Source organism: Rousettus aegyptiacus, unplaced genomic scaffold (assembly GCF_014176215.1).
Source record: "Rousettus aegyptiacus isolate mRouAeg1 unplaced genomic scaffold, mRouAeg1.p scaffold_m13_p_13, whole genome shotgun sequence".
Classification (NCBI taxonomy): Eukaryota; Metazoa; Chordata; class Mammalia; order Chiroptera; family Pteropodidae; genus Rousettus; species Rousettus aegyptiacus.
Genome location: NW_023416288.1, coordinates 16,927,917 through 16,979,217, shown reverse-complemented (window position 1 = coordinate 16,979,217; position 51,301 = coordinate 16,927,917). Strand labels below are relative to the sequence as shown.

The following is a 51,301-nucleotide window of genomic DNA, read 5'->3' as shown; positions in this document are numbered from 1 at the left end:
TGCCTTCCTATCCCCTGGAAAGTAAATCTCCATCTAGACAACGAGTGTAGGTTGGCAGAAATTTCTGGGGTGGGCTTCCTTCCTGGAAAGAGGGCACAACGTCTGAAGATGCAGCAACCATCTTGCAAACATGAGGGTGAAAAATGATGGTCGAGTAAGAAAACAGGAGAAGCCTGGTTCCCAGATGGCATCATGGAGCTGACATATCAGCTCTGGATATCCTAATAGACTTTGTATTCCTGAGACAGATAAACCTGTTGTTTACTTCTGAGTAGGGTTCCTATTATAGCCCAAATTAGTCCTAACAAATTCACCAATTTATTTCTTGTGGAGGAAAGTGTTTTCTGACATTCCCACTACCTTGGGGGACAGAGTTGGATGATGGTAAGCTGGTGACTTACACATAATCCATCCACTCAGCATGCCTGTCTCACAAAGTCTTTGGATTTCTTTCTTTATATTATACCAAGATATCTCAGGCATCTCAACTTTATTTAGTGTGAATCACTGGGTCTGGGTTCCAATTACCCAAATGTGGAATCAATTAGAACATTCCCAGTGCTGATGCAGCACACTGAATAAAAAATTAAGGACATTAATTTAAAAAAATTAACTGCATAATTCAACTTGACCAATAATTATGTTCTTCCCAACGTAAAACATAATATAAATGAACCACTTTAAAAGTGAGTTAGAGCCACCATCCCAGAGGAACTGCCTTTGATGGGCACTTCATTTCTGGGAATAATCTGTGATATTTTGGTTAGCTATGTTGCCACCTTATGCTGTGGGCTGCCACATTCAGGCTTCTTAATACAAATTAAATTTTCCTTGCTCTCAGACTTGACTAGTCCCAAATTCCCCCTTATTTTCTTGATAGCCTTTTGCCTCTGACCATTTTTGGTACTGATTTCTGTATCCATCAGGGTTTTTAGCTATAAGCAGCAGAAACCAACCCTGGCCTTTTCAAGCAGAAAATGAATTTATGAAAAGCTTATTGGGGTTAGAAAACAAAGAGATGATCAAAGACTGGTGGGGTCATGTCACCAGTCTTTGGGAGACTTGAGAACTGACGTAGAGAGGCTCCCACTCAAAATAAAACAAAACAAAACAAAACAAAAAACAGGCCTCTGAGAGCCAATCAACACCAACCTCACCCTAAAGATCCTGCTGTAGATGACATCATCCCACCCATAGCTCTCAAAGCCTGCCTATTCTGGAACTTCTGGGTTTCTGAAAACCTGGCTTAAGATCAGTAGTCTGCTCTGTGAAGGGAGCCCAGGCCTCACCAGTGCAGCTTGTAGTTACTATAGTAAGCAAAAAAATCTCAGCTTTATATTTCTATTTTAGATATTGAGTGGTCTCATCATCCTTGGATATTTCCCTAACCTGTATGAATAATTCTTAACCTGAAACCTAGTCAGCTATGAAGAGTCTGACAGGGAGAGAGCTTCCTAAAGCAAAGGACACCAGCAGGCACCTCTTGCAATAGATGGTCACTTCTTCAGACAGCTTCCCAGCTGTGGAAAATGAGCATCCTCAAGAGATCCCAGAATCCATCCTCCTTCATGAAGTGACCTTCATGAAGAGACTTCCTTCATGAAGTCTCAGTGCTGCTATGACCCAATTCCCACAAGCTCCAGATTGGTTGTATCTGATATTTCCCTGCAAGTGAAGAAAACTTTCATTACTTTGGTGACTAATGGTGTATGAGCTGCCCCTCTGTGGGGTGGTAAGCAGCAAAGTTTTGTGGGCACGCTGGCCATCACTGATATCATCACGTCCTGCACCGGTACTAGATATCAGCCTTGGTATGGATCTGTGAGCTGGAAGAACACAAGACATAAACCAGGAGAGAGGTGTACCTATGGGACTCCTGTAAACGACATGTCTGTATTTCTCCTCATGCCAGCTTATTTGACGCTGTCTCTTTATGAATTCAAAACAAGATCCAGAGGCTGCCAGTTGCTGATCCAGAATCGGGCAACGCCTCGTACATCTCACCCACAAGCGCATCCTCAAGTTCCTCATATTGTTTATCACCGAGTCCCCAAAGCCAGAGCCCATGTCTAGCCTCTGAAAGGATTACAAACTGGCACCTCTGGCAACACTGCGGGTATCCGCACTACCGCCCCCATCTACGTGGCTCTAGCGTTTTTGTACAGCACTGAGTCTCGGCACTGCCTGCGGTGGATGAAAAAGGGCGTGCGGTGAAAAACTACCCCAAGTCTGATATTGTCCATCTGGCAGCAGAAAAGACTTTCAGCAACCTAGATGTGTCAGTGACCGAAGCCCAGCAACATCAATCGCATTACTTTGAGGGTGTCCTCAAGCACTTCCTGCACGAGACTCTGGAGACCATCAACAGGCTGGTGGAAGCAGAGGCTCACCGACTTGCAGTGGTGGATGAGAATGATGTGGTCCAGGGAACCATATCACTGTCAGACACCCCGCAGGCCCTGGTGCCTACAGACAGAGAGATGCCCTGAGCATGGGGGAGGGGTGAGGCAGCACAGGGGAGATACGCTCATTCACCGCCTGCCCACAGCTCTGGGAACCACGGACGGACAGAACCTCAGCCCAGCCCATCCTAGCCCCTTCTCTTAGACACATCCCCTACTCTCGGTGAACTAGGGACTCTGCCTCTCAGGCAAATTCTGATCTAAGTGATACCAGACCTCACCCAGCCTTTGCCTCTATGTCCACCCCTGACTCTACCCTAAGATAAAAGCAACACAACTCCTCATAAAAATAGTTTTATTTATTCTGTTTCACACTGTATGCAGGAGGCCGAGACCATTTAGTGACATTTCCTCCCACAAAGAGGAGTGTGGAGGATCGTGGGGAGGATGGCCTTTGGGTTCCTGAGCTGTATGCATATGGAAGGTTAGGTAGAGAAGGAGGCCAGAGCAATTAGCTGAGGTTGCTTTTTATGGCAAACCTAATTAAAATGCCAGGAACCTCCTAAAAAAAAAAAAAAAAAAAAAAAAAAAAGTCCGATGGGGAGACCACTTAGTGTGAGCATAAACTACTAATATGCACTTTTGTTAAAACCGTATCCAGTTTTCTCTGTGCTATATTGAAAATTCCACAAAGGGCCAGGTTTTTGTACGCATTGTTCACTACTGTAATATAAAACAGGGCCTTGTACTGGTCACTTGATAAATAAAACAAATATTTGGGAATAAATTGTTATTTCTCAATGGAAGTTGGAATAAGCCTCTACTGAATAAATAAAGAAGAGGGAAAGAAAAAAAGTCTAATATTTTAGCCCTTAACTTTTTTTTAGATCAGAGAAGATATGATTAGGAATCAGTTTTGATTGTAAAAGCAATAGAAATTGGCCATGTACAATAGTTTCAGGAGATATTAGAAGCATGGATTATTAAAATAAATGGGTATTTTACATTCCTACAGTGAAATATTCAATGCTCATAAGTATAAAGAAAAAGTAAAACTATAAAATGTGCAACACTGGACAATGGCATTATGCCATAGAGTTTATTCATTTCCTAGGCAACCTGACATTTTTTACAAAACTGGTTTAGGACTCAACCTCCCAAGAAGTTTCCAAGAGTCAGATAAATCAACACCTAAAAGCAAAAGAAGATTCCAGGATAGTAAATACCACCAGCCACATACTGACACAGAAATTTTGCCCAGGGTTTTAGATAGAAAATTGAAATGAGGAATTTTGGCTGAGACATTTGTTCTAGTCTATTACTCAAAATACTTTGTAGGAATCCGTGTTAGTTAAAGGAAATGCTATAGCTTCTTCACAAAAGTAAAAATGCTGTGCTCTAAACCACCTATTTTCAAAATACTTTTACCACAACCGAATGTAATACATTTTCCATCACGATCCGATATGCATATGCACACTAAGAAATCGGTTTCACAAAACAATACCCACACGTGATGTTCTCTGATACTTTCTATTCTCTCTTATTCTCTTCTATTTCATACTATTATGCTAGTTTTGACCCATACATGGGTTGAGATTTGCAAATTGGAAAACATTGGCCTGAAGAGGAAGAAAGTACTAGAATACAAAATTGCTTTAGTTTATGCTCATATATAGATACACACACACACACACACACAACCCCACTTTAAACCTATTGCTTTCTCAGCAAAGTACAGTCTAAGTAGAAACATGCCCTAGAATTCTGAAAGTATTATAAAATCTACAATTCATAATTTTTTTTTGTCTTTGATGCAATTTTATTCTGTAGCATCTGGAAAGCTTTCATAATCTTCAGTAAATTTGGATAAGTAGATTCACCATTAAATCAATTAAATCAAACCATAAAATTATTTGCATCAATTACCTAATTAGCTCAACTTTCCCAATTTTGAAGAGATTACAGAACTTTAAAATCATCGTACATGTAAATTAAACACAATCCTTAACCTTTTGAGTTGTCTTTTTCCATCCAAGTAAACTGTGACGAACCATATAACACTGTCAGGCGACAACATCTAAACATGGATCAGTTAGTTCAACTGATGAGTAAAGCAGTAAATAAGTTTCACTATGATTTGAGGATGGTGAAAATCTTAATCACATTTCTAAAGTTTTAGGGCAACCTGCACTATGGGCTCTGATCAGAATCTCCTCCTGGCAACCCAGAAACATTTGCGGCAGCAACTGGCAGTGCCAGAGAGCCTTTGTTTTAAAGGGGATGAGCCCAGTGGTTGCAACCCTTCCTCTCTGGGCCCCTCTAAGCATCTGATGGAGAGAGAGGCCCGTGGCTGTGAGAACGCGCTCCTGTAACTAATAATATGATCAATGCATGCGAATCCTGAGAGAGAGAGAGAGAGAGAGAGGGAGAGAGAGAGAGAGAGAGAGAGAGGAGAAAATGGAATTGATGTTGCAACCCACCACTACTACTAGGAAACAACCCTTCAAAACAGACCCATGGAGAGTAGCAGAGTTTCCTATTATACTTTTTTTTTTTTTCACTTGTGAGTAAGAAGCACAGAGCCAGCCTAACCAGAATGAGTGGTCACCAACTGAATTAAATGGCATCACCAGATATTCCGCTCTCTATTTAAAATTCATTCTCTATGTTACACTTAACTGGACTTTCTAAAATGTAAACAGGATTATTGAGCATTTACCATGTGCTAGGCATTGTGCCTAACCACCTTACATGTATTATCACATTTAATCTCCTCAATTGCCTGAGAATGTAACCTGTCCAAGATTATTTCAATGTCCTTGTATTTAACCTTGGCCATCAGAGTCCAAAACCCATGGCCTTACAGCATTCTTCTACCCCTGTCCACTTAGCTCTATTTCTGCATTGGTCGAGGAGAACACGCTATGACCAACTTTATGTGCAAGATTTCTGAAGCTCTCTGGTGTGTTAAACTCAGTTAAGATAGTACCTCGGGAAAACACAAATAAATGGAAAGCTATTTCATGCTCAAGGGTTGGAAGAATGTTGTTAAAATATCTATATACTCAAAGCAATCTGCAGATTCAATGTAATCCCTGTCAAAATTCCAATGACATTTTTAACATACAGCAAACAATCCTAATATTTGTATGGAACCACAAAAAATCCCAAGCAACCAAAAACAATCTTGAGAAAAAAGAATAAAGCTAAAGGCATCACACTCCCTGATTTCAAACTATATTACAAAGCTATATTAATCAAACAGTATGGTATTGACATAAAAACAGACACATTAGATCAACTGAACAGAATGAAATCCCAGAAATAAACCCACACATATATTGACAATTAATTTAGGACAGAGGAACCGAGAACATACAATGGAGCAAGGATTATCTCTCCAATAAACAGTGCTGGGAAAACTGGACAGTTACATGCAAAAGAATGAAATAGGACCACTATCTTATACCGTACACAAAAATTAAGTTAAAATGGATTAAAGACTTGAATCTAAGACCTGAAACCGTAAAATTCCTAGAGGAAAACATAGGCGGTAAGTTCCTTGACACTGGTTTTAGTTTTAGCCATGTTTTTGTGGACCTAATAGCTTTTAATGGTCTGACTTGTGCCTACTTAGATTTCAATATGCCATTGGTCAAAACAGTCGTATTTCTTGTCTTATTTCCCCAAGTCCCCCAGTGGTTTATGCTGTAGACTTGAGGTTTTAGTGAGTCCCTTAAGAGCTGCCATCTTGCTTTGTAGATTGAGGAGTACCCATTATTTCTCTTGTTGAAATAATCCTAATTCAACCGGGTTAACTCTTTCTATAGGCCTGTGCACAGTTCCTGAGACCTGTCAAGGCCTCCCCAAAGCACTTACTTACCTTGTAGACGAGTCGACCACAAACCTGGAAGTTGTGGGCCACTAGGTTTCGCCATGAAAAATGTAAGGTCTCCCACACCCCCATCTCCCACTTGGAAAGATTTGAACAAACAAACTCAAAGAGCTGAGAATGTACAACGCACGACAAGCGGGGCCAATCCGAGAGAGAAGCTAACCGGAGCCCCGGGGGAGCGGCCCGCCGGCAGCGCACACGAGGGCTGGCGGTTCCTTCACGCGCGCCTAGGCGCAGGCGCAGGCCCAGGGGTCCTCAGCAGCTGGCTTCGGGTTCCATCTAGTCGACAAAACTTTCAAACTACAAAACTAAAACAATTTTGTAACAAGTTTGACATCCTTTTTTTCAGGGGAAACTAGCCATGGGCTGGTGGGGCGCCGTGCCTCATGAGCAACCAGCGCTCTTCCCGCCGGGATGTGGGGCAAGAGCAGTCCGCTGGAGCGCGAGAGGAGGCGAGGGGAAAGCCGGCGGGCCGCGGGTGAGGTCGGGTCCCCCGGAGGCTTAGCAGGTGCAGGTCCAGGTTCCTAGGGTAAGGTGAATGAGCTTGTGATTGATGCACAGTGGGTTTCTCTGACAGGTGCTTCCTGTAGGTGCAGCCTAACTTGGAGCAGGGCTACGTGGTATAAATAGGCCTTTGATTATCTTCCTAAATTGCCCCAAAGTGGGATACTACCAGATCTTCTTCTCCCTTTGTAGAAATTGAAGACTTTATCAGCTCCATTTTATATACTAAAAGAGAACTAGCCGAAGCAGCAGGTCTCATGTCTGGCAGCACATTACAATTATCTCTGAAACTTTAAACATTTTGTATATATTTTAAGTTTTGCTAGATTCTTTGGAACCTAGTGAGGCTCCAGTCTCACCCTCAGAGATTCTGATTTAATTGGTTTCCGTGGAACCCTCAGGCAGCAGGTTTTTCTGCTGTTTTTCAAAGCTCCAGAGGTGATTCTAATGTGTTTATAATTCACTGGTATGAAGGTGGGGGGAGGGTAGTGGAATCAAAAACATGTTGAAAATCCTTGATTAAATACTGAAATATAAGACGAAGATAATTAAATGAGAATGTTTCTGACCCTACTAGGTGGAAAGCACTAACAAGATCTCATGGAAGAGAGTGAATAGAAAATGAATTTTAACTTTGGTACAGGATTATGTGTTTGGCCTTTGTAAGTTAAGAACCTCTTAGACTTATTAACAAAGTCACAATGATGAGGATTACCGCGTATGGCTGTGCAGGTTTGGCTCTGCCCAAAGGTTCCTGGGTGAGTTAAGAATGGAACCCAGCCCTCTGTCTCTAGTCAAACCCTGAAGTGGCTGCGTATTGAAACTCTCACAAAGACAGCAATGTAAGCAGCCCTGATGTAAGGGCCTGAGTCAAAAGCTTCCTCTTCCAAATTTAGGGAGGGCACTGTAGCAACAAATACAACTTTAAAATAAAAGGCTTAATTACTCTATTTAAAACAAGGGAAAAGATTTCCCTCCCCACCCATTTTTTCAGGATATTTACCTTAGAAAACTTGTAAATATAAGTATTGTCTCAGTCTCTTTGACAGCTTTATGACCTAGAAATGCCTTTCTCAAAGACATGGAATCCATCTCTTTGAAATATAAACACCAGGAGATAGTACCCCTCTTCCCAGTTTCTGTGGGGACAGGTTGTAACGGTAACTCCCGTCATAAAGATGAGTTTGTTTCCCCAAACCCCTCTAGATAAAGTCAGTTAGCTAACATAGGTGGTCAATCAAAGTGCCAGGTAAAGATAGGAAGAACCGCATGCGACTTATAGTGCTGTCAAGTTCTCTTAGTTGACAACTGGTTATTGTTTATCTTAACATGTATGTAATGGGATGCATCTGCTTGGCTAGATAAAAGGCTGAGGTTTCTTTCTGTCTTTGCAATTTCTTGGCCAAGTGCCTTCAGTGCGCATCACATTCTGGTTTAATGCTCAGTCAATAATAAAAGTGTTTTTTTATATCTACCTGTGGAGAGGGTTTCCGGGATGGGGGGAGTGGGGGGTTGGGAAGCGTGTGTGTGTGTGTGTGTGTGTGTGTGTGTGTGTGTGTGTGTGTGTGAGTGTTTTAATTACATTTCCCCAACGGCACCTTCACCCTTTATTCTAAGGTTACTGTCCTTTTTACTCACACCTTCTCTATCCATAGGGATAGGTATTTTTGTTATAAACCTTCTCCCTTCATCTCAGCTTCTGTAAAACAGATGGAACAAAGAAGTGAAGAGTAATTCAAAAGAGCGATGATGTTACAAGAAGTTGAGGTTATCATTGTAGCTTTGTTGTGAGAGATGCCTGCAGTCCTGGCAGGATGCCTGGTGCTTGGAGCAACAAGGTCACACTACAGAGAGGGCGCACACGCCTTACCTGTTCTGGGACTTCTTTCGCTAGGCACAAGGATAAGAGGGAGTAGCTGATAACAAGGTGGTGGCCTTGAGGCTGAATTTGGGAGTTAATCTGTGATTACTAATCTGATGGTAACTAATAATAATAAAAAAACCAGCTTTGTGAGAGAGAAAATAAAAAGCCATGGAGACAGGGGTGAGAAGTTAGCATTGCCATTCATCCCCTCTCCCTTATCCAAGTTAGTTAACGAATTTCCAGACTCCGACTCTTCTTCCTGACTCTTCTTCCTAACCGTCTCTGCAACAAGCTTTTCTGCTTGTAGTTGAGTAATTATTTCATGCCAATCTGTCATGTTGAATAAGAAATACTGATTAATAATTTCCACTTCTTTAACAGTGGTTTTTAATTCTGTATACACATTTTTTTAAGAGATTAAAATTTTTAATAATCCAATCTGTTCATCTTTCCCTATATGGTCTCCTTCATTACTTTTCAATTAAAAATTTTTATCAAAGTAATACATATTTTTTTAAAGGCCAGATAATTCTAAATAGCTTATAATGAAAAACATCAGTTCCTTTTCTTTATCCTTCAGAGTCTCAGTAACTGTATCAGGAATTATCAGAGAAATAGAAGAGTAGAATGTTCAATAGAGGCTCTGTGATAGAGTTTACCTGACACAATTATGGGAGCCCTGTTACACAGTTTGTGGAAGGATTTTACTTTTTTGCATCTGGTGCTGGGGCCTACGCTGGCATGCAGGCAGTCTGGAAGGGAAGGTGGACGAAGTAGAGGAGAGTAAGGACAAACTTAAATCTACATCAGTCTCTTGCCCTTGCCAAGCCTCTAGCTTGGATGATGCAGATCGTCCTTCATCACAGAGCTAAACTTGTGTCTAGCCCAGAGTAGATGAAGCTGAAGGTCACATCTGAGTTCTTTCTTAGATTCACTAAGTAAATAAACATAGGACATTAAATCCCTGAATTTATTTCCTGTGTTTATTCATCTCCCTTATAAGGCTTAAAGCACTATTTATCAAATGTTCTATCTACGTATGGACTTAAAATTGCTAATCTGTTGCCACTAGTTGGACAGTCTCAGACAAGTATGTGTCTATGTATGCTCATTGCAGCAAAGTTGGAAATACTGAAAAGTATAAAGAAGAAAAATGCACTATAACTTACTTAGGCATTTCCCTCCTGTCATTCAGGTTCCTTCTGGTTTCTCCCTGTCTTCTCCCTGACTTCTAGGTTTAATTTTTTTTTTTTTTGATTTAGGAGGTACACCATCCTATAAAAGGTATGAGTCACACACCTGGTATGAAATAAAAAAAACACGAGTCCTAAAACATGTCTGTCCATGGTGGCAAAACAAAACCCACAAAGGTGCCCTCCCTTTTCTGGTCCAAGACAGAACATCACTGAGTATGTGTATCTATGTATATTTGTATACACACATACATAAGTAAAAGCATTATATATATTTCAATCCATTGTTCTTATGATTTTACTTACTTATGGCTGAAACGTAATTGTGATTCAAACTTAGTACTAGAAATGCTTTTCACAGCCAAGAACTTGAATGGTCTGGGATAATTTTTCCAGCTACTATGTTAATATTTCTGTAAAAGAACTACTTAAAGATCATCTTAAAAATATGCTGTTAAAACTTAAAAACAATTTAATACTAATCTAGAATATAACAATTGGAAGTTCTACTTGAGTTGGTTGTTCACAAGAGAATTTGATGTTTAAGCCAAAGTAAGTATGAATTAGTATTAAAATATCAACAGGCATTTTAATTAAAAGTATCTAACCTAACTCTATACTCAGCACCTCCCATAAGCAAGGACCTAGATCTTAAGTATTCATTTTTTCAATCAGCCATTCTTTGATTTTCCTAAAATCAATTACATATACTGATGAAGAACCTGTCACTCCAACTTATGAATAATACAACATTGCGGTTTTCTATTCATACCATTTTTTGATAGATGGCCCTATTTGTTTAAATGAAATAAATCCAAAGGAAATACATTGTGAAAAATACATTTTAATCTAAAAGTTTGATCATTAACATTTAGACAGTTATTTACAATGGTATTTACAATCAGTTTTACTGTCATTACTGTGAACAGAGAGAGAACTATTTACAGAGAGCTAGCTATGTACATAGAACTATCAATAGTTGCTTATTTCCAACACACGAACCATAATTGTGTAGAAAAGGGTAACAATGAAAGGTGCTACAACACAAAATCATTATGATTAAATTAGATTCTGGCAATGTTCCTGGGGTTGAAAACACTGGTTAAGTCAGGAGAGGAGGCAAGTGTGTGCAATCTACACTTCTTGTTTTCACAACATTGCTCCCATACTTGGCTGACTTGCACTTGAAGTAAACCTGTACCTGAATTCTGGACAATTTCATATACAACAGGCCTTCCAAGTGCAAGGCACTGTTTTAGGCCTATTATTGTGAGTTCATAGCAGGTGGTTTAACTTTGGGGCAGACTTTTTAAACTTTAAACTATGTCAATGCTAATAATGTATTAACCACTTAAAAATTTTTTTAACAATTTTTTTACATTTATTTTTTAATTATAGTTGACCTAATAATCATTTTTATGACTGCCCAGTGGTTATTCTAACAGCAGCCAAGAAACCACCAAATGGAATCCTTTTTAAAACATGAACAGTATATGTTTTAGTGAAGCTGACTGCACTATAAAATTTTTTGGTTTGATTGGAAGCCTCGTTTTGCCTGAGAAGGTAGGTGAGAACAGTCATATTAAGATCAACAAAATGTTTCTGAATCTGTTTGCTATAGAAGACTTATATGAAAAAATTTTAAATTATTTTTTAGATCAAAGTTTTAAAAGGTCTGGGCCAATAAAATTATCTACCAATCACTTTCCTTAAGGTTAAAGAAGTCAGCAGTCTGCCAGAGCATTTTCTTGGTCATAGCTGCATTTGGTTCAATCCTTGGCCAGAAATCCAAACTTTAATTAACACTTTATATTTCTTATTAAAAAATATAAAATGGACTCAATTTTATAAGTTTCTAGAAATAAATTATGGAGAAAAATAGATACTACGTTCTTGATGGTCTCCCTGGTCATTACAGCCCTTGTATGGGAAAATACATCTCCAGGATGTAAGATTTAACTTAAAAATATATTTAATTATTTTCTATCCTTTTTAGTTTTCCAAGTGACTAGTAAAATGATTACTGGGTAGTAGGGAAAAAACTTTTTCATTTTCTCATCTAAGAATTACATTAAAGAAACATGTGCATATCTTATAGTGAGTGGTATGAATGGAAGATAACTGGAAATTCGGTTTTACTTTTTAAACTATAAATGGTTGGCAACTGTTTCTTTAATAGTTATTGCAGGAGTAGGTCCAACATGAGTCCATATATAGCCCTTCTCTGGTCTGGTAGGAACTGTGGGAAATGGTGATGAACGTGACTTGAAATATTCAGAGGGTGCATGACAAACAAATTCCAAGTATTCCATCTTCCTTGGAAGATCCTCCTCTGGTCCTAAAGGCAGCCAATGGAAAGGTTAAACATATTTTCAAACATATGTATCATTATCATAAAATGTTAAAATTCCTAGACAGTAGGGGAAACAACTCTGTTGGTGACCTGACATTATTCTTTGGAACATTTATTACTCTGAAGTCACTCTATCATTTTTTCTACCTTAACTGCTTAAGGGGTATGGCATTCTCCCCAGAACAGTGACTCAATGCAGAAAGGATTCTAAAAATAATATTTAGCCTATATAGTATTTATTATACGCCTGTACTGTTCTTAGTATTGTACATATCAATTCTTCGAACCTTCATAAAAGCCCTCTGTGGTAGGCACTCTTATTATTCCCATTTTACATATGAGAAAAATGAGGCAAGAAAGATTAAGGAACTTGCCCAAGATCACACAGCTAGTAAGTGTATGGGCTATGAACCCAGAGAGGCTGGCTCCAGAGTCTGTGCTCTGGAAATCAAGAGGATTAGGAAGAGGAGGTGGGAGAGAAGACCCAGAGGGCATTCTGTCACATCACTGCCTCTGCTGAGAATCCTATCCAACAGATCAGATAAGTGAAAGTCCACCTTTCTACGTACTTACAAGCAGAAGACTAAAACTGTTTGGTCATGTATCAAACTTGACATGCAGGTGAGAATAACAATAGTATGTTAATTGGCCCTGAGTTCTCTCTGAAAAAATTTTATATGTTTTTTTCCTCAGAATGCAAAAGTAATATATGCCCACTGCAGAAAGGTTAAAAAGTCCAGAGTAACTTAACAACTCTGAACACTTTCGAAATTGTATTAATCAGTAACTTCTTGTGAGTCTATGTAAAGAACTTTTTGTGCCATTTTTTTTGGCAGCATTGAAATTAATCAGTGTAGTGGCTGCCATTTCAATGACCAACAATGATATGTTATAAAAGGTCTAGACTGATCTGTGTGACAGGCAGAAGGATGTGTATTGAGAATTTGTAAGATTCTAGAAATAACTATGATTGTTCCTTTAGAAATAATGTTTAAGTAGGTTTTGATAAGTAAACTAAATAACCTAGTTTCTGAGAAAATAAATTCTTTTAATAGAATTTAATCCTGAGTTAAAAAAAAAAAAAATTTAATCCTGAGTCACTCAGAGAAATCTTATGTACATGACATTTTAGGAGATGCATACTGCCCTAACTCAAAATCCTAGCTATATAAACATCTTTCATATTTCCTATAAAGTTCTCTATTGTACTTAATGATACTTATGCTTCTTTGTTATGTACTGAATTGTATCCCTCTCAAATTCATATGTTGAAGGCCTAATCTTCAATATGATGGTATTTGGAGACAAGGCATTTAGGGAGGTAATTAAGGTTACATGAGTGGCACCCTAATCCCATAGGATTGGCGTTCTGCTAAGAGACTCCAGGAGCATACACCAAGAAGGAGGGGGTCCACAAGCCAGGAAGAGAGCTCTCACCAGAAACTAACCCTGATGGCATGCTGATAGACATCCGGCCTCCAGAACCATGAGAAAACAAATTTCTGTTGTATAAGCCATTCGGTCTGGGTATTTTGTTATGGTAGCCCAAGCAGACTAATAATGCATTCTTATACATAATAACAGAGACTTAACTGGGTTCAAGAACCCGTACCACTTGTCAAACTCACCTATGATGTAGGATGCAGGATCAAACTGGTCCCTGGGGCTAGAAAGAGTGGGAATGAGCCACGTCAGTGCTGCGCTCTTCTCACAATACTGGTCCTGGATAAAACCCCTGATCTGAGCATAGTAGGGTTTTCCATCTTGTTCATCAATCACAGAAACAACATCTCCAATTTGGTAATATACTCCCTAGGGGAAATAGAAGATAATCCCATATTTAGAATAAATAGATCGGCACCACAACTATCAACTGAAACTTCCCTAATGTAAAAGCAAGAGCTTATAAAGTGGCCAATAAAAGGTCTTTGAGATGAAGTAACGGTTGATGTCAATTCTAAAGTTGTTTCACTTTTGGATGAAAAAATTACACACACACACAAACTTGCATCTGGAAAAAACATTTGTTTATAAAAATATTTTGATTTTCTATCACAACAGTACTATCCCTACTTTTTTTGGCTAGAGCCATTAAGCTGCAGAAAGGTTAAGTGACTCCATGAAAGCCACATAAGGCAGAGCTGCTGCCGAAGTGTCTACACTAGCTCAGCAGTGTAAATCAGTGCTTATCTGGAGAGAATATACACTATGTATCTTCTTCCTCAACCATACATTAAGGAAAAGAAACACCATAAATTCCAGCCAAAGAAGTGAAAGACTCTTCTGATTATAATCAGTCTTCAGAATAAGTTTATCCTCAATTTACCATACCTTTCTCCAGTCTCATTGGCGCCTGTCTCTTCCTCTCCTGTTCACTTTAATTTCTTTCCCCAAAACAATGTCTGGTATTTCTGGAGTTCAAGACTTCATGTGTTATCCCTGCTCTATTTCATACCCAGCTAACTAACTAATCTGTACACATCTTGCATTTAAGCCTCTGCCCTCTGTACACATCCTGTTTCCTGGGTCTTGAACTAGAAATAATCTCTCCTTTGAACACTCATAATGGCTGACCCAAATATTTATGACACTTAGAACTTCCTCAGGTGGGTGTAAGTCTTAGCAGGCCATACTCTCCTCAACTGTAGGACCCAATCTGCAGGTGTGATTCATCACTGCTTTCCTCAAAACAGGGCCCTGACAGCAGGTAAAGCTGCTCGGGTATGCGCCTCAACCATAAACATGGTTCTGAGAAAATATTTCCAGTAATTAAACTGTAACACGAGTGACAAGCCAGGAGTTTCTTCGGGTGGACCTTTCATCAATGTGTCTAAGGGTGACTGTTGCATCTGGATCACTATGGATGGGCATAGTTATTGTGGGCCACAATCCACTCCTTACTAGTTCATACCCATCATCAGCGGGTCCTTCTTGCCACTACGCCAAAGTTCTAAATTATTTATCATATAAATGGTTTGCATTTGTGCCTTCTTTTTGTCTATGTGTATAATCATTTTTCCAAAATTATAAATGATTATATTTCTCACACACATAAAAAATGGGCCCTTCCTTATCATAGGCACTCAAATATATGCTGAATGAATATTAATTCAAAATACATAATAGTGTGAAAGCAGAACTGCAAGGCAAAGACAATACCTTAGTGAGATTCCAAAAATTACCGATCCTTGCGATAACAGGTCTCACATGCCTTTCCATTGAGACATGCCTAGAAATCATTAGCACACTAAGTCCTTGGCTCAACCAGTTGCTTCTGGGCTTAATCTATAAACTGTATGTTCAGCTGTGAAGGTAATGCACAAATATGAAAATGTGATAATTTTTACTACTCATTGAGTGTTTACTCTGCTACGTGCTCAACAAACATAATCTCATTTGACCCAATGAGGTAGTTTCTACATACGATCCCTGTTTTATAGATGAAGGTAGGCCCTAGCCCAGTCACACAACCACCTGCCATGCAGTAGAGCCAGGAGCTGAGCTCCAGGTTTGGGCTCTGGCATCAGACTGCTTCACTCCATGACTTGTCAGCTATGCGACTTTGGACTAGTTAATTAAACTCTCTGTACCTCCATGTCCTCACCATAAAATGGGAATAACTGTAACCACTTCATGGAGAAACTTGAATAAAATAAAGCTTGTGAAATGTTCACCTCGGTGCTTGATAAATAGCAAACACATACTAAACTTCAGCCATGTATTATTAAGTTTTATGAAATGCTGGCAATATAGGAGATGTTTGCCTGTGCACAGACTTTTAGATTCTGCACTACCAAAAACAAGGTACACCTAAGGAGTGTGAAGCCTTGTTTTTCCCAGTGTCTGGTGCACTGAGGCCAGGTATGAAGCACTAACTCACACAGTTGCCCCTCAGTGACAGTATTTAATGGTTATTGCCTGTGCCAGGCCTCCCAGGCCTTAGAGACCTTTTCTATGTTCCGATTGCTTTCCCAGTTTTCTGGTTCAAAAATAACAAAATGTCACCTGTCACTAACGTATCAAATGTCCAGAGCGAACCTGACCTTTGTCCCTAAAAACCTGACCTTCTGTTTTACCGAAACATCTTGGATTCTCTCTATGGACTTATAGTAAGTGCTAATCCCCTCTGCCCTTATTCTGCCACTTCTGATTAAGTGCACTTTAGAATCTCTGTGCCTACTCTGCCCATTAGACATCAGACTCCACATCCTCTACTAGTTTAAATCCTGCCTATGTCCTCACCCTTCCCTGCCATCATATTGACTAGGACGGCTCAGTCTTTCACAGCTGCATACCACACATTAGCATTTTAAAGACTATTCCCATAATCTGAATGAAAAATTCTTAAGATCCTCATTTCCTATTTCAATAGGCAACTTCCCCTCCCACCTCAGCGCTGGAAGAGATGTTTTGTAACAGCTACCTCTAGGTGAAATAGTTTAGGAAAGAACACATGCAATCACACTTTTTACAGAAAAGCAGAGACCTTCAGACTAAGCCAACATTTTAGAAGCACATTATACAGTAGGCCCAAATTGTCCTTCAGTAACTCAACAGATAATTTACCTTGTAGAAGATTGATTCTGCAGTGATTATTGTGGAAACTGACTCAGGAGCTTTGATGGGCTATGAAAAAAACAAAAATAACAATATTATACAGACATATCGCGTATGTGTGTTGTGTGTATAGGCACTTTCCCAGCCATATAGCAGAGTTCTGTAATTTGAGAAATACTAAATTTGTTGTTTGGTGACAAAACTGCAATAAAAAGATAAAAGATTTTCTGGATGTTGTGGCAAAGCACAGTCTAAATATTTCTGCTACCATTAGCTTGAAAATTGCTGAGAACCAGAAGAAAAGCTTCTTCTGATTATGCTGCTGAGAGCTAACATAAGCCCTCTCAGATTTACTACATATTAACATTTTAGTTATAAAAATATACAGGCCTGAGCATGGCAGAAGTGGAATAAAAAATGGGTAGCTGAACAAAAAAAATGAAAAAGTGTCTCTCCTAAAAGACATTTTCCATCTCAAATTAACTATTCGACTGGCTATGATACTCAAAAGCATTGGAACTAATTTCCTAACAAGCCTGAACTAAAAGAAATTTCCTTCAGAGTTCTTAGTAATCTGCCACCACCTGACCATCACTGAAATCCAGTCTTAAGCTGCAATATGTACTTTCACACCACAACACAGAAAGGAGGCCTCATCTATGGATGGCCATGCTGCCCTGAACAAGCCCAATCCCGTCTGATCTCGGAAGCAGGATTAGTGGTTACTGGTAGTGGTTAGTACTTGGATGAGAGACCACCTAAGACCAGGTGCTGTCGGTGTAAAAAATAAAAAAAATAAAGAACTGTAAGCTCAAAAGGTCCTTGCAATCTGTGAGGTAAACCAAGAGTTGCCTTGTCTAAAAAAAAAAAAAAAAAAAAAAAAGGCCTCCCTAGACACGTCTTGGAGGGTTACTAAAAAAATTGATATTGAAAAAATTTCAGACAACATATTACCGGATACTTGAGGAAAACCTACGTTTAAGTGAAACAACAATAATCGAATGAATATTTACTTAACATGTTTTATCTAGTCAACAAATGCCTGATTATTAGAAAATTAATTTATTAAAATCTTAAAAAATTAGAGACAACTACTCTTGATAAGAATCCACAATCTGCACGATATACTGGAGGGCCCTTTTGTGTTTTACAAATATGCCCAACTTCAGAAATGCCTTTACTGGTTAAGTCAACCATTCTCGTTCTGAATAAATGACTACCATACTGAGGTTTAAAAAAATAGTCTAGTCTAGAATGCATCGTGTTTGACCAGCGCCCCCTCGTATTCACAAAGACAATGAGAATCTACTGCACCAAAAATGTGCTTTCAACCATCCCCAGCACAAGTCTTTCAACAATCTACTTTCTTACGGCAGGAGATATTTAGTAAAATTTTTAATTCATATTCATCAAATTGATCATAAGTCAGTAAGATACATTTTCTAGGGCTATAAAGCAAATATGGAAATGAGTGAGTTCCAGTATTATTTACTTAGATCTTTAAAAAATGAAAAAAAAAAGTTTTCCTAGTGTAACTGGCCATACCAAGAACCATAATCCTTTGCCTAAAGAACCCAATACAATGCACCCACGGATTATGTTTCTTTCAGACTCATATTTTATGTTTTCCAGAAGAAAAATAAAAGCTAAAAAAGAGAAAAGGTATTATTAACTTTATAAACAGTAAGCCCCCTGCAACAGAGCTCAGTCTCTTCAGAAAGTCTGGACTACCCCTTAGAATACTACAGAAGAGCTCCCAGGAAAGTCCAAGTTCAAAGGTGAGAGATGAAGGCAGTGGCAAGACACACTACACACACAATGCCATTACAGTAAAAGTCACTGTCCACAATCAGCTTACATTTTTTAATTTAAAAATATGTCTTCTCCCTTTTCCTTTAGTGGAAACTTTCTTTTCAGCAGCTGGAGCCGATTTGTATTTAGTGTTTCTGAGCCGAGCAGACCTCCTGTGAATTTCCTGCTTACTCTGTTACACAGAACAATTAAAAAACAAAAAAAAGAGAAAGAAATAAAAAGTGTAGAAAGGCTGTTGTCCCAATACAACCATCTTACAAGGATCCCAGAGTATACATTTTATATGGACATTTAAAAAGTTAAGAGTGCACATTTTCTTTTCATGCTGGGTAATCACATGAACTGGGCTGACTACAGTGAGGGTCCTAGACCAGCATCTTCAGAGCCTCTAACAAACTGTGAGCTGCTTGCAATAGGGCAAAAGACAGCAGAAGGAGTAAGCCTAGGCCAAGTAAGAACTACCTACTTGCATTTATAACAGAAAAACCCTTAATAACAACTCTCCAACGCCAGACATCCCGTCTCCTGCCGTTTTAAATGACATAATATGAATAACAGAATGGCCAAATAGCCTTTATTACTAGGAAGAAGCCCAGTAGCATGACCCTGTTTACGTTTGTGTATGTTAGATAATGAGAAGTCTGGTTGCTACCCAAAATGTTATTACAATGGGGGGATTTCTGAAGCGTTTTTAATTGTCTTCTTTAGACTTTCAATTTCTCACAAGAAAAAGGTGCTTAGAACGGGCCAAACCAGTTAACCTCTCATCAAGGAATGAGGGGTGGCGGCCTTGTCCAGCAGTGGCACAGCGATCCCGGAGGCCCGGCCCCGCCCCGCCCGCTATGCCTCCGTCCACCTCGCCCCGGGTCGGCCTGCGCCGGCGGAAGGGGCCGGAGGAGCTCACCTGCTTGCCGCCCCCGCCCCCGTTGCTCTGCGGAGGGGCGGCCGAGGTGCTGGCGAAGGTCGCCGCGCCGAAGCCGCCACCGCCGCTGCTGCCCCCCGTCCCGCCGGCGGCCCCCGAGCCGGCGCCCCCGCCGCCCGCGCCGCCCCGGCCCGTGCAATGGTGGCAGAGGATCTCCCCCTGCGGGCCTTTCTTCCACATGGAAGACGACGTGGTCTTGCAGACGCTGCAGGTGGGCTTCAGGCCCAGTGGCATCGTGGCCGGCTCGGGCAGCCCCCGCGGGCGCAGCGACACGGGAATGGCGACCGCCGACCGTGGCCGCCCGCTGGTCGGCCCGCCACGTCCAGCGACAGGAAGAACGGCGCGGGCGCCAAGCTGGTCACGCAGGGATCGGGCCGCGGTCGCTGCCCCCTGGAGGCAGGAAGCCCATCCGACCGCCTCCGCGCCCCACACTAGCCCCGGGCCGCGGGAGGCACCCGGAGGCACCGGGCGGTGGGTCAGGGCGGGGCCGGGCCTGGGAGAAAAGCCTGGCCGAGGCCCGGCGGCGGCTTCCGGCGGTGGGCGGGGCCCCGCCGCGCTGGCCGGCCGCCTGACCGGAAGTGCCGCTTCCGGAATCACTAGGATCGTGCTGCGGCTCAGCTTGCTGTCTCCTAGTGGAGCGGTTTGCAAACTTTTTGGCTGTAAGCCTGGGCGTGGCGGGGAAGTTACACGACGTAAAATTAAATTTGGATTTCAGATAAGCAATATTTTAATATGATTGTATCCCATGCAATATCCGTGTTTATCTGGAATTCAAATTTAACTGACTCCTGTATTTTTATTTCCTAATTCTGGCACATACCTATGGACGTATATGTATTAGGGGTTAAAACACATTTAAAACCTAAGATGTCAAGCACACGTTCAAGTACACGTCATTAGCCGTTGCGTGATGTCATATGTCCTCTAGTCTCTGAATAGTATGCCAGTAAGAGAATGCGAGAGGAGAAGGCAAATAACTGGCTTGAGATTGTTGGAAAACAGTTTTTACCCTCAAACCCCCTGAAAGTCCCAGGAACCTACTTGGACCACACTGAGAAAGGCTGGCCTAGGACAAGCTTATTATGAAAAGCCAGCCCCCTCCTCTATTAATGTCTAGTCAGTACAAGCCTCACCAGGAAAACGAGGCTCTCCTTAGTCCTACTTGGTAGAGTGGTGGTTACATAACTGTCTTCATGATCCTGGATTTTTTTGAATGATATCTTTGGAGAGCTCTAGATGAATATGTTGGCATGGGAGAAAAAAATGTATTGAATGCCTATGATATCACAAAATCTCATTTAGTGCTTATTATAACCTTGGAAGGAGATACTATTCCTATTTTACTGTTAACTGATGATCAACGGAGGGACCATGATTTGTACTGGCTGCTAACACGGTGGCTGCTCTTGGCATCACATCCAGACAGGCCTTCTGAGGAGCTCTAGGGCCTGGGCTGTGGCTCAGTCATCCTCGCTTTGAGTCTAGGTTTCCCCAATAGTAAAACAAAATAATATTAACTACTTTCCTGGGCTGTTAGAGGGATTAGGACCGACTGTAAAAGTGATTGAGGAGAATAGGTAAAATGTGTTGTCTTCTCATCTTAGAAAAATTCACTCTGTGAGGGGCATCTAGGCATTAAATTCCATACTCCCTAATTTCTTTTGCTTTCTGGTAATGTATTCCCCTCTGCACCTCATCTCCAAGTTACTCCTTCCCTTCACTGAAAACTTTGTACAGCACATGTACACCCTGTTTTCTTCATTTCTTCTCATCCCATCAATCTCCATCTCCTGTCCTTGACAGCTCCCACAATCCCTGGTCACACCCTCTACCCTTCTGAGATAATCAGGAAGGACTACATTTTTTTCCCTTGAAAAAACTTTTTATAACATTTTTAAATAAAGTATAATACTTGTACTCTAAAGCATCCAAATTATTCCTGCACAGCTTGATTATCACAAAGTAACCACAAATGGGCAACCAAATCACGAAATAGATCATTACTACGAAATGTGCCCCCCCTACACACTTGCTCTTTATGCAGAGATAACCACTATACCGACTTCTAACACCATAGATTTTATAGAGCCCCTTTGTCAGGTTAAGGAAGTTCTCTTCTATTCCTATTTCCATTACAAATGTGTAGAATTTTATCAAATAGTTTTCTCTATGAGATAATAATAATGCTTTTTCTTTTTAATCTATTAATATATGGGTTACACAGATTTCTGAATGTTAAATTAACATCGAAACTCCTGGAATGAATCCAACTTGGTCGTGATGCACTTTCTTTTCATATATTGCTGGATTTGATTTACTAATATTTTAAGATTTTTGCATCTATATTCATAAGTGATTGTGGGCTTATAATTTTTTTTCTTGTGGTATCTTTGTCATGCTTTGGCCTCAAGGTTATATCCACTAAAGTAAGGACTTTGTATTTTACTCTGAGTGATACGGGAAACTATTCAAAGCTCTTATATGTGCTGATATGAAAGATCTCAGATATAATTAAGAGGGAAAAAAGCCATAAATTTAACCAAGGAGGTGAAAGACCTGTATGCTGAAAACTATCAGACATTAATGGAAGAAACTGAGGAAGACACAATAAATAGAAAACTATTCTGTAACTCATGGCTCGAAAGAGTTAATATTATTAAAGTGTCCATGCTACCCAAAGCAATCTCTACTTGTATAAAACCTATCAAAATTCCAATGGTATTTTCCATAGAAATAAAACAAATAATCCTAAAATTTGTACGGAACCACCAAAGATCCCAAATAGCCAAAGCAATCTTGAGAAAGAAGAACAAAGCTGGAGGTGCCACACTTCCTCATTTCAAATTCTATTACAAAACTAATCAAAACAATATGGTATTGGCATAAAAACAGACACATAGATTAATGGAACAGAATAGCCTGGAAATAAACTCATACATATGTGGTCAGTTAATTTACAACAAAGGAGCCAAGAATATATAATGATCAAAGGACAATCTCTTCAATAAATGGTGCTGGGAAAACTGGACAGCCATATGCAAAAGAATGAAATTGGACCACTATCTTCTATCATACACAGAAATCAACTGACAATGGACTAAAGATTCGAATGTTAAGACCTGAAACCATAAATCTCCTAGAAGAAAATAAAGGTGGTAAGCTCATTGACATCAGTCTTGACAATTATTATTTTTTTTGGAAACACTAAAAGCAAAAGTAAATAAGTGGAATATATCAAACTAAAAAAGCTTCTGTACAGCAAAGGAAACCATCAGCAAAATGGAAATATTACCTACCAAATGCAAGAAAATATTTTGCAAATTATATATGTGATAAGGGATTAATATCCAAAATATATAAAGAATTCTTACAACCGAATAGCAAAAACAAACAAACAAACAAACAATCTGAGTCTTAGAAATGGGCGGAGGATCTGAATAAATATCTTCCCAAAGAAGACATACAGATGGCCAACAGATACCTGAAAAGATGCTCAATATCATTGATTATCAGGGAAATGCAAATTAAAACTGCAATGAGATATCATATCACCTCATACTTGTTAGAATGGCTATTATCACAAAGACAAGAAATAAGTGTTGGCCAGGATGTTAAGAAAAGGAAATCCTTGTACACTGTTGATAAGAATGTAAATTAGTGCAGCCACTATGGAAAACAAAATGGAGTTTCCTCAAAAAAATAAAAAATACAACTACCACATGTTCCAGCTATTCCACTTCTGGGTATTTATCTGAATAAAATGAAAATACTAACTTGAAAAGCTATGTGCACCCTCATGTTCATTACAGCATTATTTACAATAGCCCATACACACATATCATATACACACAACGTGATAAAAAAGAAGGAAATTTTGCCATTTGCAACAACATGGATAGATCTTGAAGGCATTATGCTAAGTAAAATAAGTCAGGAGAAAGACATATACTATATGATCTCACTTATATGTGGAATCTAAAAAGAGAGAGAAGGAAAGAAAAATAATGAAAAGAAAGAAAGGAAGGAAAGAAAGAAGAAAGAAACAACTCATAGATGCAGAAACAGATTGATGGTTGCCAGAGGTAAAGGGTAGGTGAAATAGGTAGAGGGGGTCAAATACATACATTTTCAGTTATAAAATAAATAAGTCAAAGGGATGTAACATACGGCATGGAGATTATAGTTAATCATACTGTATTGCATATTTGAAAGTTGCTAAAAGAGTAGACCTTATAAGTTCTCATCACAAGAAAAAACTTTTTGTAACTATGTATGGTGTTGGATATTAACAGGATTTACTGTGTGATCACTTCACAATCTATAAAATATTAAATCATTATGTTGTACACTTGAACTTAATATAATATTATGTGTCAATTATACTTCAATATAGATCTCTTTTTAAAAAAGAGATTGCTTTGCTTTGTGTAAATTTAGAAGCTAAATGTGTGTGATGCATACATTTTTTTAGTCATTGAGACAAGAAACTGTTGACAGTTGATGCCAACAGAAATGATGAGGAAAGGAGACTTTCACTTTTCATTTTGCACCCTTTCGTACTGTTAGAAATTTTTTCATTGGTTGCAGGAGGAGGAGGAAGTGGAGGAGGAGAAGAAATAAAAGAAAAAGAAGGAGAAAGAGAGGAGAAACTATTAAATAGAAAAGGAAATAAAGGAAGTTTTTCTGGCCCTCAAAACTCTCTCCCAGTTGGAGGTAGTGGTGTAGAGTGGACAGTGCCTGGTTCAAGGACTGGCAACTGAACCTTTTCACTGCAGCTCAGTGGTTGTTTTGTTTTGTTTTGTTTTGTTTGTAAAGAGAGGATGGTATTGCCTGCCTCAGGGTTGTGTGAAGATTTAATCAGTGTGTCATTGTTCTTGGCACATAGATCTAAGTCAATAAGTGGAGCTTCTCCTCCAAGCAGGAAAGCAGCATCACAAAACTCTCTTGTAGATGTACTTGAGTGAACTAGAATACTGTGCTGTGAGGACAAATAGGACTACTAGGCTGGGAAGGTGACTGGGGGTCAAGTTGGGAGGTGAGGGAAACAGGCAGGAGAAAAGAGCTCAGGAAGCCACTGTTAATGATGGCTCTGCCCCAATCCCCTGTTCCCTCCTTGGTGCTTCAGGAAGCGCATGAGCTACAGTGGACAAGTCCCTGGAGAGAGATCTCAGACAAGGAGAGAGAGAGAGAGAGAGAGAGAGAGAGAGAGAGAGAGAGAGAGAGAGAGAGAGAGAGAGAGAGAGAGAGAGAGAGAGAGAGAGAGAGAGAGAGAGAGAAGAGAGAGAGAGTGCGCGAGCTCACGCACAAGCCGTGAAGACGGAAATAAATACCTCCCAAGGTCTTAAAATTAACACTAAGAGATAAAGCAAAGTTCCCCAGGGTCTTATCAGTATCAACATGTAGGCTAATTTGCATGATTTAGGTGTTGCATAGTTCATTAATTAAAACTCTAAATAAAAAAGAGCAGATGCATAAAATATATCAAGCTGGTTTCAAAGAGATACTATTCACCACATTGTGTGTCTTGGTGAGTGCAGGATTCCTTGACCACTCCTACCCTTGTCCTGAATATCTCAAGGACATTCTGCCACGGAGTCTCAGTTTACTTACCTGTCATAATGCATCTCACAAGATTGATGCAAGGGTTCAATGAGTTAGTGCATATGAGATCGTAAGCAACATTTACATCTGGTAAGTGCCTGATTAATGTCACCCCCGAGGCTGGTAAGACAGGAGGAGGAAGAGGGTGCACTGTTTCTTTTGACCAAACTGGTCAAGTCATTAGTTAACATCTCCCCCTCCCACAGGAAATGTTGGAAAAAACATAATTAAGTCAAGTTGCCTATTAACATTGAAAACTAAAGAGAGACGTTGTGGACTGGACTGAGAGAGAATGAGTGAGACCTATGAAACTGTAAGGGGTGTGAGGCAAGAGAGCCCAGGCAGGTGTTCTTGCTTACCCTTTTCCTTTTATATCCTCAGGAGGGCCTTCACTCCCACTGTACTCATACCTTAAATGTTATAAGCAAACAGAACTCCTTCCTGTTTCGCACACACGCCCCATGGTTCTCTTAGCTCCAGGTGTTCTCTTTGCTTGGAATATGCTTCCTCCCAGCACTTCACAGCTGACCCTACCCATCTGCACGAATCAGCTCACGCATCACTTCCTTCAGGAAGCCTCTGGCCCAGAAGCAACACCTCCTTTCTCCAAGGCCCTGATTCAAATAGCTGTTTCTTGCTATGATTTATCCTTTCTTCTACCCCAGGGCAGGGGTCCCCAACCACAGGGCCATGGACTGGTACCCAGTCCCTGGCCTGTTAGGAACCAGGCTGTACAGCAGGAGGCGAGCAAGTGAAGCTTCATCTGCATTGGCAGCCACTTCCCATCGTTAGCATCACTGCCTCAGCCCCACCTCAGATTTTCAGGCATTGGATTCTCATAGGAGCACCAGACCTTGTCCAGAAAGGTTAGGGACTGCTGCCTAGGGAACACCTTTGCACCTGTATCTTCTTCACTGGACTATGAGCGTGTGGAGGAAGGGAAGTCTGCCTTGTTTCTCTTTTGTCTCTTCTACTGTCCCATGCCTTGCACAAAGCAGACACACACTAAATTAGCAGTTTAATAAGTGGGTTAATGTATCAATGAGCCTTTTCTCAGCAACAGTCTCCATTCAGGACAAGTGTCTGCTCCCATTCCCCTCCTGGCTACCCGCCACCTCATCATCTGACTTCTCTCACCAAACAGCCTGAATCGGGCCTCCCTGGCTCCTCATTGGCCTGCAGCCCAGGGTGGACATCTCCCTGTACCATGGGAGGCAGCAGCGTGGTCATCATCCATCAGAAAAACGAACGCCTGCTTTATCATAAACAAGTCTTACTTATTTGAAAGAGTTGAACAGAATCCCTGGTGGAGTTTCATAAGCATCTTCCTTCTGTTTGGGAGAAGTGATGACATGCTGAGGAAGACGTCCTGTCCTTCAGAAGCCTTTTGCTAAGGCTTCAGGATAGTCCCTGACATGGAATCAGTTTTGGATGTTCAGGTGTAGGCCTCCTGAGACTCAGCATGAAGTACATTGGCCGTGACTAGTTGGCCATTATGAGGCCCGGCAGATGGGCTTAGAGCCCCTCTCCTAGGTAGTGGGGTCCCTGGACCACCCCACGCTCCAACTGCCACTCCCCTAACTGTCGCTCAGAACTTTGCTTCTCAGTCCCAGCCTGCCTGTCCTTTGGGTGATCGGTGGCTTAGGAGCCGGGGGAACTTTTGGAAGACCAGGTGAAAGCTTCACTTTGTGATTCAGGCACAAGCCAACTGTAGTTTCATGAGGAAAACTAAGCTGCCTTTGATTTTTGTTCGTTTGGTTTTGGTTTTCGGTGCTTTGAAAATGTCACTGTATTTCCCCACTTCTGATTTGCAGGAAGGCTGGGGAAGAAACCAACTTGGTTATTTGAGCATCTTTTAAGGCTTCTCAGCTGTGTGTGAAGATTGCTTTCTTCAGAGGAGTTCCAGACTTTATCAAAAAGAGAAATATTTCTTCTTCTCTTCAAAATGTAAATATTTTTCATATAAATAATAAATGTTCATTATAAAAAATTATACAATTCAGACTGTACTCCCCAACTCTGCTGTGTTAGAGATAACCACATTCATTGTTTATAGTATATCTTTTCAGTCATTGGAAATGTGCGTGTATATAAAACATTTATGTGATCTTACTAAATATTATTCTCTAATCTGACTTTTTAAATTCAAAAGTACATCAAAGTGAACTTACCACATCAATGCATATATATCAAACTTTTCCTTGCCAAATTAATTTAACTATGTCCTCATCTTGGATTTGTAGCCTGTTTTAAATTTTTTGCAGTTACAATGAATAATGTAATGAACGTCTCTATACACATATGGTTGCCTGTTTGTATGAGTATTTTTAGGGGCCATAAAAATATTTTAACTTCTTTTAAAATTAAGAGAAAATTTTATAATAATAATGAAAATACAATATACAATTAATCCATCCTAGATTATATACTATTTATACCAATGCAGCCATAAAATATGCTTTGACATGTTTTTATGGAGAGGGGACCCATGAAGGCAATGTGTGGGGGCCCCACAAGTCCAACATGCCCTCGGTTGTCCATTTCCCTGCACCCTTGCAACTCTATTAATAATCTTTTTAGTTTTTGCCAGTCTTTTATGCAAATAAACAAACAAAAGGACATTTCACAATTGTTTTTACTTGCACTTTTTTGGTTGTGATGTAGGTATCATCTAAGTTTATTGACCATTTAAATTTCCTTTATGAATTGTCTATTTAGGTTCTTTTCTCACCTTTTAATTGAGTTGCTCATCTTTGTCAAAAAGTTTCTTTTACAGTATAGTAAATAATGCAAGTCTTATTTTCATAATTTTGCATTTCAGATTTACTAGTATATTTTTATAATAATATTTAAAGTGTTCCTGTGCCCCAAATCTGTCAAGCATTTCTTTTATGATATCATTCTTACAAAGGCTTACATTGATACTTTCATTGATACTTCATTGATATTTTCTTGTAGAATATCTATGGCTATTATTATTTCTGATAATATCTTTACTTTGTCTGGATTGCATTTCTGTAAAAAATATAAAAATAGCTATTAAATTTTGTTTTCCGATCATAGCTAATTGTTCCAACACCATGGGACAATAATTTAAAGTACCATTTTTATCAAATATTAAATTCTCATATATACACAAATCTATTTCTTGAATCTCTTCCATCCCTTTGATTCATTTGTCTATTGCTACACTAGCACCACACTTTTAATGATATAGCATAATTCTTCTCTTTCAATTTTTTTTGATTACTTTCACATTTTTAAGTACTGAAAAAAAAATCCCAATGAATTTTGTAAAAATTTAGTTTGGAGAGAAGGAATATCTTTACAAAACAAGGTCATGATACTTTGTTCAGATCTATTTACAAACATTCTCAGTTGGCCCTCAGTTTGTCTAAACCCTTGCCATCTCAGCAATGTCCTTTCTGAACTCTCCCATGGCTCTCTTTGTGGGACAGGAGGCCAGCAGCAGTGGCTTGCTGAGTCTTCTCGTCTCCACAAGGTGATTGGGGGCCCCTCTTTTGCCAATTTTGGTCCACTGAGTACTAGTTTTCTAAGAACTGCTTTCTGCTGCAAAGCACTGTGTCAGAGCCCACCACAATCTCTTCTCTGGGTTTCTGGTCCCTTTGCTTCCACTTTTCCTTACTCTAGCTCATTCTCCACATTGTGAGATCTTTCTAGTCAGATCCCTGTGGCCCTTGCTGGCAAACCTTCAGTGATTCCCGGTTCTAATAGTTACTTACTGCTGCTGGAACAAATTACTACGAACGTAATGCCTTAATACAGCGCACATTTATTATCTGGAAGTCAGAAGTCCCAAATCAGATTTACTGTGCTAAAATCAAGGTGTCAGCAGGGCTGCATTCCTTTCTGGAGGCTTGAGGGGAGAATATTTCCTTGCTTTTTACAATTTTGAGAAGCCTCCTGCATTTCTCAGCTCATGGTCTCTTCTGCCATCTTAAAAGACAACAACTATTGCTCTGACCTCGGCTTCTGTTGTCACATCTCCAACTCAGACTCTGATCTTCCTGCCTCCCCCTTTTAAATATAGTTATAAGGACACTTGTGATTCTATTGGGCTTACTCAGATAATCCCACCTCAAAGTCCTTAACTTAATCACATCTGCAACTTTCCTTTCACAGTTTCCAGAAATTAGAATGTGGCTCTTTGGGGGACCATTATCCACCCTACCACAGCCATGGCCTTCAGGATGAGTTCGGCGTGCCAGGCCCTCAGTGACCTGCCCCCTTACTCCTCTGCTTAACATCATTCTGCTTTCCCCTTTGAACTCCCTGCTCTCGCCACATGAACTTCTTTTAGTTTCTGGAACCTGCCATCTCTGCTTTGTCAAGTCCTGATCCAGGTTGATTCCTCTGCCTGGGAAAACCTTTCCCCACCTCTTCACCTGACTAACTCATACTCATCTTGTACCCTTGGCTTAAATCCCACTTTTTCTGGAAGCTTTTGGTAACCTCTCCTATGCCTTGCATCTTCCTCCAGACTTTCTTAGGGGCTCACATATCATCCTCCATTGTTCCTGGCCCTGATTATATTATTATTTGTTTAGTTATCTTCTCTTCCAAAATGTAAGCTTTCTGAGAGAGGGGTTGGTGAGAGCAGCTCCATACTTGGCACATAATTCCTTGCTGAATGAATTTATAAACATATTAATTTCATAATAGAATGCAAGTAATTTTACTCTATAGGCCTCATCTTAAAAATATTTGTTCATCATTCATTAGACAAATATTTATTAACCACTGACTCGGTGACTGCTGAACCAAGGGAATTAAAATTAAGGAAAAATCATTTAAATGTTATGAGGATGCTACAGTTGTAGTGGTATGATCATAAGGACCTGAATAACAATTTTCCCCCTCCAGGAAAATGGACTTGGGGGTCAGTGAACCAATAGACCTTAGTGCTGGAGATCATCAACATCTGATCCGGAAGGCAGCAGATGATAACGTCCAGAGCAAATCTAAAAGGTCCTCCAATACTTCACCTTCACTTGGGCAACAGCAAACTCATGGGGAACCACATTCAAAGGCTAGTGAGCAAGAGGATATCTTCGTGGTACAAATTTCAGATGAGACCTCTCCCAATGACAGCAGTACTTTAGCCAACCCATTCTCAGACGCATCTGTTCGCAGAGGTGAGAATAAAGAAATTATCTTTTTGGGAGAGAAAAGCAAATGTCCTTTTAAAATGTTTCCACTGAGTAGATTGTCAGAAAGATTGAATTTGCTTTTAGTTTTTCCCAGTCATGCTTTACCATAAAACATGGTTGTAGGGCTGCTATAATAGATGGCCCCCAAGTTGTCCAGGGCATTCATAAGTTCACAATTAACACATTATAGTGAAAAACTTGTGGTTTTCTTAGGAAATATGAATTAGTCATTGATCGTAGAATGTTTTTACCTACATATATTTGTAGTTTCATAATATCTACTTAAGTTTTAAAGAATATTAATTCAGTGCCCTAGATATTAATTCAGTATAGGAAATACATTCAGCTGTGAATGACAGAAACCTAAAAAACTGTGCCTTAAGTAAATTGACTTTTTTCTTTCATGAAATATGAAGTTCGAAGGTAGGCAATTCAAGGCAATGCCACAGGTTCCCATGACCACTCTGTCACGATTAGGCCTTCTGAGGGCTTAGACAGCTTGAAGGTGGACTATCAGCTTTGAATCCCATTGCTGCCTCCCTGTGGCCCTCATCCTCCATCTTGTGGCTAGAAAGATGTCTTCTGGAGCTCTAGCCTTCCAGACAGGAAAAGACCAAGTCTGGTGTGCTGCCCTGACAAAACCAGGGGGTGCCATTCATGGATAGATGTCCTGAGAATCCTCCAGATCTGACCTCTTTTTAGAGGCTTTCCCCGGAACCACACCTGAGAGTTTCCAATTACATGTCATTGACCCTACCTGGACCACATGGCCACCCCCATCTGTAGTTTTTCAGTTAGTCCCATTGCCACCTTTTGACAAGATCTGGGTTGGATAATGAGGAAGTCAAGGAGAATGGAAGTCACTACACAGCTAGCCACCTCTGCCACAGGTGCCAATCTTTTATCACTAGGTGTAGCACAAGGGGAACATTGTTACATTTGGTCCCTACAATGACCCCGTAAATGAAACCATCGTAATGCCATTTCACAGATGAGGAACTGAGGCTTAAGAGGCTGTAATTAAAACATGTAAAGCCTCCTCACCACTATTGGAGTTAGTTGTTTGTATCTGCATCCTCTGCAGTTAAAAATTATATCGTATATTAAAAGAGGAAAGTGTTATGGGAACACAAGTATAGCAAGTAATGAATTAAGAGTTATGGGGCTAGGAGACTTTATTTTTTAAAAACAGCTTTATAGAGATATAATTCACATATCATAAAATTCACCCCTTTTAAGTGTACAGTTCGATGATTTTAGTATATTTACACAGTTGTACAAACATTGCCACAAAGAGAAACCCATACTAATTAGGAGTCACTCCCCATTTCTTCCTCTTCCCTGTCTCTGCCAACCACTAATCTACTGTTTTTCTCTATGGATTTGCCTATTCTATATGGAATCATATAATATGTGGTCTTTTGTGACTGCCTTCTTTCACCAGCATAATGTTTTCAAGGTTCACCCACATTGTTGCATGTGTCAGTACTTCATTCCTTCTTTATGGCTGTATAATATTCCATTGCCTGGATAGAAAGCATTTTGTTTATTCATTCCCCAGTTGACAGACATTTGGGTTGTTTCCATTATTTTGTTATTATGAATAATGCTATGATCAACTTTTGTATACGAATTTTTGTATGAACATGTGTCTTCATTTCTCTTTTGTAAGTACCTAGAAATTGCTAAGCCATATGGTAACTTTATGTTTAATGTTTTGTGGAACTGCCAAATTTTTCCAAAGTGGCTGCACCATTTTACATTCCAGCCAGCAATGTATGAGGTTTTCAGTTTCTCCACATCCTTATCAAAACTTGTTATTGTCTGTCTTTTTTATTGTAGCCATTATAGTGTGTGTGAAGTGATATCTCACTGTAGTTTTGATTTGCATTTCCTTAATGACTAATGATGCTGAGCATCCTTTCATATGCTTATTGGCCATTTGCCTATCTCTTTGAAGAATTGTCTATTTGAACCCTTTGCCTACTTTAAAAAAAAAAAAAACACCAGTCATTATATAAGCTCTCACGATTTTGTGGGTTGACTGGGCTCAGTTGGGCAGTTCTTATGCTAGTCCTGATTGGAGGCTCGCATGCAGTTTTAATGAGATGGCGGCTGATACTGCAACGACCATTATGACTCCTTGGCGTGGCTGGCAGTTGGTGTTGGTTTTTAGATTTCATCTTTGGCTTGACTTCTCATCACACGGCAGCCGGATCCCAAGAAGTACACCAGGTGGACAAGCCCCAATGTGCAAGCCATTTATCAATCCTCTGTTGAAGCCCACATGCTAACTTCTCACTGGGCAACTCGTGTCATGTGGCCAAGCCCAGTGTCAGTGTTAGTGCGGCAGGCACCAGCTACTCCAGCTTTGCCCATTTTTAATTGGTATTTGTCTTGTTACTGAATTGTAAGAATTCTTCTAGATACAAGTCCTTATCAGATACATGATTTGCAATTTTTTTCACCCAGTTTTAGGGCTTTGTTTTATTTTCTTGATGCTATCATTTAAAGCACAAGCTTTCGCTGTTGATGAAATCCAATTTATCTGTTTATTTCCTTCTTCGCTGGTATTTTAGGTGCCATACCTTAAAAAAAAAAATCATTGCTTGATCCATGCTCACAATGATTTATACCTGTGCGTCCTTCCAAGAGTTTTATTTATGTTTATATCTATGTTCCATTTTTAACTAATTAATTTTTGTATATGTATGACATGAAGAAGGGATCCAGATTCATCTTTTTGTATGTACATGTCTGGTTGTCCCAGCAACATTTGTTGAAAAGACTACTCTTTCTCCATTGAATTGTTCTAGCATATTTTTTAAAAATCAATTGGCCATAATGTAAGAGATTATTTCTGGACTTTGAATTCTATTCCATTGACGTACAAGTCTAGTCTTATGAGGCTGGGCCACATTTAATACTTATTCTCTCACAGTCCCTATATGTAGTAGATGTGAAATTAATGTTACTAAATGAGTATTTTAATGTAGGCAGCACACATTTGGGTATATATGTTTTTGTGTTTTCATTAACATAGGTCAGTCCCATTTCTCTGTTGTCACACTTTCTGTGCACAGAAACCACTCAGGATACAGTTACGATTCTATACATCAATCTTATGTAGCACTGTTTCATTTTTTTCTTTTAAAATTGTCATAAAGCCACAAAACAGTAACTGTCATTACCAACACCATATTCAGAGGGCCCAGGAAAACCCGTGCAGTAGGAAGTAAGCAAAAAGAGGCTCCAGCATACTCTGTGCTCTGCCTTGGTATGCTGTTCACGGGGAACTCCTTGGTCTTACTAATAATTCGTCAGCTTAGCTAGTCTATGCATAGGTAGGAGGCAAGTGAGTGGCTAATGGCAGGTGGGCCAGAGAGGAAACCAGTAGAAAAGCTCTGCTAACTCCCTCCACACCCAAGGGGGAAGTGCCCTCTCTACCAGCTGTCCCTGAGGCTGGGGTCTGCTGCATCCTGTGAACAGGTGTGGCTGGATCCCTAAAGATGGGCCTGTGACATTCCACAACTTTCATATCACTTTGGGGCCTAAAGAGGACAGGGTGTGCATCATAAGGAATTAAATCCCTGAATTCATCTTTACAATTGAGTGACTTTCATGAATAAACCCTCATATCTAAAAAAAAAAAAAAAAAAAAAAAAAAAAAAAAAAAAAAAAACAAACCTCCAACAATTCAGACTATTTCCTACAAGTTCTATTTCTGTCATTATTTAGTCAATATCTAATTGGCTAACTCTAAATTAGCACCCTCTTTCCAGTCCTCAAAAAATCAGAGGAAAAATTTCTTGTTAAGTGTCAAAAATAGGTAATTATACTTATATTTTTACTTTTGAACATTGTCACAAAAATAATATTTCCTCATTATTGTCTCCTCAGGTTTTATTATAAAAGTGTTCCTTCTCCTGTCAGCTCAGTTGGTGGCCACTGGGGCAATTATCAGCCTGTTTCTTTTCTGGTAGGTCTTTATACTCGATGGAAATTAAATATTAAGTTGTGCACATTAATTCTTATTGAATCAGCTTGATTTAATTTTGATCGTTAAAAAACTACTTTTTCTTAATCATTCATAGGATACACTATTTCTATAGCTTTGTTTTTTTGAGGCAACTCCTAGACCAAGGTGTTAGTGGGTTTCTAAAGTTTTATTTCAACGTCCTAAGCCAAGAAAAATTTTTCTTACTCTTATTTTTAGCACTTTTCTTTTTTATTTCCCTTGAGCTACTTCCACAAATAAAACTGAATAAAGGAAAAAAAGGTGAAATTATGGAGGTCTTCGAGGCTGGAATCCTGTTAAATGTAGAAATTATTTCAGGGACTATCTGATCCATCACTGGTTAAAACCATCCTATGAAAATATTTATAAACAAATATATGAGAAGTTGATTTCTTTTGCTTTGAACACATGTCATTCCCTGTATTTTTTAAAATGAAAAGTTCACTAGGACATTTGCATTTATCCAAATTTGACTTATAACTTATGACTACTTCTTTTTATGAATCTATTTTAAGAAGAAAGATACAGTTGTATGTTTCATTGTTTCATTCTCTGTCATTATCAGTCATTTAGAGTTTCCCCTTCTCATAAGATTGTTTTTCTTTTACTTAAATATTAGTTAGCAAAATTAACTCCTTATTGTTTAAAACTATTATATTTTTAAAAAACTAGGATGGATTTAAAAGCTTGGGTGCTCGCGAATGCTTGGTTCACCTATGCACTATTGTAAGTATTATTGGATTTAATAAAAAGTGGTTCTACTAGCTATTGATCAAGGTTCATTACAAGCTAGGTAAAGATATAACATTCTTGAAATGACAAAATTATAGAAATGAAAAACAAGCAACTTAGTGGTTGCCAGGAGGTGTGTGTGTGTGTGTGTGTGTGTGTGCGCGCGCGCGCGTGCGCACGAGCGCACATGTGTATGTGACCATAAAAGGATGGCAGGAGGAAGATCTTTGCTGAAGTTCTAATGATGGGATAGTTCCAAATTTTGATTGTGATGCTGGTTACATGTATCTACCTATAGATTTCTGTCATGATCCTATGATATTGCTTCATATATATATACACTGCAGTAATAATATTAAATTATTGGTTTTGGTATTATACTATAAATGTGAAAGATATTACCATTGGGGGAAACCGATTAAAGGGTACAGGGTACTGCTCTGTCTTTTTGCAACTTCTTGTGAATCCGTAATTGTTTCAAAATAAAAATTTAAAAAAAAAAAAGAACCGACAAGCTGTCTGTGGGTGGCAATGAGAAAAGTTAGTTTTAGAAGCTAAAAAAAAAAAAGCGGTAAAGGTGATAATTCACATTTTTGTTTACTTTATAATACTTACTGTTAGATACTATCATATAATGAGATATATGTCTCTATCTACTTATATCAGATGATAGAATCATTGGAAGCAAATAACACATGGCTTTAAATTATCCTCAGGCCAGCATTTTTCTTGCTACTTATTGTACTTGCTTGCTGTGGGAAACTCCGCCGTCAGGTGCCTGCGAATTACATTCTCCTAGGAATATTTGTAAGTAAACCTTGTTAGCACCCATTGTAGCTCACCTTTGAAATATGTATTTTTGGTCATATTATTAAATTCATTTTTTTATTGTAGAAAATCTTCCTGTGGAATAATACAGATGGAAATTGTTTGTGAAATTACAGTCTCTTGGCTGAATTCGGATTGTAACAAAGTCATAAACTTACTTAGGAGATAGTATCCAAACCCTTTTAGCGGCTGGAGAATTTGGGGACCCTGGGGTCCTGCTTTGTGCAGGCAAACTTGCCTCTGAGAGGCAACAGGGGGAACTCACTCCCACATCTGGGCTACATTTCATAACCCTTAGCCCAACTATTGCTGGTCCGTGTCAGACACAACAACATTTTGTTATGGAGTGGAATCCACATTTAATTCACAAACTCAAAACTTTATTTTTGTAAAATTTATTTTATTTCTATTTCAAGTCTCACTGGGAGCAGAAACCATCTCAGCTCAGCTTCTCCTTATTTCCCCACCTTGCATTTCAGTCCAGGAGGGCTTTTCCAGTGCTAGGGAGTTGGGGGTTGGGGGTTGGGCGGAGCTTCTGGTCTTCGGCTCTTCTCGGTTATCCATAGCCCTGTTCCTGGTTCATCAACGCCTCCTTGTGGAGCTTCCACTCACAAGGCCTCACCACATCGGCCCTTTCTCTGTGGATTGGTGCGGCTCTGGGCCACAGAAACCTGTGGCTTCCTTTCCTGCAGCCAGTTCCTTTCTGTGTTGCCCAAAGGGACTCTAGGATCCCACCAACTCTCAGCAGGTACCTGGAGCTCCTAGAGTTTAAAAACTTGAATAAAATCTGAGTTTCTACCACTTACCACATCCCGACCCAGAGGTTAGCTCCCTGGAAGGTCTCAGGGCCCCTCCTCACGGACTCGGCAGTATCGAAGCATCACTCCCCCGTTCCCTTCCTCTTCTTTCCACTTCCCCGTCAGGCCAAATCTCTTGCGCCCTGCAAGTAGTGGTCACCCCGAAACTCACTGATAGTGTTTGCTCCTTTTGGAAAAATCCATAACAGTCTTAGCGTGAGTCAGTGTGTCGGCAAATGATTCTTTCTGGGAGAGTTTGCATTTCCTCCCAAGCACTGTTGACCATCCTCTCAATATGATGTATGTATGTATGTATGTATGTATGTATGTATGTATTTATCTGGTTTCATATCAGACTTGAAATAGTTTATACCCACAAGATAAGATGAATTGGCGAGGAAATATGATGCAAGAAAAAATAAGGGTAGGAAATTAAAGCCAGTTGTTAGATTAGTGCACAAAACGCATAGTCCTGTCCATTTACTTGAGTGGAATGAGCCTGGATTTGGATCTGCGCCTCCTGGTGGTCAAAGCGAGCAAGGACTCACGGCAGTGTCCAGTGTGATTTCTGTATCAGGGAGAATAGTTTCCTCCTGAGGTTGGAGGAGACTGTCTCTCTGATGCCCATATTTTGGCATTTTTTCAGCTGCCAGAGCATTGAGGAGCCTTTCTTAGCTGGCGTGGGGACCCTGCTCATTAACCAGGTGAGCAGTAGGGTCTCTCACTTCTGGCTCAGACCACACTCAGGAAGAGATAGGGCTAAAAGCAAACAGAAAGATACTGGGACTCCTGGAGCAAAGCTGGTAGGGGTAGGGTGAGGGGGATTTTTCCAGAAATTTTTGAATTTTTTATTTTAAAATTTTCAATGGTTTTAATGCATATTACAAGAAGAGATCAAAGTTATTGGTCTCAGATGAAGCTCTCATCTCAGGATTTGCTGTTTGTCTAAAAGCAGATAATAGCTCAAGAGAAGAAATATTATCAAGGGACAAAGAATTAGTTATATTTTATAGACTTTACGTTAGAAAACATATGGAGAAAATCATTTCAGAAAAGGAGTTGAGGGAAATTGGAAAGCGTGCACTGAAGACAGCTTTTGTTCCATAGAATTTTGGCACCTGGAGCTCACATCCTGAGCTCTCGAAGCCCTAAGGCAGATTTGACTGCCAAGGCCTCTTGTTATTCACTCTCACTCTTCAAAAAAGGAAGGGTGGCTTCCTGTTTGAAATCATTCCTCTCCCTCTCCCTTCCATCCCCCTTCTCCCTTCATTCTGTCTGTCAGATACGCGCGTGCGCGCGTGCACACACACACACACACACACACACACACACTTCTTTGGTGTGCTGCTGAAGATAGAGAAAAGTGAAGCAACTGAGCAAGTAGAAGAAGAAAATCTTGAGAGGAAGGTCGGAGGCAAGAACACTATTAAAATATCATGTGTATGGGGGAATAGATACACTTTTTTAAAAAACCTGTAATGGAAATAAAGACAGCTTACTTGGCACATGTAACAAAGTAGAGAATCAGGCACCTGCAGGGTTTGAAAAATTGAGAGGCAGTCCAGGACTCTCAGGATCCGAGTTCTTTTCCAGTCTCCGATCCTGTGTGTCGTTGGCCGGCTGGAGAAGTTCAAAGCCCTTGTAGCAGTCCTAGCACTGCGGTTAGAATGCGTCCTCATTTCTATTCCTTGAGACTGGTAGATTCTTTTCTGGCTCTTGCCTGTCAGCAGAGTCTCCAGATTCGCCTCTGACAAAGCATCCTAGCAGCTGGGGAATGTCCCCAGGCCCTGCAGCCACCGCTCACTGCAGGTCTCACGTGTCCTGCCGGCTGTCCTGGTGCCTGATTGCTGGCCTGGGCACATCCTCGTTGCCTTTCTTGGTCTCATCCTTGGGGTGACTTCCTGCTGGCTCTCGGCAGTTGTCACTCTCTACCATGCTGCTCCATACCTAGTTCCATTTGGCCCATGGAAACACTGCAGCCCCAGTACAGCCCTTTTCCGAGCCTGGATCAGCACCTACCTGCCTGTGCAGCTCATGCTCTGCAAATAACTGCCCTCCAGCCCCCTCCTGGTTCTGGGACAATCTCAATCCTCGTCCCCTAGGGGAGGTTCGAAGAACTATTTTATTCTCACTTAAGCACCACGGGAAAGGTCAATACTGAGACTGCTGGTGAAGCCTTAGTAGAAATAGCATGTCCTGCTCTGATAAAATGTATGATTCCGTGTGGATGGCCTCATTTGATTAAGGACCATATGGTCTACAGATAAACTTTTTACATTGATTTCTATGTTCTCAGTCAACACATATTCAAGTCACTTGATATGTTGAAAGTTACTATTCTGTCCTAAGACATTTTTACTAATAAAAGCGTTTTCTCTTGTCAATCTTAGGGAGAATATTAAGGGAGAATATAAAAATCTACTGTTTTTTAAGTAATTAATTGCCCTGTAGCATGTGTGCTAGGGTTGTGTATATCCTCACTTGCCTCCCAGATTCTGCCAAACACACACACTTCAAGTCATCTCCTTCAGATTCTGGACCTCAGGAGTCATCAGGCTTCTGATTTATTTTGAATTTTGTTTTTAGACACTTCTTCAAGGTCTACTACTGGGAGCCATAACAGTGTAAGTCTCTGATACACATTTTCTTTTTGTGTGTGTTCTTTTCTTCGAATGTATGTGAACGATAATCACAGTCTCTGTTTTTAGTTTCTATAAAGCCGAGGAGGTGTTATGGGCAACAGCAGCAACTGCTCTGGTGACATTATCGCTCACTTTATTTGCTCTTCAAACAAAAGTAAGTGTTATTGAAACAGATTTCTGTCATAAGGGAGAGTGCAGACAGGGTCCTCTGCCCCTCCTGACCCAGTCTCCGCCCTCCTCCTTCCTGTTCTCTGCTGTCCTGTGGGACTCACCTGCATGGCCTCCTCATCTTCCAGCTTTCCTAGTAACCACATTTAAAAAGCAAAAAGTAACAGGTGGAATTATTTTTAATAACATATTTTACTTGACCCAATACATGCAAAGCATTATCATTTCAACAAATAGTCAATATAACAAAAATGTCAATAAGATAGTTTACGTTTTTTTTTTCAAAATAAATTTCAAATCCGGTGTGTATTTTATATTGCTAGCACATCTCAATTCGGACTAGCCATGTTTCAAGGGCTCAGTAGCCACGTGTACTGAAAGCGCAGCTGGGGACAAACTTTTAGCAGGACCAGAATCACCTGGAACGCTCATTAAACCAGACTGCTGGGCTGCCTCCCTGCACGTGCGGCTTTGTGTGGCCTGTGGGGCCCAACGGTTTGCATTTCCCAGGTGGTGCTGGTGCTGCTGGTCTGAGAACCACCCCAGGTAATGTAGGACTTCGGATTAGGCTTTTGGTGTGTTAAGTGTAGGGAGTGAAGAGGGAAATAAAGGAATTAGAAAAATGCTCTTGCAAGAAAATATCTTGGATCCAAAGCTCTTCTTTTACTGCACAATCTAAAATTTTCCAGGCCAAAATATGAATAGTCCCCTTTCTTTAAAAATCTTAATCTCCCCCACGCTGATTTGGACACTATTTTTTAAAGGCAAAACCAAAAGGCATATTAACTTCAAAATTACAAAAGAATAACTAACAGCAATTTTCGAAAGCTTAGTATATATTTGTTATTAAAATACATGCATACGAATGTGATAAACGTACCCAGTTAACATCTTGGTCTATTTCATTAATGTATTCTATGTACATGCCTTAAAAAATATGAATAATTATGATCAAACTTACATATACATTTACATACAACTTATTTAATATAGCTTTTTTAACATGGGAAATTTCATTTAAATACAAAAATAGAATAACATAATGACCCTCCATGTACCCATTACCAAGTTTTAAAAATTATCAACTCATGCTCCTGTTACTTCATTCATACTCCTACCCTCTTCCCCCCCTGAAGCAAGTCCCAGTCACTATGACACTTTTCATGTAGCATTTTCAGGGGTTAGGGGCTAATGGAGTTCCGTGATTCTTGGCACTGAGCAGGGTAAGTTGTTGGCATATGGGCCAGTTTCTGTCTGTGGGGTATAAGATACATCTCTAAACATCCTGAAATTCCATATAGGTGATAATTGAATTGTTTTTTTTTTGTGTGTTGTTTGTGTTTCTTCAGTGGGATTTCACCTTGCTAAATGGAGTTCTATTCGTTTTACTCTTCATACTTATTATGTACGGAATCCTCTTACTCTTCATACGATCGTATGTAAGTGGGATCTCATTGGGAAACCCCAGAGCAGTGTCAGAAATCTAGAGTGACGTGCTGGTTGCGTTAGCCTGAATCGTCTGAGAAGCAGACACTGAGATGAGTGTAAAACGGGAGGACGTTCATAAGAGAAATGTCTGTGAGAGCAAAGGGAAGCGGGGAGCGATGAAGGCTGGAAGAGCTGTCAGACCACGATGGCAAATGTGACCCCACGTGACGGAGAGGGAAGGACATCGCGCGGGAACATTCTAGACATGCTGATGTCTCAGGAAGGTCTCCACGGGCAGCAGGGGGTCCTTGAGCTAAAGTTGACCGTCACAGTGTAGTAGTCCTCTGTTCCCCAGGAAGGGTCCTCTGCTCCCGCCAACGCCCGAGACGGGTAGGATGGCCCCGGGGCACGTTGCACGCACAGCCACAGGTCCCTTGGTCAGTTACGCTCCCTCCCGGCAGCTAGAGGTCTGTGAGGCCCCTCTGCGCGGCCCCCTGCTGTGGTGTGGTTGGGGGCTTGCATGGACAGGAGGTCTGGGGTATGAAGATGGAGCTCGGACCCTAGACTACAGGTATTCTCTAAGAGGATCTTGCCGGGAGGCGGGTGGTGCGGAAGGGGGGAAGCCACCCACAGGGTCAGATGCCTTCTTATGTGTAGGCGCTGCTTGTTTAAAGTGATGGAAGAGGGGAGATGGGCTCGTTGGGACTTTTCCAGCAGCAGCTTAGAGGAGGCTCCTTATTTTCAATTCCAGGTTTTTTTGTTTTGTTTTGTTTTACTTAAATACATTCATTGACTTCTTACTAAATACCAGACATAGGCCCATGTGTTTTTCATGTAGGCATAAAATCTAATTCTCACAACATTCCTGAAAAGTACCTATCTCATGTATTTTCTAGATTAAAAAAAAAAAACACAGGCTCAAGAAATTAAATAAGTCACCTGAGTTCACACCAATAGCAAATGGGATCAAAGCCAGTTCTGTGTGGCCCTGGTGCTTCCACCACATTGCAGCATCATGGACCAAGGCCAGAGGGGTGGAGAAATAGAGGCATGGGATCCGGCCTTGTGGTCCGGCTGCCAGTGGCCCCCGTGTAGAGAGCTGACCCAAGGCCTGGTCCACTGAGGACTGGCCTGGGGCCTGTGGCTGTTTGACTAACAGCCCAAGGCCAACTTGGTCCAGTTGCTGAATCAAAGAACTTCTTGGGCAACAAGTGGACTGACTTCATGATCTTCAGACATATAACCAGCAGTTCTGCCTGAATTAATTTATCTTTTTGAATGACCATGTCAGCTTATGGCTTGGGAGGTAGCATCTGCATTTTAGAGCTAGATCCAAAACCATCTCAAAGATATGGCTTAACGGGCCACAGTGCTCCATTTATTATCGTCGATGGTGGCACAGATATTGGTAGTAATAATACAAATATTTATCAGGTGGGTTCCCTAGGTCTTTACAATAGGTGCATTAGAAACCGTTTCCTCCTAGATAGAAGAGCCCCAGTTCCCATTCTAAATATCCTTTCATACATGTCTACCAAATATAATCTTACACATGCATTTAAGTTGAAGACTTTGACAGAACCTGTCCTAAGTATGCTTGTTTGACTTTGGCAATTTCGAATTCTTCAGACTCAAGCAATCAGGTGTTTTTTGTTTTTTTGTTTTTTTGGTTTTTTTTTTTACCATTAGTTCAGTGCGGAAACATTGTGCCTCCTACACTGTGTCATTGACTCTTGGTTCCATCCTTCACCAAGACTCTTCCCTTCTCAGCAGAGTGCTCTGTTCGTCCCTCTAAGATTAGCTTTTTCTCCCTGAAGAGTGAATGCTATTGTTTCTCTCAGTTGTTATAGACCACTTCCTTTTCCTTTCCCCATACAGAGCCAAACACTTTAGCATTTAGAACAGTCTCAAATGCTGATGAGGGCTGTTTTGGTTGCAAGGAATAGATTCTGCTCAGACTAGCTCAAGGCAAAGACCCAGAGAAGGCAGTGGAGCTCCTAGGTGTGGAGAAGAGCCAGGATTCACGAGAATGGAAATTCCTCTCTCAGGCTGAGTTGATCAGTCACATCTGCTTGTATAGTAATAGCTCTCACACTAGCTAATGAGACAGCAGCCTTTGCCGCTTGGATCCCTCTGTCCTGAGAATTGATTTCTGACTGGCCTGGCACATCTGTTTGATCCCAGTCATATACAAGAGGTTCCTGGTCAGTGACGAATTTCACTGCTGTTGGAGTGAATGTCTTCCAGATCTCCTCAGTCACCTCTGGTGTGGTGTGTGAGGGTCGCCATGTTCCCAGGGCACCTGTTCTGAGAACTGAGGATAGGGCAGATTCTCTAGAAGGGCTATGTGGATGGGGAAAAAAGTGAAATGTAGCTAGTACATTCTGCTTGCCCTATCATGCACGAGATGCATGCATGAGCATTTACTTGGTGAAGCTTCTTTGGCATATGCACGGCTAGTCTTCATTTGCTTACCGAATAGAATTGAGGTGATGTTGTTAACCGACTGTTTTCTAAAAAGATGAATCCCCCCATAGATTTGACTTTCTTAGGAAATATTAGGTCCTTATCTAAGAGCAGTGACTTAAGTGAGCCCTTTCATTATTCCCAATCTTCTTAATATACAATTGTTTCCTTTCTTTATGCAGTGGTTGCATCTAATGTATGCAGGACTTGGAACTGTGGTCTTCTCACTTGTAAGTCCATTTCTCCATCACTTTGACAAAGAATTGGGTATATACATTGACATACCCCTTAAGCCCTTGTACTGAGCTTGGAGCCAAACAGAATCAGTAATTCACTGGAAAGCCCTCCAGGCAGCCTCTTCCTCCTTCTCCTTTTATAATTTTTTTAGACGACTTTTAAGTTCACAGCAAAATCTAGAGAAAGGTACACAGATTTCCTGCATACCCCTGCCCCACACATGTATGGCCTCCGCTATTTTTAACATCGCCCACCAGAGGGATACATTTATTACATGGATAAAGCTACATTGACATGTCAGTATCATCCAAAGTCCGTAGTCTGCATTCAGGTTCACTCATACTGTTGTACATTCTATGGGTTTGGATAAATGTATAATGAATGATATATTCCAGCATTATGGTTTCACTGCTCTAAAAATCCTCTGTACTCTCTGCCTATTGATCCCTCTTCTATCCCAAACCCCTGGCAATCATTGACCTTTTTGCTGTCTTCAAGTCTTGCCTTTTCTGGAATGTCATATAGTTGGAATTATACAGTATGTAGCCTTTTTAGATTGGCTTCTTTCACTTAGTAATATGCACTTAAGATTTATGGCTCGATGGCACATTTTGTTTTAGCGCTGAATGATTTTCCATGCTCTGGATGTACCACAGTTCCCGAAGGACATCTTGGTTGCTCCCAAGTTTTGGCAGTTTGGAGTAAAGCTGCTCTAAACATTTGTGTGTAGAATTTTGTGTGAACATGTTTTCAACTCCATTGAGTAAATGACAAGGAGCATGATTGCTGGATCATAGGCAAAAGCAAAAAACTTTACCCCAAATTGCTGGAATCAGGGAGCGGGGAGGGAAAATGGAGAGAAGGGACTCAGTGGTTCGGGCAAGGCGCCTGCTTTGGTCTCTCCCAGCCTCGGCTTTTTGACTGCCTTCTCCGCCACTCTGCTCACTCACACGATCTTCCCCCTCTCGGATGCTCAGTTGCTCACCTGCCTCAACCAGGTTGTTCCCATGTTACATGACACAGTGTCAGTAATGGATTGGTGTGAGGCTACCCGATTCCTTTCCTCCTGTTTCTTTCCTCCCTTCCTGCTCATTCTTATAAAAGCCCAGATGGGAATCAGAACCAAGGGAGAGCCAATACCTGGATCACTTGGGATAGGTTTCATTGAAAGAACTATTTTTCTAAAGTAGATTATTTTAAGGAAACTTCAACCCCCTTACCCTCAGCCCCAATTTACCTATGATCTGTCTGATGGGGCTCTGCCTCAGGGCACTGAACTCTTAGTCTAGAGTTTGGATAGAAGAAGCGAGGAGCTGCTTGCTTGCTTTTCCTCTCTCTAGCAGCAGTCTCCAACCTTTCTGGCACCAGGGACCGGTGCCCCTATGAGAATCTAATGTCTGATGATCTGAGGTGGAGCTGAGGCGGTGATGCTAGCGCTGGGGAGCGGCTGCAAATACAGATGAAGCTTCACTTGCTCCACCACCGCTCACCTCCTCCCATGTGGCCCACTTCCTAACAAGCCTTGGACTGGTACTGGTCCGCAGTCTGGGGTTTGGGGACCCCTGCTCTAATGTACTCACACTGCCCAGTTCTGGTCACTTTGCAAGAAACACGAGGATGAGAGGGCTCCCTGGCTTTTTTCTTGATGGTTTAAGAACTCATAATTTTACCTACTGCAGCTAAGCCAAAATGATTATTTGAGGGGTTATTTAATCATATACTAATCTCCTCTTCTCCTCATTCTATTTTGAAAATACTGACATCATCAGAAAGCCATCCTCACTGTTAAGGTTTGAAAATGCTATAAACCAAAATTCTAAAAATTCAGTATTATTGCTGTGTGTGAATCTAAATATTAGGGAACCATCTTTATTTTCATTCTTCACTCGGTGAGAACATGTGGGAAATTGCAAACACAGGGCATTTTGTAGTTTATTTTTGTGTTCAGTCCAACTGATCCACATCATGACTAATGGTGTAAAGTTTTCTGGACTTGGAAAGCAAAGAAAGCTCACAGATCTGGTCCCACCAAGCTTCAGGAAGAAACAAACAAAACAAACAAACAAACAAACAAACAAACGCTTGCTCTAACAGAACACAAACTTGGGGGCATCGTGAATGGTTGAGGCTGTAAGAATAACATATATTACCACAAATCAACTTTTTGTAATATATTCATTGATGCTAAAATATTTTTTTCCAGATAGTTTAGGACACTTAGTTGACAGAAATGTACAACTTAAATAGCTAACTCTCCTTTTTTTCCTTTAAGTACCTGGTGATGGACGTGCAGCTCATGGTGGGAGGGCGGCACCATCATTCTGACCTGGACCCTGAAGAGTATGTTTTTGCTGCTCTGAACATCTACTTGGATATAATCGAAATTTTCTTTTTTATTTTACAACTGATGGGACTGTTGCGGTAGTTACACGGCCAAGGCTGGCTCGTGTCGAAAGGAAGGGAAGAAGGACATCTGAGAAGTGTCGCCAGGCTCAGACGTGCAGAGGTCGCCACTTCATAAGCTCTTTTATTTTAAAAAATATTTTTAAATACATATATATATATATTTTCAGATGAAAGCAAGCATTCAGTAGATGGTAGCTACAGCTGTTATATTTTTAATTTATTGTCACATTGCTAAACTTTTTGGGGGACATTTCTGATTTTTATTAATTCAAAAGGTATCAAAATTATATACTTACGGACATTCGTAAGATGCCCATTACTTTGTTGACGTTTTCCAGGCACTGTTTAAATCTGTAAGCAACATTTCTCTGTGTGAATAAAATTGCTTACAGAAACCTATATTTATTCCATTCTCTTGATTTGGACATTCTGTGGAAATATTATGGCACAGTCTGACTTTTTTTTTTTTTTTTTTTTAAGAGTGAGGTAAACCAGACAATCTTGCCTTTCTCCCGGATTCCAGAGTCAGACTGGAGAGGATAATCGTATCTACGTGGTAGGGCTCAGAGAAGCTTAATGACACTCACGGCACACGAAGGGCTCACCATGGAGCATTTTCGGCTGTCGGCACCGTGCTGCCTGTGCTCCTGGGCTCGACCACATCCTCTGATTGTCTGGGATGACTGGCCTCCTTCGAAGCTTCATGACGTTTAAAAAAAAATTATTTTAACTTTAATTGTGATAAAATACATGTAACAAAATTTATCATTTTAACCATTTTTTGAGTGTACAGTTCAGCAGCATTAAGCACACTCACATTATTGTGCAACCAATCCTCTAGAAGTTTTCCATCTTGCAGAACTGAAACTCCATATCTATTAGTCAACAGGACGTCCCACACATTTTGTACTGACTTATGTATTTACACATATCTTATGTAACTGGTTTGATTATGTTCCTACTGGACACAGACTAGGCTGATTTTTACAACTCTCCTGGAGTCTCACACCTTGTTAATGAAAAAAAATTCCAGAGATGTAAAAGCTCACACTGTCAAATCCATTCAAATGAACCTACGCCTATATCCCTTCCTCACTTATTTCTAGTTCCAGGGGTTGGTCCAGCCAGTCTCTGGTGCTTGCTCGTTAGGAAGAACGTAAGTCACGTCTGCAGGATAAACAAAGGCACAGAACAGACTCACTGCTGTTGTGCTTCGGGTGGTCCAGGGAGGTGCTAGAAAAAAAGATTTGTGTGGAGGGATGGTTGTGCCAGGTGTTGGAGGACCTTAACTTTCAGGCTCAGGTTATTAGACTATCTCATAGACATAAGGTTTTGGTTGCAGTATCATGGCTAAGACACTGCTTTAGGAGACTTAGTCTGGTCGTGGTAGGTGGGTTAGTGTGGAGAAGAAAGGTATTAGAGAGAGGGAGGTTGTCTGAGGCCAGTGCAATAACGTACACTTAAAGCACAAAGAACGAAGTAGGATGTTAAATGAGGCAGAATGAATTAATCATATGTGATCAAGATAATGGACAAAAAGGCTTGGTAAGAGTTGATGTGCATGCATGGATCTGTAGGGATAGGGAGAATTAGGGATGTCCCAGAATTTACTGTGGATAATTGTCACTAAAATAAAGCCATCTTAAGAAAGGAGGAGATAGCTTGGGGAGTTATGAGATAAAGTGATAAACCTAAGTTTAGATACTTTGAATACGTGGAAGCGGTAGGAGTGCGAACCTGGCAGTTTTGGAGGCAGCGATGGATGTCGTGGAAGGAGAGGCCCGACCCCGAGAGACCCAAGTCTGGCTCTTCTACCTCTGGAAGGAAACTCAGGGACAGGCAAAACCTGTGTGTTTTTGCTTCCCCCCGCCCTCTCCACTTCCAGGATAGGGGAGATTTTGGATATGTTTGAAGGCAGAAGGAAATGAAGGTACTAGAAACAGGGAAAACCCAAAGTGAGTAGGGAGAGGAGATGGCCTTGGACAGGCTGAGGGCCCTTTTCTTCCAAAACCAGAGAGAAGGACTGAGACATTCACTGTGTCAGCCTCTTTTGAGGTGGAAGTGAGGAGACTTTGAGCAGAGAAAGCGGGGAGGAAGGAGGCCTGCAGAGCCCGTGTTGGGGGACTGGAGTCGAGAACACAGATCTGCCTGTCCACGGCTGTGCATGCGGGAGTCAGCCAGAAAAGCTGGGATAATCCTTCCTCCTTTATCAAAAATATAAGAGGAAACAAGTGAGTAAAGTGAAGGAGCTGCTCAAAATGGTCACAGACAAGAGCGAAGAGTTCCACTTTGGGAATCATTCGAATCACAGATCATAATAATTCTGTGACGACTATGGATGTGACAACATAATTTCCTTATCATCAATCTGAAGTGGATCAATTGGCCGGAGATTTAGACTTGGGCTAGCCTTGTTGGCACAGTCGGTGAAGCTATGGTAATGCAAATTAGGTAGACTAGAATAAAAATTTAGAATTAGACTGTAAAATAAAGACCATGGAAATAAAAGGCTAATTGTGGCAAAACGTTTGAGTCCTTCCAATGAGGAGTTCAGTTCTGGTTCTCCAGAGGTCCAACATGGAACTCAGGTGAACACTGACCAGGCAAAAACAATTTGAAACTCCCATTTTTTTTTTCTTCTGGGGCCAGACATTTGTGTTACAGCTTTTCTGTGATTCCTTTTTATCCCAGCAATTGCTTTAGAATGTTTCTGACATTTCCTTGGTCCTCTAAAGGAACCAATAGTCAATAGAGGCAAATTTTGAGTGAACTAAACCTTCAAAGTGCAATTCTGAAATTGTTAACAGTAGTGTTGAAGAACTTCGCTGGAGGAAAGACAGACTGAACCCAGAACCGAAATCACAATTTACAATATACACACAGCAAACGCAGAACAACTTTGAACTGGCCCTTGAGCAAAATGAAGATTATGGATTGCTAAGGGCATGCCCTGTGAGAGAATCTTACAGAGATAGGGGAGAAAAAGCAGCAAGCCTGATTTGGAGAAAGTGCTTAGAGGAAAAATATTATCAAGGTATTATATGGCTTGGTACCAGTTCTCCTAATACAAACATTATGTATAGGAACAGTTCATTTGCATCAGGGGTCAGAAAACTAAGGCTCCTGGGCCAAATCCAGTCAAAGTTTTATAAACAAAATTTTATGGGAACGGAGCCACAGCCATTTATTAGCTACGGAAGCTTCCGTGCCACAGCGACAGCATGGGACAGTAGTGAGAGACTGTGTGGCCCACAAAGTCTAACGTAAGTATGATCTGGCCTTTTACAGAGAACTTAGCCAACCCTGATTTATATAATTAAAATGTTAAGATCTTAATAGTTGAATTGACAAGCACAATGTGTTTAAACTGATTTTTATTGAAGTATAAAAGCTATTGTAAATCGCTTCAGGAAGCTGGTGTTTGGTAACTGCCAGATAGGCACTGTTAACTAAGAATTCTGCTATGTAGGGAGTACATCCATCTGTCTGTCCGTCTTCTTTTATAATTACAACACTTGGCAACTCTAGCATATTTTGCTTTTACATTCTACAGAATTTACATAATTACTTATGTAGAGTAAGTTCTATCTTAATCAATTTATTTGCCCCCAGGAAAGCCTTTCGAGTCTGAACCGCTTCAGTATCTGGCATGAAGGTCAGGGGCCACCTCCAGCGTGGATGAACTGTGCAGGGGGAAGGATGGGGAAATTAGATGGACTCTTCTGGTCTCTCTGGAATGCAGAGCTTCATTTCTAGATTTAACTAAATTTACAGATCTCAAATAAAGTGCTATAGTCACATACACCTATGTGATTACCTGCTGTTTCAGATTAGCCCTATCTCCACTTCTTCGGTAGTTTCTTTTTGTGTTTATAATCTGTCATTACTACAGCAAAGTCCTGAAGATGGGAGTCACCTCTGAAATGTGAGCAAGTAGAAGAGAAAGAGACTTAAGAGCTTATCCAGCAAAAAATCTGGGAGGACCCTCTAAAGCTCCTGTGTCTGGATGTCGTAGCAAACATTCCTGAGTGTATACCTGCCAAAGGCTTTGGTCCTAAAGTCATGGTGAATTAATTCCACACAAGAAAGCAAGGTCAGCTGGAAAGCCTGAGGTTTTGCATATTCTCCTGGCATCAAGAAAATCTTCCTGCGCATAATAGGGATGCGCTGGCCAATTTGTTCCTCCACTTAAGTGTCTGCTGTCCTAGCACCACATTGGGCATTTCCTTCGGCTCAGCAATGTTCCCCACCACACACGGCGTGCTGTGTGAGTCTACTGTATGTGCCATTACATAGTGGTGATGACTTGATTAAAAGAAATTCTAATGCTTCTATGACAATCTTTCGATTCTGGCATTTAGTGAGGACTCTGAACAAGATATGCTTGTTAGGGTCAGCTGATCAAGTGAGTAGCTTAATTTGTTTTCGGTGTTAGAAATTTATCTTTTGAGAAGAGAGTCCACAACTGGAAAATCTGTCAGGAGTGGTCCCAGATCCAAAGATGTGTAGCATGTTTGTAAATCGACTCAAGATCTCCACAGCAGGTAATGGAAGCTTACAGGAAAAGAGAGGAAAATCCATAGAAGAATTCAGGTTATACTTTTTCTATAATGTCCACAAAACGCTGGGCCTATCATCTACTTTTAACTTTTTTTTAAATATTATCCCAAATGGGTATTCCCTCATCTAGCTCTAGGTATGGTTTGGCGAGTGCATCTGTCTATAGGCAAGTGCACCTAGGGGAAACCACTCGTTCAAGGCTCGTACACAGTTATCCAGGTTCTTTTTAAAATCAGTACTGCACACTGCACTCACAGGCTCAAAGAATGTCAACGGCCAAAACGTTGTGGCATATATCTGACATTACGAATGTTGGCAGTTTCTTTATCATTTGGTCACTTGAAGTCTTTGAAACAAATGAATCAACTGCTGAAGATATCTTCAATGGTCACCAAGTCCTAGCACTGCTGACAGCTCACAATGTACCACGATAACATTTATTTGACTGTTGCTCTAAAGCAGGGGTCAGAGAACCATAGCCTGCATGCCAAATTCGGCCTGCTTTTTTTTTTTTATTTTTTATTTTGAAATAAAGATTCATAGGAAGTCGTAAAGATAAAACAGAGAAGCTCTGTGTGCTCTTTCCCCAGTTTCCTCATTCCCCAAGGTTATCTTACAAAACGTACAATAAAACAACCAGAAAACTGACGTTGGTACAATATGTACATATAGTTCTATGTTATTTTATCACATGTATAGATTCATGTAGCCACCACTGCAACCAAGATACAGACTAGTCCAT

General features: G+C 40.5%; 2 protein-coding genes and 1 pseudogene across 2 annotated transcripts; 2 read left to right on the top strand and 1 right to left on the bottom strand.

Moving 5' to 3' along the window:
- The first annotated feature begins 1,486 nt into the window (after positions 1-1,486).
- On the top strand, positions 1,487-2,590 carry LOC107519067 (annotated as a pseudogene).
- An 8,095-nt stretch (positions 2,591-10,685) lies between these two features.
- On the bottom strand, positions 10,686-20,019 carry GATAD1 (GATA zinc finger domain containing 1). The gene is made up of 5 exons (XM_016161311.2): positions 19,488-20,019; positions 18,630-18,755; positions 16,781-16,840; positions 13,843-14,026; positions 10,686-12,199 (listed from the first exon to the last, which is right to left on the bottom strand). Exons 1-5 carry the CDS (start codon positions 19,737-19,739, stop codon positions 12,009-12,011), a joined length of 813 nt encoding a protein of 270 aa, XP_016016797.2. The 5' UTR covers positions 19,740-20,019; the 3' UTR covers positions 10,686-12,008.
- A 9,932-nt stretch (positions 20,020-29,951) lies between these two features.
- TMBIM7P lies at positions 29,952-46,018 on the top strand. Its single transcript, XM_016161283.2, is given in 10 exon segments — positions 29,952-29,987; positions 29,989-30,262; positions 34,178-34,256; positions 34,968-35,021; positions 35,744-35,834; positions 39,239-39,276; positions 39,361-39,448; positions 40,812-40,901; positions 43,539-43,586; positions 45,866-46,018. Coding segments are annotated over 10 exon segments (951 nt in total).
- Positions 46,019-51,301: the final 5,283 nt, after the last annotated feature.

Coding starts and splice junctions, on each gene's coding strand:
- GATAD1 (XM_016161311.2), bottom strand. CDS start 19,739: ATGCCACTGGGCCTGAAGCCCACCTGCAGCGTCTGCAAGACCACGTCG. Junction 18,756..19,487: donor GGGGCGGGGGCGGCAAGCAG/GTGAGCTCCTCC, acceptor TCTGTGTAACAG/AGTAAGCAGGAAATTCACAG. Junction 12,200..13,842: donor TCCTGCATCCTACATCATAG/GTGAGTTTGACA, acceptor GGCTGCCTTTAG/GACCAGAGGAGGATCTTCCA.